The following is a 72,089-nucleotide window of genomic DNA, read 5'->3' as shown; positions in this document are numbered from 1 at the left end:
GGGCCGGCTGGCTTGACCGTTAAGGGTGCTGTAACCCCCGAAAGTACACTCCAGTCCAAACCAAAAAAAAATTATTTTCTGTGTTTGTGAATTGTGTGCGCAGTAGCCGCACGTGCATCAACAAAGTAGTGCCAAGCGTGCGCCTGTGTCATAAGTAAAGGGCCGGCTGGCTTGACCGTTAAGGGTGCTGTAGCCCCCGAAAGTACACTCCAGTCCAAACCTAAAAAAAAATTATTTTCTGTGTTTGTGAATTGTGTGCGCAGTAGCCGCACGTGCATCAACAAAGTAGTGCCAAGAGTGCGCCTGTGTCATAAGTAAAGGGCCGGCTGGCTTGACCGTTAAAGGGTGCTGTAACCCACAAAGTACACTCCAGTCCGAACCAAAAAAAAATTTATTTTCTGTGTTTAGCCGCACGTATATATCAAATCGATATAACATAAATGGAGGACCAAACTTTCTCCGATAAAAATAAAATAGAGAAAGATCAAGAACCACTTCCTCCTAGTGCTGAAGCTGCTGCCACTAGTCATGACATAGACGATAACATGCCATCAACGTCGTCTGCCAAGGCCGATGCCCAATGTCATAGTAGAGGGCACATACAATCCCAAATGGCAAAGTTCAGGAAAATGACCTTGAAAAAGACATTTAAATCAGCTGAAGAGAAACGTAAACTTGCCAATATGCCATTTACGACACGGAGTGGCAAGGAACGGCTAAGGTCGATCCCTAGTATGTTCATGACTAGTGGTTCAGCTTCACATGACGATGGAAGCACTCCTCCCACTAAAAAAATCAAAAGAGTTAAGCTGGCAAAAGCACAGCGAAGAACTGTGCTTTCTAAGAAGATATCACAAATCCCCAAAGAGAGTCCAAGTGTGGTGGTGGTTGCGATGCCTGACCTTCCCAGCACTGGACGGGAAGAGGTGGCTCTTTCCACCATTTGCACGCCCCCTGCAAGTGCTGAAAGGAGCACCCACAGTCCACTTGCTGATATGCAAATTGAAGATGTCACTGTTGAAGTACAACAGGATGAGGATACTGGTGTAGCTGGCGCTGAGGAGGAAGTTGGCGAGGAGGATTCTGATGGTGATGTGGTTTGTTTAAATCAGGCTCCGGGGGAGACAGTTGTTGTCCGTGGGATGAAAAAGCCCATCACGGTCATGCCTGGGCAGAAGACCAAACATTCCACCTCTTTGGTCTGGCAATATTTCTATCCAAATCCGGACAACAACTGTCTTGCCATATGTACCATATGTAAAGGTGAAATAAGTAGGGGTAGGGACGTCAACCACCTAGGAACATCCTCCCTTATACGGCACCTGCAGCGCGTTCATAAAAAGTTACTGTCAAGTTCAGAAACTTTGGCTCAGACCGTAAGCAGTCCAGGGACACCTAAATCCCGTTGTCCTGTTGTATCCAAGCGCCTGCAAACCACACCGTCAACTCCCTCCTCGTCAATTTCCTCCTTAGTCAGGATCGGAAGTAGTCCTGCAGGCCATATCACTGGCATGACTGACTCTCCTATCCGGGATTCCTCCGGAGGATCCTGCATTGCTACGCCTACTGCTGCCGCTGCTGCTGTTGCTGCTGCTGCTGGGAGTCGTTCATCATCCCAGAGAGGAAGTAGGAACACCACTACTTTTACTAAACAATTGACCCTCCAACAGTCCTTAGCGAGGAGGATGAAGTACGACAGCAGTCATCCTGAAGCAAAACGTATAACTGAGGCCTTGACTGCTATGTTGGTGTTAGACGTGCGTCCGGTATCCGCCATTAGTGCAGTGGGATTTAGACAATTGATGGAGGTAGTGTGTCCCCGGTTCCAAATCCCGTCTAGATTCCACTTCACTAGGCAGGCGATACCGAGACTGTACAGAAACGTCAGAAAAAGTGTCCTCAGTGTCCTGAAAAATGCCGTTGTACACAATGTCCACTTAACCACGGACATGTGGACAAGTGGAACAGGGCAGACTAAGGACTATATGACTGTGACAGCCCACTGGGTAGATGTATCACCTTACGCAGCAACAGCAGCAGCGTCACCAGTAGCAGCATCTCAGAAACGCCAGCTCGTTACAAGGCAGGCTACGCTGTGTATCACCGGTTTCAGTAAGAGGCACACCGCCGACAACCTCTTAGAGAAACTGAGGGAAATCATCGCCCAGTGGCTTACCCCACTTAGACTCTCCTGGGGATTTGTGATATCTGACAACGCCACCAATATTGTGCGGGCATTACATCTGGGCAAATTCCAGCACGTCCCATGTTTTGCTCACACAATAAACTTGGTGGTGCAGAATTTTCTGAAAAGCGACAGGGGCGTGCAGGAGACGCTTTGGGTGGCCCGAAAAATTTCTGGCCACTTTCGCCATTCAGCGACTGCGTGCCGAAGACTGGAGCGCCAGCAAACACTCTTGAACCTGCCCCGCCATCACCTGAAGCAAGAGGTTGTGACGCGGTGGAACTCAACCCTCTATATGCTTCAGAGGATGGAGGAGCAGCAAAAGGCCATACAAGCCTATACATCCACCTATGACATAGGCAAAGGAGGGGGTATGCACCTGACTCAAGCGCAGTGGAGAATGATTTCCGTGTTGTGCAAGGTTCTTCAGCCCTTCGAACTTGCCACACGTGAAGTCAGTTCAGACACTGCCAGCTTGAGTCAGGTCATTCCCCTCATCAGGCTTTTGCAGAAGCAGCTGGAGAAAGTGAAGGAGGAGCTAAGACGGAGCGATTCCGCTCGGCATGTGGGACTTGTGGATGAAGCCCTTCATTCGCTTTGCCAGGATTCCAGGGTGGTCAATCTGTTGAAATCAGACCACTACATTTTGGCCACCGTGCTCGATCCTAGGTTTAAAGCCTATGTGGTGTCTCTCTTTCCGGCCGACACAAGCCTGCAGAGGTGCAAAGACCTGCTGGTGAACACACTGTCAGCTGAAGCGGAACGTGACACGTCAACGGCTCCTTCTTCATTTTCTCCCGCAACTGGGGCTGCCAGGAAAAAACTTAGGTATCCTAAGCAACCCGCTGGCGGTGATGCAGGGCAGGCAGGACCAAGTTTGGACATCTGGTCCGGACTGAAGGACCTGGCAACAATTTCTGACATGTCTACTGTCACTGCATATGATACTGTCACCATTGACAGAATGGTGGAGGATTACATCGGTGACAGCATCCAAGTAGGCATGTCAGACAGTCCATACCTGTACTGGCAGGAAAAAGAGGCAATTTGGAGGCCCCTGTACAAACTGGCTCTATTTTACCTGAGTTGCCCCCCCTCCAGTGTGTACTCCGAAAGAGTGTTTAGTGCAGCCGGGAACCTTGTCAGCGAAAGGCGTAGGAGGTTGCTTCCACAGAATGTGGAGAAGATGATGTTCATCAAAATGAATTATCAGCTCTTCCAGGGAGACCAGCCTCCAGAAGGTACAGAGGGACCTGTGGTGGTGGATTCAAGTGGGGACGAGTTAATACTTTGTGAGGATGAGGATGTACACACTGAAGAGGGTGAGGAATCGGTGGATGAGGAGGATGAGGATGACATCTTGCCTCCGTAGAGCCAGTTTGTGCAGGGACACATTAATTGCCAGCTTGTTTTGTGGGGGCCCAAACGAACCAATCATTTCAGCCACAGTTGTGTGGCAGACCCTGGCGCTGAAATGATTGATTTGTTAAAGTGTGCATGTCCTGTTTATACAACATAAGGGTGGGTGGGAGGGCCCAAGGACAATTCCATCTTGCACCTCTTTTTTTCTTTGCATTATGTACAGTTTGGGGCCTAGTTTTTCTAACTGCCATCCTGCCTGCCACTGCAGTGTCACTCCTAGATGGGTCACGTGTTTGTGCCGCCCACTCGTGTCGCTTAGCATAGTCATCCAGCTACCTCGGTGCAACCTTTTGGACATAAAAACACTATTGTGAGGTGTGAGGTGTTCAGAATAGACTGGAAATGAGTGGAAATTAAGGTTATTGAGGTTAATAATAGCATAGGAGCAGAAAAACCTACAAATTCTGTGATTTTAGCTGTTTTTATGCTTTTTTTCAAAAAAATACAGATCCAAAACACAAAACCCAGAACCCAAAACACGGAAGGGTGGTTTTGGCAAAACCAATCCAGATCCAAAACACGAAGAAAGATCCAGATCCAAAACCAAAACACAAAACACGAAAAGTGGCCGGTGCACACCCCTAGTTGTATCTGTAATAGACTGCGCCACTATGTTGTATCTATAAAAGACTGTGTAGTATCCTGAGGATGCATCTCAAAAGAATGATATGGGGCATTGCTAGACTCAGTCATTGTGCACCAAGGGCCTCATGTTGAGTTGGATGTAACGGGTATTATTTGCATAAAATATGCATTTCTCTATTGCACATGTGCACAAAAAATATGTAGGCATAGGTCCCTATGTACACTTATCCTACACTTACAACTATCTACACTCACATTAGAATGCCAGTCATCCGCATCAGGTTCATGATGGGGATTGGCATCTCTCTACCGCGTGAAGTGCTAATAATGTATGATACACTTTTAGCTTAACTTCCTCCAGCATGTGCATCTTATGTAGAATGCAGAGTTGTACCTATCTAAAGATGTACAGTATACTATTTATGTGAGTCTTTTTTTCCAATGCTTTTTATAGCTATACTTTTAACATAAATGCCATTCATCTCTACATGCAATCCCAAGTGTTTTGAAATATGTGTTGTTGTTTTTTTATTATTTTTCATTAATTTATTTGACACATTTTAAACTGGAGTCACCTCTGAACCAGTGCAATTATAATAAATAATCATTTCTTTATTAGTTTAATTTGTCACTATATATCAACATCTTATGAGCAACTTTGATTATGGTCAATTGTTTCTGATATTGGGATCTGGTTCTTCTGAGACTACAGCAATGGCCAGGGGAATATTGATTTCAAAAAGACCCATAACACAATGGTCTTATTCTCCTATTCCTTTCTAACTTCCAAGTGCTATTGAATTGATTGATGTTAAAGGTCAGAGTTTGAATTAAACACAGGTTATGGCAAAAGAAAAAGAAGAGTGGAGAATGGGGGCAGATATGATAATAACTCAATTTCTCACTTGCATTTCTCACATTCCTTTACTAATCTTCCATACTGTACATCACCTAAGGATTTATGGTAAAACATTCACACAAATTAGCACACATAAAGCTGTCATGCATGCACAATCTGTTTAAATATGGCGCAAGATCTAAAGATATGTTGCAGAGTGATATTTCCATTATCTCTGATTTTGCTAGTGAGATAATTGTCTGTAACTAGGATTTGTATTTGTTTTACGGATGCAGTCATGTGATTTTTTTTATGCATTTTTCAGTCATTTGTTTAGAAATACATTTACCATGCAAACAGAAATGTAAACTGTGTGGTGAGTTTGTAGCCTATATTTGGAAAGGTCCGTGTTGGTGAGAGTCCAGTTTTTTGTAGAATTAACTAATAATAACATTATTATAATAACATTATTAGGTAATGGAAGTGTAGAAAAAGAAGCTTTACCACAGAAATGGTGCATACATGTAATTGAGGGCTTGCAGCGATCTATAAATCTATGTTAATATAGTTCAGTGACTCTCCTCACACACATTCACATAAAACAGATGTATTATTACTATATATGCATGTACGATGTAATATGAATGTATATTGCAATACTGCATATTATTGTTTCTCTGTATAAAACATGAACTTCAATGTGTATAATATATAATATAGAAGTGAATTGCTTTGTGTAGAATTCAGAAGAATAGAGCTCTGCAAAAAAGAAATTCCACATTTAATATTATGTAAACCAAATAAAAATAATTCTCAGGAAGGTTAGTCAGCATTCTGTACAGTGTGATTACCACTATTTGCACTGCATGTAAGACTTAGTTTGCACAATTACTAATTCCACTGACTGTAACCTCTGAGGACAGAGCAAGCTGGGGTTGAGCTGTGGAAGGGGAGTAGTATATTTAGATGGCACATTTTCACATGGATCCCCAAGGAAATGTTCTTGCCACTGAGGTAAATAGCCGGGGAGCACAGATTAATGACTGTAACTTGCCATGCTCATATATACTGGAGGATACACATTCTTGACACACAAATGCATGTACTTATAATGTAACTCATAATAGTTTTGCTTATATCTGTCTGTATGAAAAATATGCTTAATCATTTTTAAAACATTTATCATTACAGGTTTAGCATGTTTTTTTTGTAGTATGTTTTCAAAACAGTTAGAGGCATTAAGCGGGGTGTAATGAGAGAGAGAAAGAAAGGGCAGATTAGATAGGCCAAGTGGTTCTTATCTGCCATCAAATTCTATGTTTCTATGTTAAGGCAGTAAAGTGTTAGTACATGGAGCATAATGATAGGAAGAGGGCAGTCAGTGTCAGTGCATGGGGCGTAATGATAGGAAGAGGGCAGTCAGTGTCAGTGCATGGGGCATAATGATAGGAAGAGGGCAGTCAGTGTCAGTGCATGGGGGTAATGATAGGAAGAGGGCAGTCAGTGTCAGTGCATGGGGCGTAATGATAGGAAGAGGGTAGTCAGTGTCAGTACATGGTGCGTAATGATAGGAAGAGGGCAGTCAGTGTCAGTACATGGCGCATAATGATAGGAAGAGGGCAGTCAGTGTCAGTGCATGGTGCGTAATTATAGGAAGAGGGCAGTCAGTGTCAGTGCATGGTGCGTAATGATAGGAAGAGGGCAGTTAGTGTCAGTGCATGGGGGTAATGATAGGAAGAGGGCAGTCAGTGTCAGTGCATGGGGCGTAATGATAGCAAGAGGGCAGTCAGTGTCAGTGCATGGGGCGTAATGATAGGAAGAGGGCAGTCAGTGTCAGTGCATGGGGGTAATGATAGGAAGAGGGCAGTCAGTGTCAGTACATGGTGCATAATGATAGGAAGAGGGCAGTCAGTGTCCGTACATGGTGAGTAATGATAGGAAGAGGGCAGTCAGTGTTAGTACATGGAGCATAATGATAGGAAGAGGGCAGTCAGTGTCAGTGCATGGCGCGCAATGATAGGAAGAGGGCAGTCAGTGCCAGTGCATGGGGCGTAATGATAGGAAGAGAGCAGTCAGTGTCAGTGCAGGGGGCGTAATGATTAGAAGAGGGCGGTTAGTGTCAGTACATGGGGCGTAATGATAGAAAGAGGTCAGTCAGTGTCAGTACATGGTGCATAATGATAGGAAGAGGGCAGTCAGTGTCAGTGCATGGTGAGTAATGATAGGAAGAGGGCAGTCAGTGTTAGTACATGGAGCATAATGATAGGAAGAGGGCAGTCAGTGTCAGTACATGTGGCATAATGATAGGAAGAGGGCAGTCAGTGTCAGTACATTGAGCATAATGATAGGAAGAGGGCAGTCAATGTCAGTGCATGGGGCGCAATGATAGGAAGAGGGCAGTCAGTGTCAGTGCATGGGGCGTAATGATAGGAAGAGTGCAGTCAGTGTCAGTGCATTGGGCGTAATGATAGGAAGAGGGCAGTCAGTGTCAGTACATGGGGCATAATGATAGGAAGAGGGCAGTCAGTGTCAGTGCATGGGGCGTAATGATAGGAAGAGGGCAGTCAGTGTCAGTACATGGGGCATAATGAGAGGAATAGGGCAATCACTGGCAGTGCATGGGGCATAATGAGAAGAATAGGGCAATCAGTGGCAGTGGCAGTGAGAGGAATAGGGCAATCAGTGGCAGAAGAATATGGCAATCAGTGGCATGGGGCATAATGATTGGAAGAGAGCAGTCCATCTCAGTACATGGGGCATAATTAGAAGAATAAAGCAGTCAGTGTCAGTACATGGAGCATAATTAGAGGAATAAGGCAGTCAGTGTCAGTACATGGGGCATAATTAGAGGAATAAGGCAGTCAGTGTCAGTACATGAGGCATAATAATAGGAAGAGGGCAGTCAGTGGCAGTACATTGAGCATAATGATAGTAAGAGGGCAGTTAGTGGCAGTACATAGAGAATAGTAGGGGAGATGTAATAGAGCGGCACGCACATCGTGTCATTGTAACTCTTCCTGCTTCGCCTTTCTACCGAGGCGAAGCAGGAAGCAGTACCGATGAGATGAAACAACATCTCGTCTGCCAGAGTGGGGGAGTGAAAACTCCCCCCTCTGACGAACCCTGACTAAGCCCACAGTGCATCAGCCTAGTGCTGATGCTCTTTGTCTCACCTCGAGGCCGGCTTTACTGGGCATGTGCAGGATCTCACAAACATCACAAAATCTCACGTGCAGCCCGGCAGCCGCCATAGCCAGGGACAGGGCTGTCCCAGCTCTGATGATAGGGCAACATCAGCTGCAGCTGTCGAAATCGTTAGCTGCGGCTGTTGAAACGGTCAGTGCCACTATCAGTGCGCTATCTTATAGATGGCAGAGCGTATAATGACAGGGGCGCATTCTGCTCACTTCCCTGCATTACTACATGCAGAAAAGTGGTAACTGCAGCACTTAACGTGCGCTGTTACCGGTTTCCCCCCTACCGCCCCTTCATACATTTCCCCCAATGAGAGGAAAAGGGCAGTAATTTGCAATGCAATAGGTATATGGGGCAAAATTATTATCATTATCATTATTATCATTATCTTTTATTTATTATGCACCACTTAGTGTATGCAGTGCCGTACATGGGATCAACAATAAATAGCATAAATGCAATGCACAACAGTTAAGCATTGCATTAGTTAAAAGCATTAAAGTAAAACCAAGGACAGTGAATAGCAAGTACTAGATGGAGGGTAGGACAACTCGTAGTAGACTTCCAGTGGCACGGTTGCTGAGGGCTGTGAAATGCCTCCCCCCAGCAGTACTGTTGGTAAGGATTGTTACAAGGTGAAGAACAAGAGGGTACCTTCCCTTTAGGTTACATTATAAAGAGAGGGTAAATAGTGGGAGTGAAAGTTAAGAGGAGGACTGGTGGGCTTTAATAAAAAAAAATTAAAAAAATATTTGTTATGGCATATTTAAAGCCAGGGATGGTAAAAAGTTGGACTTGGTGGGGGAATGTATCACATCAATGTTGCACCCTCCGTTTCTCAATGCCCCTGTTCCACTCTGAGAAGCGCAAAGCAGAGGTCTTCTGAGCTGGCCATGGGCAGGCGACACATGCTCTGGACGTGCACGCTCAGAAGAAGCCCCCCGTTCTGCTGTTTTTAGTAAGTGTCAGTAAATATTCTTTGATGCATATAAGGCTCTTTGGGCCTGATTCACTACCAATCGCTACTGCGATTGCAATAGCGATTATGCACACAGTCTCATTTCGATAGTATGCTAATCCATCGCGATTGCTATACCGTCGTAGCATAACATAAGGATGCCTACTTTACCTTACACACATCCGTAATCCTTAGCAAGACTGCAAAACCATCGTTACAATCGAGTACCATCACAGCCTCATGCACACTTGCACAAGCTCTGACCTTACTCAGAAACTGATAACTTTGCAGTGGATAATTTATGCACGCCCATGCAACGGCGTTCATACACCCTGGCATGCCTGAGTTTCGCCGACCACCCCCCGTCACCACCTACAAACGGCACTTCCTGTCAATCATTCTGCGATGGGTCTATGTAGTCAATACAATCAGAGTCCCGATTGCAGTGGCTGGTTCGCACATATTAATGAATCAGGCCCTTTGTACTGTATATCTCTGACTTTATTACGTCTGGCGGGCCAGAACGTGGGACAAAAGGGACATCTAACTGCAAGCCAAGAACAATAAAGGTATGTTTATGTAATTACAATCTACACAATTTTTTGGATTATTTTGTTTGAGTCCAAGCAAAATAGTCCCAAAATTTGTATTTCTGCTTGCCCACTATTTTTTTTCATAGACTGTCAATTTAGAGTTATTGTGACTGACTGAATGTCATCAGATGTGATATCAATCAGTCTGCCGGTATCATTTAACGTGATACTACTAGTCATCACTTGTGGCCAGGGCTGACATCAGGAATTCTGGGGCCCTGGAATAAAATAATAATCAGGGCCCCCCTCCCAGCCCCCACTCAAGCCTCCCTTCCCCTTCCCCTGCCCACCCCCCACCCCACCCCATATCCCCCCTACCCCACCCACATCTCCCCTTCCCCCACTGGCTGGCAGAAGGTAACCAAATAACAAAACAGCCACCTACCCAGTTGCACTCTCTACATCTGCAACATCTGACATGCTGCAACAATGCAAGAAGAATCCCTTACCTTAGTAACTTCGCTACTTCTGTTCTGGCTGCTCCAGCTCTTCAGTCCTCACACCAAGTGCACACGCAGTGCCGCGGTTCCTCTCTCAATCAGCGGTGCAACATCATGACATCACGCTGCGCTGGCTCAGAGTCACAAGCAAAACTTTATTTCTGCTTAGGTAGGAGGCAGAGCTGGAGGGCGGCTGGATACTTCTTGTACGGTGGCGGGGGTTAGTGGTGGGCAGCTGTCTGTTAGGAGCGGGCCCCTGGCCGGTCCTGTCACTCATTTTCGAGGTGATAGGAGTGGGCAGGCAGTCACTATTGTGCCGCAGCAGGGGGGTGGTAGCGGACGGGCCCCCCGAGTGTCCGTGCCCAGAACTCCGGGCCTGGCAGTCCCCCCCTGATGGCGGCCCTGCTTGTTGCATCAATATATAAGTGATGCTCATCCATTTGCCTAGTCAGGAAAGTTAGATTCTGAATATTATCAACATATTATGTGTGAAATTATGAAGTTCACCACTAATACAGCTATATGCTTAGTACAAGTCAAGATAAGCTGCCGGTAAACTGAACTCTTTATATGAAGTACTGATTGTGATTCAAAGTTTGAAACTTCGGAAAAACAGAATACAAACAGTGCTGATTGACAATAGATAAGTAACACTTTAATTAAGTAAAAAAGCTTAAAACACAGATGAATATAAAACCAACAAAGTCAGCATAGATGTTAAACCCTGGAGCACTATTGATCCTGAATTAGCGATGGTCCCACACTGAGGTTGTCCAACGCAGATGTGGGACCATCACTAATTCAGGACAGTGTGGACCTTTTCATCTAGTGGGTAATTATACAGCACCGGTGTGCTGCTGAATTGGACTGCCTTGACCAAACAGTATTTCAGGAATATATTTACTGCCTTTCACCATTAGTGCTTCAGGACAATATATATCAATAGTGCTCCAGGGTTTAACATCTATGCTGACTTTGTTGGTTTTATATTCATCTGTGTTTGAAGGGGGTCATTCAGACCTTCTCGTTAGCGGCAGTACGCTCGCAAGCGGGTCGATGTTCCCCCACTGCGCATGCGCACGACGGAGGGAGCTCCGTCTTGCGCATGCGTGAGACCCGGCGAGCAACGGGCTCTCCATCGCTCCGGATCTCACACCAAAGGGGGCGTGCTGTCGATGTTGATTGACAGCACGCCCCCTTTGGTGGGCGTGCCGGGGGCGTGCCTGCCAGACGGAGGCGTTCCCATGGGAACGCCTACCGTCTCAAGCCGGCCCCACTGACATCACTAGTGATGTCAGTGGGAGTGATTTTGGCTCTGATAGAACCAAAATCACTCCAGGGCTTGCGGCAGCAAGACCCTACCGCAGGGTCTCCGTCGCAAGCCCGATGGTCGTGATGGTCAAGACCATCGCGACCATCATCATGGACGCTCGCTATAGCTGTGGGTGGTAACCCACAGCTATGCGAGCGTCCATGAGGATGCTCCAAAAAAAGGTAGGAGGGCCCTGATTCAGAGCGAGCGCTCTGGTCAGAGCGTTCAGCTCTGAATCAGGCCCTAAGTTTTTATAGTTAATTAAAGTGTTACTTATCTATTGTCAATCAGCGCTGTTTGTATTCTTTTTTTCCATATTTATTGGAGATTAAGGGGCCTATTCATTAAACATAAAAATTCTCTGGAGATAATTAGCTTTAGAACTCTCATGGAGTTCTAGCTAATTATAGGTGGAATTCATCATTCCACCTCTCCATAAGTATCTATTCCGAAAAGCTGTCATTTTTGCGATGACAGCTTTTCGGGAAATAGATACTTTTCCCTGCCTACACTACCTTATCGCATCTGGAAACAGTGCTGCGCATGCGCTGTTACATCTGTAAAATCAGCGCATGCGCAGCACTGCCTACAGATGCGGTAAGTTTTGTACCACCCCCCTCCCCTCTCCGCTCACCTCCCCCCCCCCGACATACCTGTCCGCGCAGCAGCCTCCGGCTCCGACCTGCTGGTCTGTCATGTGGTTTTCCAGCAGATCACATGACAGATTAGAAGAAAAAAAAACTTTTTTTTTTTTGTCTAAACTTTCTTGTGCTCTGCTGGGGAGCACACATGTCCGACCAGCCTCCGGAGCCTGAGAACGGAGCAGAGCGTTGGAGGGACTCGTCGGGGGACCTGCACACGCGGATACAGGTAAGTTTCACCTGCTATTCGCCACCTCACTGTGGCGAATAGTAACTGCTTCAAATTCCGAAAATTGATAATTTTCGGAATTTGATGAATACCACAATTTCCACATCCCCATACTAATGTATGGGGAGTGTGGAAATTAATGCAGGGGAACTTAGCAAGAAGTTATCTGTGATATCTCCTGTGCTAAGTAGCTACATGAATACCAAAATAATGTTATTTAAGGAAAATGTCCTTAAAAACGTTATTTTAGTGTTGATGAATAGGCCCCTAACTGTCTCCGTGTTGCAGCTGCTGTGAGAAACACCTCTTGTCAGCGCCCTCTATATTCATTTATAGACCTCTGCTTGCACACAAAGTTTGAAACTTCAACTGTTAAAAGCATTGCATTGCAAAAGATATGCATTTGATCTTATGGCTATACATTCTTCCATTATGACTAGTGTGCATCTAACAATGCAATGCAATCAAGGATGTGGTAAGATAGCATTTGCAATCTGTAAAAAATACAAAATGTGCATATCGTTTTAAATATTTATGTATTAACAGTTTTATATAGGTTGTACATACTACACAATGCTTAACATAGCATATTTAGTCATTCACATCTCTCCCTGAACCAATGGAGCTTACAATCTACCACAGAGTTATGGGTTAATTTTGTCAGAAGCCAATTTACCTGTCATGCATGTTTTGGAGTGTGGGTGGAAACTGGAGTACCCAAGGAAACACATGCAAACATGGGAAGAACATACAAACTCCACATAGATAGAGCCCTAGTTGTAATTGAACCCATGACTTTGAGGTAACAAGGCTATACACTGTGCCACCATCATGCCAAAACATGAGAATTAACATGTTCATCATAAATATTTTTACACTTGGAATTCAAGCTAAACTTGCATGTTTAATAAGAGCAAATGTTCGTCATAAATACTTTTAAACTCGGAATTCAGACTAAAACTTGCATGATTAATAAAATCAAGCAGTCTTCCTTTCGCTTAACACCAAGTTGGCATTAAAATTGTGGGTACACAAAGCAGTGTACCATATTTTTGGATCTATCATGTGTAGCCTAGTTACTAAACCTGCCCCTGGACTAAACCCATGTGCAGGTTTATATTTCCCTTCACTACTAATAGTAATGTATCCAATAATATTATTATCACTAGTAACCAGCCAGCAACTCTGAAAATAATGAGGAAACATAAATATCTGTATTGGCAAGGTATATGCTTCATTGTCAGCTTACTTATACCGGCCTTGATCACATCTGAAGATCATCCTGAGATCTTAAGGGGATGGAAGTTCATATTCAAATTTTCTATTAAAGACCTAGACATCACATCCAGGGAACGAGTTGATCATTGTGGCGCTATCCACATAGATAACCCCATTGAAGGTCTTAACATCATATGGGAGAGACTTGACTTGACTTAATAATAATTCAAAAAAGAATAAAACTTTCACAAAAGCAGGAAAAAAAGGATACTCAGAAGTCTCAGAAACTCAGTGACCTCCTTCTTGAACAACAATTGACTTACCAGGACTATGGACACTACTCATGATATAAACCCATGATGCAAATGACCTTCAAAGGAATTGTAGTACTGTATTCAAATCAGTGGGTTGTTCTAATGGGTGCTTCTCCTGATAGACTGTTGTCCTTCTAACAGCCTGCTGATATCTTGTTATTTAATTTAGATGACTCGATTATTATATTTACTTTAAAAGAATTGGGCAACATTGGGCCTAAGATACAAAAATGAGAATCAAGTATGTTTTGCACCTTTCTGTGAAGAACATGGATCTAGGATAAAAAAATAATCCAAGCTTTTTAATCACTGACACGAGGTATGAAAAATCCAAGTACTAAATACAACTACTGAAGGGGTACGGTATCTGTAAAAACAGACATCTCATCCACAACTGTACCTTCTGTTAAAAAAGATGGTAAAAGCAAATTGAGAACTTGATTAATAAAGAAGAATGAAGCAAACAGAAAAATGGGTGGGGTAAAAAAATAAGAGCATTGGGATTAGAAAAAAAGAACTGGGAGAGACAAAGAACTGGAGAATGGGGAAGGGGAGTTAGAGTGTTAGGGGAGAAGATATATAATATAGGGCCCCATTAGTCAACGAGGCATAACAGCTTTAGCGCTAGCTAAAGGGGTTATGTCATCCTTTCCTTATTCAACAAGCAGTGGTAATCTAAGATTACCGCTGTTAATCACTGCATCAATCTCGCCATCTTTAGATGGCAAGAGCGATATGCTCCCCATTATCAGCAATGGGGACACAGCTATGCCTTTCCAGCTTCAGCGAAGCCTTCCAGACACTGCCTGGTTCCCGCTGGGTTAAAGTGCCATGAAAAAAAAGAAAGGTAACACTGCACTCTACCCCTTCTGTGTGATGACTAAATAATAAATGAATACAGGATGTGAAATGATATAATTATAAACACACTTTTAATTCCAAAAATGTGGGTGAAGTGAATATAATGAATCAGGGTATAAACATTAACACCAAACTTTGTGTTCTCATGTAAACATGTCTACACAGTTAGTTGTGATGGTAATTAGAGATGTGCACCGACCCCCGTGATTTAGTTTTAGTTTTGGATCTGGATCTCCCCTGGTTTTGGATCTGAATCTGGTTTTGGATTTTTTTCCTTGGTGTTTTGTTTTCGGTTTTGGTTTTCAATATGTATTTTTTTCAAAAAAATTATATAAACAGCTAAAACCACATAATTTGGGCCTGTTTTTGTTTCTACAGTAATATTAACCTTAATAACAATAATTTTCAGGCATTTCTAGGCATTTTCAACCACTTCACAGCTCACAATATTGATTTTAGAATTTTTCACCAATATAGGCCAAAGGCTGCAGCGAGCTGACTGGCTAAAATAAGCAACAGAGCAGCGGCACAAATGCACGGCAGTTTAAAAAAATATGGGACATTTATGAAACATTACCACACAGCAGTGGCAGACTGGATGGCAGTTTAATAAACTATAATAATGTCAGTCGGCAATGCCCCAAATTGTGGTAAATGTAAAGAAAAGAGATGCAAAATGGAATTGTCCCTCCCACCCACTCTTATGTGGGATATTAAAAAGGACATGCACAGTTTAACAAACCAAGCACTTTAGCCACTAGGATTGACACTTTCGTGGCTGAACTTCTTGGTTTGTTTGGGCCCCCACAAAACATTTTTTGGAAGGACTACCTTCAATTATTAAGGAGGAGGTTGATGATGATGGTGTTGGTGGTGGAGATTGCATGTGCTGGTCCAAACTGCTGGTAGCTGATACTGGACTGCTTGTTATTAATTTAAAACTTATAGTTTTGTTAAATAAATTGCATGAACTCACTGCAAATTATGTAACAGGGAGGAGGTGCCTAGATGGTTAACGTCCCTTCCTCTGCTAACTTTGGCTTTACAAATGGAACAGATGCCTTCACAACTGTTGTCAGAATTTAGATTACAATAATTCCACACCCAAGATGTGGCTTTTCTGGCTTTCTTTTTATCATGAGCAAGAACTGTCACTGGTGGCTGATTTACGCAAACCACATCCTCATCATCAACATCCACATTAGCGTCAGATAGGATACAAATTTCCCCCTCATCCTCCTTTTGCACTTCCTCCACACTATCATCCTCATTTTTTATTATTTCACCATCTAATGCTAGCACAGCCATCATGGTGTCAGTGATCCACTGTGAAACTGGGTGACAGCTGTTACACTTACTTCCTCTATCTAAGGACTGTTTAATAGTCAATTGTTTTTTTAAATTACTACTAGTAGTAGTCTTCTTGGTCCCTTCTGGGATGAAGATCCACCCCCAGCAGCAGCAACAGGCGTAGCACTCAAGGATCCTTCTGAGGAATCGCGGATAGGAGATGAGTCAGTCATGATTATGAAATTGGATGTAGGACTACTTCCTATCACGAATGAGGATGTTGATGATGATGCAGGTGTTGGTAGTGGAGATTGCAGGCACTTGGATCCAGATAGAAAGGAGCAGCTAGGTGACACTGGACTGATTGTTGTTCATTTTTTTGTCTCCAAAGTTTTAGAATTTGAAATACCCTTTCCAATTTGATGAATGCGCTGCAAGTGACGTAACAGGGAGGAGGTTCCTAGATGGTTAAGGTCCTTACCTCTATTCACTGTTACTTGGCAATGGTTACAAATGACTTGGCAAAGGTTGTGCAGATTTGGTGGAAATAAATCCACATATGAGAAGTGGATTTTTTGGTCCTTTGCCCAGGCATGCCAACAATGAGATTTTCCCCACCATGGCCAACAACTGTTGCCTGATTTACAGTTTTTACACAAACATCCTCACCATCAACATCCTCATCATCATCAACATCCTCATCATCCTTGTTGTTATTGCCAACTACATAAATATCCTCCTCATCCTCCTCGTGCAATTCCACAGAAGCATCCTCGATTTCTATGACAGAAGGCACACAAATGGTGGAAGGAGGATCCTCTTCAAGTACAGTATTAGAAAGGTCAGGCTCACACATGGCAACCGCGGACACACTTGGACTCTCCTCTGGAATTTCTGATTTTTCTGAGCACACAGTTCTGGTGTGGCTGACATGCACACAGAAAATATATACATATATATTTTTGGGCCAGCAGCCCCTTGACAGATAGCAGCACAGCAACCCTGCGCACCTACGCCGATGACAGGTGTGGCTAACACGCCACGCAAAAAAAATTGTTTATTTCATTTTTTTTAACACGGGGGTGAACCCCTGAAAAGAGGCAGCAGCCCCTTAACAGACAGCAGCACAGCACCCCTGCACTGATAACAAGTGTGGCTAACACTAATTTGTTTTATTTTTTTTCACACTGGGGGGTGGGTGAAGAGCACCCCTGAAGGACAGTGCACCCCCTGGACACCACAGCACTACAGCCAGCCAGCGCCTATGGACAGGACAACAGCCAGCCCCTATGGACAGGACAACAAAAGCCAGCCAGCCCCTATGGACAGGACAACGACAGCCAGCCAGCCCCTATGGACATGACAAGAGCCAACCAGCCCCTCTATAGACAACAGCCAGCCCTTATGGACAACAGTAGTAAGCCCCTATGCACAGCGTCAGCATGCAATTAACAATAACAAGCATTAACAACAGCACAGCTCCCAGCTCCCTCGCTCTTCACTCTCTACAGACGGAATGAAAAATGTTGGCGAATCGCGTGACCTTTATAGAATCCAAAACCCATTTTGCCTCGTTTTCAGATCCGAGTCAGGCGGGAAAACCCGAGCCGACTCGGATCTGCCTCGGATGCCTGTAGTTTGGGTGGGTTTGGTTCTCAGTGAACCGAACCCGCTCATCTCTAATGGTAATCCTATAAAAAAGTCTTAGTGTACACTACTACCCAATGCGATAATATGAGATAACATTGGTGGGCGGTAGGTAAAGTTCTGCTTAATAAAGATCTCTCTGCCTAACACCTGTGTGTTCTAGTCTGTCCATGTGAGGTACCTTCACTTCCTTAGTTGAGCGGTGTCCCGCTTTCCTTGGCATTGTGGTGCAAATCTTCGTTTTTTGATGTTGGTTCTGGTGGGGGGCAGTGGGTCCCCGGTGGTTTCAGCCGGGTCTTATGGTACACCTAACTCGTGTGGCTACCTCTACCACTGTGGTGCTCCCTGTGGATCACCTTGTTAAGGTTCACCTTGGGGCATCTAGCTGTGGAGGTGCCTGGCTCTGGATGTCGTGACCTCCCTACGGTCGCTATTAGGGGTCCGTGGTTGGTCTCTCCCTCCGTCCTGAGTAGTGCGCCTGCCGTCTGTTCCTGATCGCTTCCGGGTCCCGGTCTTGTGACTCCGAGTCCTGTCTCGCGAGTCCTAGCTTCCTCGATGCTGCACTGCCTGCAACTGACGGTTCTTAATAGATATGTGATAGCATTACTCTGGTGGGTTAGTATCAATGTCCCAACATGTTTTGGCCCTTGGGCCTTCCTCTGGGGATGTGTGCCATGCACATGCTCAGTCAGACCATTGCACATGTGCATGACAGTGTAGCCCATCGATTGCAGTGTTAGGCTGACAGCGGGTGAGCGGAGGACCCAGTCAATGAGGAGAACATCGCTGGACTTTGCTGGAGGGGTAAGTAATGATGAATATCAGTGGCAATTTAATTTGTACCACTGCAATACTAAACGAAATTTGCTGATGGAATAAATCTTCATTCACATTGGTTGAGTTGTATCTTCAAGATGGAAAAACATCTGGATGACAGTTTAAATCGTGATTGTTTTTTGAGTATAAAAACATGCGAATTTGCCTGTTCTCAGACTCTATTACATTGGCCGTAGAATTTACTGCTAAACTCTCACATTTTCTAAACTCTCACCCTATTACATTTGGCCCCAAGACTTAGAAAGGACAGTTGAGGTAAAATCAGAGCCGTAACTGGACTTTTTGGTGCCCTGTGCCAGAAAAAGCATTGGCGCCCCCCTCATTTTTCAAAGGGTCATAATGCACCCAAAAAAGGGCCATGGCTTCATGGGGAAGGGTCAGGGAAGAGATAGGAGAGGCCAGGAGATTCTGGGGATGAAATAAGAGGAAGCTACAAGCAAGACTGATAATAAACAGAAATTTGACAGGCCCAAACAGCGCCCCCTGACCTGTGGTGCCCTGTGTGATGGCACCGGCCGCACTACCCTAGCTACTGCCCTGGGTAAAATAAATACAGTTTGAACATGTTCGATATGGTGTCAAGCTTGTACGTTCCCAGCATATATTTTCTGACACTGTCAATTTCATACAATTACTTATTCAATATAAATGTGTAAATACATTTAGATGACCTCCACCCACCATCCTCTCGATGCAATCTTGAACGAGATCAGTTATCTATGGAGATTGCCTCAAGTAATATCCAGTCTTAATGCAGATTAATGTACAGTACCAGCTATGTGTTATTTGCTTATCTACAACAATTAAAAACAGTATAACACTTTCTTCACCTTCACTTATCACACAAAAAGCACATTTCTATTTCATATACTAGTGACACTAGTAAAGGCAGTCTCCATGGCCCATCACTATCATGAATTAAGGCTTAATCAAGCTAGACTTTAAGACAACAATGTAAATACTGAAATGTAAGAAGGAGGAACCTCTAATATGTTAAGATTAGGGGTGTGCACCGGCCACTTTTCGTGTTTTGTGTTTTGGTTTTGGATCTGGATCTTTCTTCGTGTTTTGGATCTGGATTGGTTTTGCCAAAACCACCATTCCGTGTTTTGGGTTCTGGGTTTTGTGTTTTGGATCTGTATTTTTTTTTAAAAAAGCATAAAAACAGCTAAAATCACAGAATGTGTTGGTTTTTCTGCTCCTATGCTATTATTAACCTCAATAACCTTAATTTCCACTAATTCCCAGTCTATTCTGAACACCTCACACCTCACAATAGTGTTTTTATGTCCAAAAGGTTGCACCGAGGTAGCTGGATGACTATGCTAAGCGACACGAGTGGGCGGCACAAACACATGACCCATCTAGGAGTGATACTGCAGTGGCAGACAGGATGGCAGTTTGAAAAACTAGGCCCCAAACTGTACATAATGCAAAGAAAAAGCCAGCGGGTTGCTTAGGATAGCTAAGTTTTTTCCTGGCAGCCCCAGTTGCGGGAGAAAATGAAGAAGGAGCTGTTGACGTGTCACGTTCCGCTTCAGCTGACAGTGTATTCACCAGCAGGTCTTTGCACCTCTGCAGGCTTGTGTCGGCCGGAAAGAGAGACACCACATAGGTTTTAAACCTAGGATCGAGCACGGTGGCCAAAATGTAGTGGTCTGATTTCAACAGATTGACCACCCTGGAATCCTGGCAAAGCGAATGAAGGGCTTCATCCACAAGTCCCACATGCCGAGCGGAATTGCTCCGTCTTAGCTCCTCCTTCACTTTCTCCAGCTGCTTCTGCAAAAGCCTGATGAGGGGAATGACCTGACTCAAGCTGACAGTGTCTGAACTGACTTCACGTGTGGCAAGTTCGAAGGGCTGGAGAACCTTGCACAACACGGAAAACATTCTCCACTGCGCTTGAGTCAGGTGCATACCCCCTCCTTTGCCTATGTCATAAGTGGATGTATAGGCTTGAATGGCCTTTTGCTGCTCCTCCATCCTCTGAAGCATATAGAAGGTTGAGTTCCACCGCGTCACAACCTCTTGCTTCAAGTGATGGCGGGGCAGGTTCAAGAGTGTTTGCTGGCGCTCCAGTCTTCGGCACGCAGTCGCTGAATGGCGAAAGTGGCCAGAAATTTTTCGGGCCACCCAAAGCGTCTCCTGCACGCCCCTGTTGCTTTTCAGAAAATTCTGCACCACCAAGTTTATTATGTGAGCAAAACATGGGACATGCTGGAATTTGCCCAGATGTAATGCCCGCGCAATATTGGTGGCGTTGTCAGATATCACAAATCCCCAGGAGAGACTAAGTGGGAAAGCCACTGGGCGATGATTTCCCTCAGTTTCTCTAAGAGGTTGTCGGCGGTGTGCCTCTTACTGAAACCGGTGATACACAGCGTAGCCTGCCTTGGAACGAGCTGGCGTTTCTGAGATGCTGCTACTGGGGACGCTGCTGCTGTTGCTGCGTAAGGTGATACAGCTACCCAGTGGGCTGTCACAGTCATATAGTCCTTAGTCTGCCCTGTTGCACTTGTCCACATGTCCGTGGTTAAGTGGACATTGGGTACAACTGCATTTTTCAGGACACTGAGGACACTTTTTCTGACGTTTCTGTACAGTCTCGGTATCGCCTGCCTAGTGAAGTGGAATCTAGATGGGATTTGGAACCGGGGACACACTACCTCCATCAATTGTCTAAATCCCACTGCACTAATGGCGGATACCGGACGCACGTCTAACACCAACATAGCAGTCAAGGCCTCAATTATACGTTTTGCTTCAGGTTGACTGCTGTCGTACTTCATCCTCCTCGCTAAGGACTGTTGGAGGGTCAACTGTTTAGTAAAAGTAGTGGTGTTACTACTTCCGCTCTGGGATGATGAACGACTCCCAGCAGCAGCAACAGCAGCAGCGGCAGCAGTAGGCGTAGCAATGCAGGATCCTCCGGAGGAATCCCGGATAGGAGAGTCAGTCATGCCAGTGACATGGCCTGCAGGACTACTTCTGATCCTGACTAAGGAGGAAATTGACGAGGAGGGAGTTGACGGTGTGGTTTGCAGGCGCTTGGATACAACAGGACAACGGGATTTAGGTGTCCCTGGACTGCTTACGGTCTTCGCCAAAGTTTCTGAACTTGACAGTAACTTTTTATGAACGCGCTGCAGGTGCCGTATAAGGGAGGATGTTCCTAGGTGGTTAACGTCCCTACCCCTACTTATTTCACCTTTACATATGGTACATATGGCAAGACAGTTGTTGTCCGGATTTGGATAGAAATATTGCCAGACCAAAGAGGTGGAATGTTTGGTCTTCTGCCCAGGCATGACCGTGATGGGCTTTTTCATCCCACGGACAACAACTGTCTCCCCCAGAGCCTGATTTAAACAAACCACATCACCATCAGAATCCTCCTCGCCAACTTCCTCCTCAGCGCCAGCTACACCAGTATCCTCATTCTGTTGTACTTCAACAGTGACATCTTCAATTTGCATATCAGCAAGTGGACTGTGGGTGCTCCTTTCAGCGCTTGCAGGGGGCGTGCAAATGGTGGAAAGAGCCACCTCTTCCCGTCCAGTGCTGGGAAGGTCAGGCATCGCAACCACCACCACACTTGGACTCTCCTTGGGGATTTGTGATATCTTCTTAGAACGCACAGTTCTTCGCTGTGCTTTTGTCAGCTTAACTCTTTTGATTTTTTTAGTGGGAGGAGGGCTTCCATCGTCATGTGAAGCTGAACCACTAGTCATGAACATAGGGAAAGACCTTAGCCATTCCTTGCCACTCCGTGTCGTAAATGGCATATTGGCAAGTTTACGTTTCTCTTCAGATGATTTAAATGTTTTTTTCAAGGTCATTTTCCTGAACTTTGCCATTTGGGATTGTATGTGCCCTCTACTATGACATTGGGCATCGGCCTTGGCAGACGACGTTGATGGCATGTTATCGTCTATGTCATGACTAGTGGCAGCAGCTTCAGCACTAGGAGGAAGTGGTTCTTGATCTTTCTCTATTTTATTTTTATCAGAGAAAGTTTTGTCCTCCATTTATGTTATATCGATATATACGTGCGGCTAAGGCGCACACAAACACAGAAAATATTTTTTTTATTTTTGCTGGAGAGTAGTGCACTTTGTGGGTTACACCACCCTCTAAGAAATGAGCCAGCTGGCTCTAAACTTATGGGACACAGGCGCATGCTTGGCGCTGCTCCTTTGTTGATGCACGTGTGGCTACTGCGCACACAATTCACAAACACAGAAAAACATTTTTTATTTGGTATGGACTGGAGTGTACTTTGGGGGTTACAGCACCCTTTAACGGTCAAGCCAGCCGGCCCTTTACTTATGACACAGGCGCATGCTTGGCACTACTTTGTTGATGCACGTGCGGCTACTGCGCACACAATTCACAAACACAGAAAATATTTTTTTATTTGGTTTGGAGTGTACTTTGGGGGTTACAGCACCCTTTAACGGTCAAGCCAGCCGGCCCTTTACTTATGACACAGGCGCACGCTTGGCACTACTTTATTGATGCACGTGCGGCTACTGCGCACACAATTCACAAACACAGAAAAAATATTTTGTTATTTGGTTTGGAGTGTACTTTGGGGGTTACAGCACCCTTTAACGGTCAAGCCAGCCGGCCCTTTACTTATGACACAGGCGCACGCTTGGCACTACTTTGTTGATGCACGTGCGGCTACTGCGCACACAATTCACAAACACAGAAAATATTTTTTCTTTTGGTTTGGACTAGAGTGTACTTTGGGGGTTACAGCACCCTTTAACGGTCAAGCCAGCCGGCCCTTTACTTATGACACAGGCGCACGCTTGGCGCTTCTTTGTTGATGCACGTGCGGCTACTGCGCACACAATTCACAAACACAGAAAATATATATTTTTTTGGTTTGGACTGGAGTGTACTTTGGGGGTTACAGCACCCTTTAACGGTCAAGCCAGCCGGCCCTTTACTTATGACACAGGCGCACGCTTGGCACTACTTTGTTGATGCACGTGCGGCTACTGCGCACACAATTCACAAACACAGAAAAAATATTTTGTTATTTGGTTTGGAGTGTACTTTGGGGGTTACAGCACCCTTTAACGGTCAAGCCAGCCGGCCCTTTACTTATGACACAGGCGCACACTTGGCACTACTTTGTTGATGCACGTGCGGCTACTGCGCACACAATTCACAAACACAGAAAATATTATTTTATTTGGTTTGGACTGGAGTGTACTTTGGGGGTTACAGCACCCTTTAACGGTCAAGCCGGCCGGCCCTTTACTTATGACACAGGCGCATGCTTGGCACTACTTTGTTGATGCACGTGCGGCTACTGCGCACACAATTCACAAACACAGAAAATATTTTTTTATTTGGTTTGGAGTGTACTTTGGGGGTTACAGCACCCTTTAACGGTCAAGCCAGCCGGCCATTTACTTATGACACAGGCGCACGCTTGGCACTACTTTGTTGATGCATGTGCGGCTACTGCGCACACAATTCACAAACACAGAAAATATTTTTTTATTTGGTTTGGACTGGAGTGTACTTTGGGGGTTACAGCACCCTTTAACGGTCAAGCCAGCCGGCCCTTTACTTATGACACAGGCGCTCGCTTGGCACTACTTTGTTGATGCATGTGCGGCTACTGCGCACACAATTCACAAACACAGAAAATATTTTTTTATTTGGTTTGGACTGGAGTGTACTTTGGGGGTTACAGCACCCTTTAACGGTCAAGCCAGCCGGCCCTTTACTTATGACACAGGCGCATGCTTGGCACTACTTTGTTGATGCACGTGCGGCTACTGCGCACACAATTCACAAACACAGAAAATATTTTTTTATTTGGTTTGGAGTGTACTTTGGGGGTTACAGCACCCTTTAACGGTCAAGCCAGCCGGCCCTTTACTTATGACACAGGCGCACGCTTGGCACTACTTTATTGATGCACGTGCGGCTACTGCGCACACAATTCACAAACACAGAAAAAATATTTTGTTATTTGGTTTGGAGTGTACTTTGGGGGTTACAGCACCCTTTAACGGTCAAGCCAGCCGGCCCTTTACTTATGACACAGGCGCACGCTTGGCACTACTTTGTTGATACACGTGCGGCTACTGCGCACACAATTCACAAACACAGAAAATATTTTTTTTTTTGGTTTGGACTGGAGTGTACTTTGGGGGTTACAGCACCCTTTAACGGTCAAGCCAGCCGTCCCTTTACTTATGACACAGGCGCACGCTTGGCACTACTTTGTTGATGCACGTGCGGCTACTGCGCACACAATTCACAAACAGAAAATATATTTTTTTTTGGTTTGGACTAGAGTGTACTTTGGGGGTTACAGCACCCTTTAACGGTCAAGCCAGCCGGCCCTTTACTTATGACACAGGCGCACGCTTGGCACTACTTTGTTGATGCACGTGCGGCTACTGCGCACACAATTCACAAACACAGAAAAAATATTTTGTTATTTGGTTTGGAGTGTACTTTGGGGGTTACAGCACCCTTTAACGGTCAAGCCAGCCGGCCCTTTACTTATGACACAGGCGCACGCTTGGCACTACTTTGTTGATGCACGTGCGGCTACTGCGCACACAATTCACAAACACAGAAAATATATATTTTTTTGGTTTGGACTGGAGTGTACTTTGGGGGTTACAGCACCCTTTAACGGTCAAGCCAGCCGGCCCTTTACTTATGACACAGGCGCACGCTTGGTACTACTTTGTTGATGCACGTGCGGCTACTGCGCACACAATTCACAAACACAGAAAAAATATTTTGTTATTTGGTTTGGAGTGTACTTTGGGGGTTACAGCACCCTTTAACGGTCAAGCCAGCCAGCCCTTTACTTATGACACAGGCGCACGCTTGGCACTACTTTGTTGATGCACGTGCGGCTACTGCGCACACAATTCACAAACACAGAAAATATTTTTTTATTTGGTTTGGAGTGTACTTTGGGGGTTACAGCACCCTTTAACGGTCAAGCCAGCCGGCCCTTTACTTATGACACAGGCGCACGCTTGGCACTACTTTGTTGATGCATGTGCGGCTACTGCGCACACAATTCACAAACACAGAAAAATATTTTGTTATTTGGTTTAGACTGTACTTTGGGGGTTACAGCACCCTTTAATGGTCAAGCCAGCCGGCCCTTTACTTATGACACAGGCGCACGCTTGGCACTACTTTGTTGATGCACGTGCGGCTACTGCGCACACAATTCACAAACACAGAAATTTTTATTTTTTTTGGTTTGGACTGGAGTGTACTTTGGGGGTTACAGCACCCTTTAACGGTCAAGCCAGCCGGCCCTTTACTTATGACACAGGCACACGCTTGGCACTACTTTGTTGATGCACGTGCGGCTACTGCGCACACAATTCACAAACACAGAAAAATTATTTTGTTATTTGGTTTGGAGTGTACTTTGGGGGTTACAGCACCCTTTAACGGTCAAGCCAGCCGGCCCTTTACTTATGACACAGGCACACGCTTGGCACTACTTTGTTGATGCACGTGCGGCTACTGCGCACACAATTCACAAACACAGAAAATATTTTTTTTTTTGGTTTGGACTGGAGTGTACTTTGGGGGTTACAGCACCCTTTAACGGTCAAGCCAGCTGGCCCTTTACTTATGACACAGGCGCACGCTTAGCACTACTTTGTTGATGCACGTGCGGCTACTGCGCACACAATTCACAAACACAGAAAAAATATTATTTTTTAGCACTTGGGGGAAGCACCCCTGATGGACAGAGCACCCCCTGGACATCACTACAGCACCCCTTTAGGACTGGGACACTGCACAGGACTTTGGAGTGGACACAGCCCCTATGGAGAATTGACTGCACAACACAGTCCAGCCAGCCCCTATGGACTTTGAAGTAGTGGACACAGCCCCTATTAACAACAGCAGCACAGCACAACACAGCCAGCCCCTATGGACTTTGAAGTAGTGGACACATCCCCTATGGACAACAGCAGCACAGCGCAGCACAGCACAGCACAACACTACTCTGCACTACACTACACTACACTACACAGCCTCCCTCTTCACTGTCCACAGCCGAGTGAGAAAATGGCGCTGACGCGGGTACCTTATATAGGATCCAAAACCCGCGAGACCCGGAAGGCGGGATGATGACATTTTGCCTCGATTTCAGATCCGAGTCAGGCGGGAAAAGTCGAGCCTGACTCGGATCTGCCTCGGATCGGGGGAGCTCGGGGGGGTTCGGATTTCAGAAATCCGAACCCGCTCACCCCTAGTTAAGATATAGGGCCTGATTCAGAGTTGGGAATAGAGAGAGAGATAGCACTTAACTGTGTACCTGGGCAAACCATGTTGCAATGCAAGGGGTGTAAATACAAACATTTAGTGTAAATACTGGCTGCTTTTGCATGTAGCCCACAAATATTGCACAGCTTTATTATTTCTCTAGAATTTAGATGTCAGTTTGGATACATCCCTCCCAAATCTAAATCTCTCTGCACATTTTAAATCTGCCCCACCTGCAGTGCAGCATGGTTTCACCAAGATGATCAGTTGAGAGAGATATCTCTCTCTCTATTCCCAACTCTGAATCAGGCCCATAATGTTTTAGTATGATGTACTTTAAAATGACATATTTTCTCTTTCTATTATACAAATTTCCACAGAGGCGAAGCTAGGGGTGGCAAGCTGGGCTTGTGCCCCTGGTGATACTGGATTTGCAGCTGTAATCCCAGAGAGTGTGGTGAGTAGGGTGGGAGGCCAGCAGCACAGTTATACCCTCCCAGAACCTGTGCTCTGCAGCAATAGGCTGCATGGCACCTGTCTCCCCTGTCTATCGCTGCATGGCCACGCCTCCTCCTCACTGACAGCAGCATCCTCAGCATGACCTGCCTGACAGGCAGCTGCTTCCTGCAACCTGAACAAGGTGGCTGCAACAGGAGAGCAATAGTAAAGATCTCAGGTAAGTTATGGTATAAGGTCCCTGTGGTGGTGGTGGTTGTGGGGTTATAGATTATGTTAGGTAAAAATAATAATTATAATAATGTTATTTATATAACACTTTTCTCCCAATAGGACTCATTTGCATTTAAAATACAAAATTAGTGAAGGTACATTAGTGAAATGTGTGAGTAAACAGGTGAATCTTGAATTTGTTTTTGAAGAATTCTAGAGTGGTGGTCTCTCGAACTGTGCATGGAAACGAGTTCCATAGAGTCAGAGCCACAAAGCTAAAAGCTCGACCCCCAGATGAGTTCACAGAGATTCTAGGTACTGCTAATTGTCCTTCATCTACAGATCGCAGTAACTGAGCGTGGCAGTATGGAATCAAAAGCTGCTTCAGGTACCTTTGGCCCTGGTTATGTAGGGCTTTGATAGTTAGTAAGCCAATCTTGATATAGATTATCCATTTTACAGGCAGCCAGTGAAGGGAGTAGAGAATGGGTGTTATGTGGCTAGAATGGGGCTAGTTGATTAATAGTCTAGCAGCTGCATTTTATATCAGCTGCAAGTTTTTTTGCTGGGAGACCCAGGTAGAGGACATTGCAGTAATCTAAGAGTGATGATACAAATGCATGTATGACTTTGGGCAGATCTTCTGAGAAAAGTAAGTGTTTGATTCTGGCTATGTTCTGCAGATGAAAGAATGAGGATTTGATTGTGGCTGATAACTGATTTCTAAGAGTCAAGCCACCATCTAGGACAACACCAAGATTCCGCACATGTCCAGTGTTTTGTAATTCTGGACCCCCAAGTGTACTAAAAGTCAATTTTGGTCGATTTATGGTCGATGTTGGGTCGATTTTTGGTCGAATTTGTGTTTAGTGGTCTAACTCACACATTTACTAACAGGTGATTTTTGACATCTTTTTTTTTTGTCAAAAAATCATCTCTAAGTGAATTTGTGATTTAGACCCTGAAACACAAAATCATCAAGAAATCAACACATCATCAACCAAAAATCTAAAAAAATAATAATTCGGCTTTCAGTAAATATACTCTTTAACAGATGATTTTTGACATTGTTTAAAAAAATTATGTCAAAAATTGACCTTTTATAAATATACCTCTAAGTGTGAAAGCAATGTTGCTAAAAAATTTTGGACTTTGATTAGTTCCTCTGGCACTCACATTTAAGTGCCAAATATATTTAGCATCCTTTGTGTCTGCTACTCTATGCTATACTAGTAAATGCTGTCCCGATGTGTCTGAATGTGCAAGAAATGCAACAAATGGGATGCCCACTTTGTGCGTCTTTAGAAGCAACAATCCCACTTGGCGCATCTTTAGTGTTGATATTAAAATGAACCTCTATATACCCCTGCCTGTACCTTCTAAAACCCTTCCTATAAACCTGTAAGGATGACGCTAATTTGCGTACGCAGTCATACCATAAATAAAGACTTAGACGTGGAATCTGTGGTTCCAAAGCACAAGTGATATTCAGGTAAAAGTTCAGACAGTTACACGCAATTGATCAAGACACAATTTAGGCGCAAAAGGAAAATTATACAGACCCAAGTACAGTATCCATACGCAGGCGCTTCCGGACCCGGAGATAGGCATCAGCAAGAGACCCCTAGTCATACAGCGTTCAGCATGAAGACTGAGAACCAGCGTTCGTGCACTCATATTTATACCCCCCCAGAATAAACAGGACAATAGGGAAGTCTGTTGCTGATATCATTGGTTCCCAGGGGAGAAGCATCTGTTAAAGCACATTTAACAGGCTGGTTCAAACAGACTCTCCCTGCCTCTAACAGCTGGGGATCTTCCTCTTTACACCCCCTGCAACATCCTAACAGCTGTTCCTAAAATATACATTTTGTTGCTTGTAGGCTCTGCGATCCATAACTCGAGAATGCATGATGCGATCTCCTCACCGATAACACCGGAATACTGTAAAAAGAATACGCATCAGTACAACTCCAAACACGACTTGTTTAGCATGTATAATACCTTAGTTATCAAATATCTTTATTTCTCAGCATTTAACTAACTGAACCAACTTAAATCATACACTTTAGAGCTTATTGAACCTTATGTGTGAATATGTAATGTGTGGGTATTTGGGGTTTGATATAAGGACGCTAGTTATTAATGGGTGAGATTTAAGTGCATAATTTCTCATACACAAAGTGAACATCCAGCAGTGTGGATTGCTGAGCATTGTAGTTCCACATGCCCTCTGTCAGCAGGCCCCCACCTGTCCTGTGTTCAAAGGAAAAAAACCTCTTTTGTTCTCCCAGACTCTTGTGTGAACTGTGAATCAAGCTGTGAAGTTGGGGCCATCCTGTCTGTGTGTGGGGCTAAGACCTGTTTAGGATTCAGACAAATCCAATTGTGTAGATCAATGCCTGGATTATATTACAATTGCCACAACTATACTTTATCTGCATCCAGGGATTCCCAATTTGTATGTAAAAATACCCATTGTCTATTCTATTTACTTTTACTCAGAAAGCTTGTTCTTCCAGTTGCCCTTGGTAGATTAACAAAAACATTGCCATCTGTTCTTAGCTCCTGAGTTGTAACTTGAAATGACGCTGGTCACAAAATGGCGTCTTGCTGATTCTTGTTTCTAAAATGCAAGATGGCGTCGCGCACGCTTCAATTTTAAACTGATCTTGTCTTCAGCCAATTATTCAGCTTCGACATTAGACACAATCATGGAAACTTACACCAGACCCATGCTACTGTAGGTGCAGATTTTCCGTCAGAGCATGGCCCTCCAAAGTAAGTGATTGAGCAGAATGGGATTGAATAACCTTAACCTCCCCCTTAGTGCCTAACCCTAACCTCCCCCCAGGGGTGCCTAACCCTAGTCCCCTCTTACTGCTCCCTAGACCTAACCCTCCCGGGGGGGTGCCTGACCCTAATCTCTCCCTAGGGGTGCCTAACTCTAACCCCCTCACCTAAGGGTGCCTAACCCTAATCTCCCCCACAAACCTAACCCTAACCCCGCTACTCCTAACCCTCCCCCCCTCGCGGCTAACGCTAAGGGCGCCTCGGACTTACCTTCATTTGGACTGGAGTCCTTGGCATTCCTGCATTGGAATTAACATAAGCGTTGGTATTTTGACTCCTATGTTAAATCACTTCTCGGGATTCAACTGTCGGGATCCTGATTGAGCACTTACTCCCATAACACATCCATAATACTGTGCATCTGAATTACCACCTCCCAGTCATTGGCCCAGGAATGTCCAATACAATTCCAATACATATCTCTATCGCTACTGTGCACACATTGTGGGATGCATGCGCCGTGCAACTTTTTAGCGCTTCAAATGCATGCGCAGATTAAAAAACATTGGCGTGCATATCGACTCAGAATCAGGCCCATTGTCTCTGATAACTACTCATCACAAAAACATATATATTTTAGAAGGATCCCAAAATCCCAGAAGTCAAGTTTGGCTCACCAGGGTGCCTATTTATCAATAAACGTGATGACCCTGCACAAACTAACAATGTAACTCATCATTCATCATCAAATCATTTAATATTTGCTGCGACATACCCTAATCTTTCAGAGCAATTTATCATGGCTCTAGTGCCTGATGCGCCTAACATCTACTATGCTATTAGTAGCAGCAAAAGTGTACATTGCCGGCTTCTGTCCTGGCAGTGTTACTGCACAAATAGACCCTGTTCCTATAGGGAATGGGGATGCCTCCTGTCAAATACTGACAGCGGCATCCCAATGGTTGGTATGCCCCCCTTCTCCCTCTAACCCTAACCTTCTTGTAGCCTAACCCTCGCCGTTAATGCCTAAACCTAAGTCTCCCCCCTTCATGCCTAAACCTAACCTCCCCCCCTTAGTGCCTAACCCTAACCTCCACCCAGAGGTGCCTAACCCTAACACTCCCCTAGGGGTGTCTATCCCTAACCTCCCACCTCCCCAAAATCTAACGCTAACCCCGCTATGCTACCTAAACCTAACACTCCCCACATCACAGCTAACAGCTAAAACGCCCCTGGCTTACCTCGCTCGGGCTAGCATCTGTCTGTACTCCGGCGTCGATATTAAGATAGGCATCAGTGTTTTGAAGCCTATCTTAAATCTCGTGTCGGGCCTCTACCATCGGGATTTAGATGGGCAGCATGCCGTCCGCCGGTCTGCTAAGTTGCTACATCCCTCCTATAGATGGCATTAGTTTGCACTGTGTGGGGACTGAGCTGCACACAATCATAATGAATGCAGGAGATATCCATGATATCGGGCCAAATGTAAAAGGTGAGAGTTTAGAAAATATGAGAATTTAGCAGTAAACTCTCACATTGGTCGAGCTTTATCTTCAAAATGAGAAAACATCTGGATGAGAGTTTAAATTGTGAGAGTTTTTTTGGTCTAAAAATTTGAGAGTTTGCATGTTCTCAGACTCTATTACATTGGCCGAGTTTAAAAAGTGTATGTGTTTACTGTTAAACTCTCACATTTTTTAAATTCTCACCCTATGACATTTAAACCATATTCTTTGTAAATAGAATGCTAAATAGGAAGGATACTTTAAATGTGCAAATCATGTGGAAAGTACTGTTTCCGCATGTCTAACGAGGCTGGGCACTTTGATAAATATGCCCCCAATGCACATAATGTTTATCTATTTCCAAACACATGAAGCAGATATGTGAAGTATAGTAGTGTGAAATAATGTTTCATAGCTTCATATATTTTTGGAATTTATATTTCCCAATTAATAAATCTGGCCTTTGGGGGTATGTAATCTGTGCCAGATTACGTCAAATTCAGATTTGCTGTTTTACATATGTGCCCAAACACAGCTGCCGCATGCATGCAGATGGTGGTTTGGATAACTGATTTCTATATAGTATTCTGGTACAAATAAAGAAAATCACTAAAAATAAGGGTATCCATTAATTGTAGTGTCCTTTATATAAACAGAAAAATAGTCAATAAACACTGACATGTATCGTGATGTGATTGTTTGCAATTAGTTTTCTAAGCGAGCACATCAATCTCTTACTCTTTGCAATTAACAAGCTACCTCAATTGATTACACCTAGTTACATGGTTGCGGAGAGTGTTGATTTGGTCGACTTACTGCTCCTCTGTGACAGGGAATGTTTTTGGAAAGCTGCAGGTAGAGTAGGTTAACATTCTGTCATCTTTTTGTATTGTTGTGTATGTTAAGTGTAAATAAATCCACATATTGAAATTCTAATTTAAAAACAACAACAAATCGAATAAGTGAATTAAAATAAATAAATAGCGCTGTTTTGACATTCAAGGTAAAGCAAGTATACTCTGCGCTACAATTTATACAAATATTTATGATGGTTTAATCCAATTAAAGTACAATTGTCACAGCTTTTCCAATGAAGATGCTTGTCAGATGAAAGTGGCAAATGGGAACAATCTGGTAAAGTGGTTTAAGACCAGAATTTCCACCCTAATATCACATGAGAGATTAAAATACACATTCTGAAGTTAGGCGCTTGGACACGCAAATTGCTCAGTCACATAGCTAGTAATTAACTAGATTTATTTTATACAAATGAGGTGCAACAGAGATTGGAATCATGAGGGATGATGTTGATTTGCACATACCTATTGTGTACCCGAGTGTACACAAGTACAGCATACTTGCTTACTTTTGAAAAATACTTCAGGGAGATTGCAACAGAATGCGCCGCGCAAAGCACGACGCGCCATTCAGGGGTGTGGCCTGCCCCAAAGGGCGTGTCTAGCTCAACCTATGGGTGTATATAGTCCTATAAACTGAGACCCTAGCTCCCCCACAGACATTAATATAGCTCTGCCCTACCACATTCATATTACTAGATGCCCTACACATATTCACATATACACACATACACACACATACATTCACACACACACACATTCACACACACACACACACATACATTCACACATACATTCCAAACACACACACATTCACACACTCACATACATTCACACATACATTCCAAACACACACACATTCACACACTCACACACATACATTCACACACACACATACATTCCAAACACACAAACATTCACACACATACATTCACACACACACACATTCACACAAACACACTCACACACAGGTTAGTGGTGCACTCACCTTGGGACCGGGCACTTCTCCAGCCTCTCCACCGAACAGCACAGCGCTGTCTCCGCCAAACCAGAGCTCCTCTCTGCAGCTCCAACAGGACTCCTCCACCATGTCTCAGTCGCCGCGGCTCCCATGTGCAGGTAGGAGAGGGAGAGGGATCCGCTGCTACTGCCGCTGGAGCCAGACACTGGTGTGTGGTCTGAGTCTCCATGCGGCTACTCACAGATGCCCGACACCTGCGCTGCTACCAGGCACCGCCTGCCACCGCTGTCGCGCCCAAGCACACTCTGTGTGCGCACTGCTCACTAGCACCGGCTACCGCTACCCACAACCCCGCGGTGGCCGGCTTTTAAGTAAAATGACGTGCCGTCATGAAGTCCCCTCGCAGGCCCCGCCCACAAACCGGGAGTTGAAGTACACTTTGTGGGGGAGCGGGAGGCTTCATTAAAAACCGGGAGCCTTCCGCTAAAATCGGGAGGGTAGGCAACTATGAACAGGCAATGCAGAGTCATATACATTTTGATCGCATTTTCAATTACGACTAAAGAAGTGTAACTAGGTGGTAAATCATTTTAAATGAGAAATTACCTATAATATGCAGTTAGTATATAGATATGAGATATGTTATAGAGAAATCTTGTAGTACCATTCCTAAATATATATATGTATATATATATATCCAACGAATGTCCATAACCAATGGACCAGGCGGCACTCCAACGGACTTATCAAACGTGCAAAATGGTTTTTATTGTACCAACGTTTCAAAGCCTCAACGGCTTTTTCCTCAGGGTTGAGGCTTTGAAACGTTGGTACGATAAAAACCATTTTGCACGTTTGATAGGTCCGTTGGAGTGCCGTCTGGTCCATTGGTTATGGACATTCGTTGGATATACTTACCTTAGGAAGGCACCACGGCAGTTGCATTTACTTGATCCTTGAGTGCCCCTCTACATGTTTTATATATATATATATATATATATATATATATATATATATATATATATTAGGGGTGTGCACCGGCCACTTTTCGTGTTTTGTGTTTTGGTTTTGGATCTGGATCTTTCTTCGTGTTTTGGATCTGGATTGGTTTTGCCAAAACCACCCTTCCGTGTTTTGGGTTCTGGGTTTTGTGTTTTGGATCTGTATTTTTTTGAAAAAAAGCATAAAAACAGCTTAGATCACAGAATTTGTGGGTTTTTCTGCTCCTATGCAATTATTAACCTCAATAACCTTCATTTCCACTCATTTCCAGTCTATTCTGAACACCTCACACCTCACAATATTGTTTTTGTGGCCAAAAGATTGCACCGAGGTAGCTGGATGACTATGCTAAGCGACACGAGTGGGCGGCACAAACACGTGGCCCATCTAGGAGTGACACTGCAATGGCAGACAGGATGGCAGTTTGAAAAACTAGGCCCCAAACAGTACATACTGCAAAGAAAAAAAAAGAGGTGCAAGATGGAATTGTCCTTGGGCCCTCCCACCCACCCTTATGTTGTATAAATAGGACATGCACACTTTAACAAACCAATTATTTCAGCGCCAGTGTCTGCCACATGACTGTGGCTGAAATGATTGGTTCGTTTGGGCCCCCACAAAACAAGCTGACAATTAATGTGTCCCTGCACAAACTGGCTCTACGAAGGCAAGATGTCATCCTCATCCTCCTCATCCACCGATTCCTGGGATAAAACACAGGAAAAAGGGATTTAGGTGTCCCTGGACTGCTTACGGTCTTAGCCAAAGTTTCTGAACTGGACAGTAACTTTTTATGAACGCGCTGCAGGTGCCATATAAGGGAGGATGTTCCTAGGTGGTTAACGTCCCTACCCCTACTTATTTCACCTTTACATATGGTACATATGGCAAGACAGTTGTTGTCCGGATTTGGATAGAAATATTGCCAGACCAAAGAGGTGGAATGTTTGGTCTTCTGCCCAGGCATGACCGTGATGGGCTTTTTCATCCCACGGACAACAACTGTCTCCCCCGGAGCCTGATTTAAACAAACCACATCACCATCAGAATCCTCCTCGCCAACTTCCTCCTCAACGCCAGCTACACCAGTATCCTCATTCTGTTGTACTTCAACAGTGACATCTTCAATTTGCATATCAGCAAGTGGACTGTGGGTGCTCCTTTCAGCACTTGCAGGGGGCGTGCAAATGGTGGAAAGAGCCACCTCTTCCCGTCCAGTGCTGGGAAGGTCAGGCATCGCAACCACCACCACACTTGGACTCTCCTTGGGGATTTGTGATATCTTCTTAGAACGCACAGTTCTTCGCTGTGCTTTTGCCAGCTTAACTCGTTTGATTTTTTTTAGTGGGAGGACGGCTTCCATCATCATGTGAAGCTGAACCACTAGTCATGAACATAGGGAAAGACCTTAGCCGTTCCTTGCCACTCCGTGTCGTAAATGGCATATTGGCAAGTTTACGTTTCTTTTCAGATGATTTAAATGTTTTTTCAAGGTCATTTTCCTGAACTTTGTCATTTGGGATTGTATGTGCCCTCTACTATGACATTGGGCATCGGCCTTGGCAGACGACGTTGATGGCATGTTATCGTCTATGTCATGGCAGCAGCTTCAGCACTAGGAGGAAGTGGTTCTTGATCTTTCCCTATTTTATTTTTATCTGAGAAAGTTTGGTCCTCCATTTATGTTATATTGATTTGATATATACGTGTGGCTAAGGCGCACACAAACACAGAAAATATTTTTTTATTTTTGCTGGAGAGTAGTGCACTTTGTGGGTTACACCACCCTTTAAGAAATGAGCCAGCCGGCTCTTTACTTATGGGACACAGGCGCACGCTTGGCGCTGAACCTTTGTTGATGCACGTGCAGCCACAGTGCACACAATTCACAAACACAGAAAATATTTTTTTATTTTGTTTGGAGTGCCCTTTGGGGGTTACAGCACCCTTTAACGGTCAATCCAGCCGGCCCTTTATTTATGGGACGCAGGCGCACGTTTGCCACTACTTTGTTAATGCACGTGCGGCTACTGCGCACACAATTCACAAACACAAAAAAATATATTTTTTTATTTTGTTTGGAGTGCCCTTTGGGGGTTACAGCACCCTTTAGCGGTCAAGCCAGCCGGCCCTTTACTTATGACACAGGCGCACGCTTGGCACTACTTTGTTGATGCACGTGCGGCTACTGCGCACACAATTCACAAACACAGAAAATATTTTTGTATTTTGTTTGGAGTGTACTTTGGGGGTTACAGCACCCTTTAACGGTCAAGCCAGCCGGCCCTTTACTTATGACACAGGCGCACGCTTGGCACTACTTTGTTGATGCACGTGCGGCTACTGCGCACACAATTCACAAACACAGAAAATATATATTTTTTTTGTTTGGAGTGTACTTTGGGGGTTACAGCACCCTTTAACGGACAAGCCAGCCGTCCCTTTACTAATGGGACACAGGCGCACGCTTGGCGCTGCAACTTTGTTGATGCACGTGCAGCCACAGTGCACACAATTCACAAACACAGAAAAAATATATATTTTTTTAGCACTTGGGGGGAGCACCCCTGATGGACCGAGCACCCCCTGGACAACACTACAGCACCCCTTTAGGACTGGGACACTGCACAGGACTTTGGAGTGGACACAGCCCCTATGGACAACTGACTGCACAACACAGTCCAGCAAGCCCCTATGGACTTTGAAGTAGTGGACACAGCCCCTATGGACAACAGCAGCACAGCACAACACAGCCAGCCCCTATGGACTTTGAAGTAGTGGACACAGCCCCTATGGACAACAGCAGCACAGCGCAGCACAGCACAGCACAGCACAACACTACTCTGCACTACACTACACTACACTACACAGCCCAGCCAGCCCTAACTCCCACCCTCCCTCTTCACTGTCCACAGCCGAGTGAGAAAATGGCGCCGACGCGGGTACCTTATATAGAATCCAAAACCCGCGAGACCCGGAAGGCGGGATGATGACGTTTTGCCTCGATTTCAGATCCGAGTCAGGCGGGAAAAGTCGAGCCTGACTCGGATCGGCTTCGGATCGGGGGGGCTCGGGTCGGTTCGGATTTCAGAAATCCGAACCCGCTCACCCCTAATATATATATATATACACTACCGTTCAAAAGTTTGTGGTCACCCAGACAATTTAGTGTTTTACATGAAAACTGACTTTTATTTATCAAATGAGTTGCAAATTTAATAGAACATACAGTCAAGACATTGGCAAGGTTAGAAATGATGATTTTTATTTGAAATAGTAATTTTGTCCTTCAAACTTTGCTTTCGTCAAAGAATGCTCATTTTGCAGCAATTACAGCATTGTAGACCTTTGGCATTCTAGCTGTTAATTTGTTGAGGTAATCTGAAGAAATTTCACCCCACACTTCCTGAAGTACCTCCCACAAGTTGGATTGGCTTGATGGGCACTTCTTGCACACCATACAGTCAAGCTGCTCCCACAACTGCTCAATGGGGTTGAGATCTGGTAACTGCGCTGGCCACTCCATTATAGACAGAATACCAGCTGCCTGCTTCTTCCCTAAATAGTTCTTGTATAATTTGGAGATGTGCTTTGGGATATTGTCCTGTTGGAGGAGGAAACTGGCTACAATCAAGCGCTGTCCACAGGGTATGGCATGGCATTGCAAAAGGCAGTGATAGCCTTCCTTATTCAAAATCCTTTTTATCTTGTACAAATGTCCCACTTTACCAGCACCAAAGCAGCCCCAGACCATCACATTACCTCCACCATGCTTGACAGATGACGTCAGGCACTCTTCCAGCATCTTTTCACTTGTTCTGCGTCTCACAAATGTTCTTCTGTGTGACCCAAACACCTCAAACTTTGATTTGTCTATCCATAACACTTTTTTCCAATCTTCCTCTGTCCAATGTCTGTGTTCTTTTGCCCATATTAATCTTTTCCTTTTATTGGTCAGTCTCAGATATGGCTTTTTCTTTGCCATTCTGCCTAGAAGGGTAGCATCCCGGAGTCGCCTCTTCATTGTAGATGTTGACACTGGCATTTTGCGGGTACCATTTAATGAAGCTGCCAGTTGAGGACTTCTGAGGCATCTATTTCTCAAACTAGAGACTCTAATGTACTTGTCTTCTGCACAGTTGTGCACCGGGGCCTCCCACTTCTCTTTCTACTCTGGTTAGAGCCTGTTTGTGCTGTTCTATGAAGGGAGTAGCACACAACGTTGTAGGAAATGTTCAGTTTCTTGGCAATTTCTTGCATTGAAATAGCCTTAATTTCTAAGAACAAGAATAGACTGTTGAGTTTCACATGAAAGTTCTCTTTTTCTTGCCTTCTGGAGAGTATAATCAAACCAACAAATGTGATGCTCCAGATACTCAACTAGTTCAAAGGAAGGCCAGTTTTATAGCTTCTCTAATGAGCAAACCCGTTTTCAGCTGTGCTAACATAATTGCAGAAGGGTTTTCAAATCATCCATTAGTCTTCTAAGGCGCTTAGTAAACACAATGTACCATTAGAACACTGGAGTGATGGTTGCTGGAAATGGGCCTGTATACACCTATGTAGTTCATTTAAAAACCAGACACATTTGCAGCTAGTATAGTCATTTACCACATTAACAAAGTATAGAGTGTATTTATGATTAATTTAATGTTATCTTTATTGAAAAAAGCAGTGCTTTTCTTTCAAAAATTAGGAAATTTCTAAGTGACCCCAAACTTTTGAACAGTAGTGTATATATATATATATGTATATATATATATATATATATATATATATACAGGAGTACATATATATATATATATATATATATATACAGTACATATATATAAGTATACATATTGGAACGGGAAATAGAGCGCCTAACGTGCTTATATACCATTATATTCATATATTCCTAATACTTACCTCAAAAATACAAAGTGCTAAGGGATAGATATAAAATGGTGTGTAAATATAACTCATAAAATTATAAAAACCTCTAGAAATCTCCAGATGATTTAATACTCATAGTAATGGAAATTGTAAAAAAACAAATATATATATATATATATATATATATATATATATATATGTGTGTGTGTGTGTGTGTGTGTGTGCAATTCAGTGTGTGTAAAAAATCTTAACTATACAAAAAAATCATTCATACTCCAGTATGTATTTCACCAAGAATTAATAAATATGTGCAATATAAGTCATATAGGTATATATAAAGTATAAGACAATTTTTATTCAAAACAAAAGAACTATCCCCATATATATAAGATAGTGTGCATAAAATCCAAAAAATAAATACATATGTACAAAACAATTTTTTAGAACTGTACACATAAATATCAAATAAAATAAGGGTAAAAAATGGCTTATCTGATTATAGAAATGGTAAGTTCATGAAAGGTGAAGAGTAGGAGCTTCCAACGTGTTTCATCCGTTTGTTGGACTTCTCCAAGGCCCTCTGACGAAGACTTTGGGCAAAAGGTAATAGGGGGAGAGTTTAGAAAATGTGAGAGTTTAGCAGTAAAACACACTAATACAATGATTGAGTTGTATTTTCAAAACAGGAAACACCTGGATGAGAGTTTAAATCTTGAGAGTTCTTTGAGTCTGAAAAACATGCAAGTTTGCATGTTCTGTAACTTTGTTAAATTGGCTGAGTTTAAAAGTGTGAGAGTTTTCGTTAACATTTTCTAAACTCTCACCCTATTACATTTGTCCCTTTATGTTGAAACGCATAGGAGCATGGATGGACGCGACACTGGACACTATTTGATTTATGTGAGACATACTCGCGGTGGTCATACCGCCACCTTTGGTACACAAGTCTATCAGTTTTTTCCTGTTTGATTGCTGTAATACACTTTGTTACTTTTAATGCACTATGTGGCGCCCCCTGTATTTGTTTCAATCGTAGATATTCCCTCCAGACTGGATTTGGGTAATGAGGGGAAGACGCCGACACAGAGTATAGAGTGTGTGCCAGTGGACTATTGATTTGTACTGGTTCTATCTAATCCATTATAGCAATTGGTTCTGGGACTTGTTGCTCCACAAAGACATTTGTGAGACTTTACTTTGTTGCGCCTTCACATACCTGTAATATATATATATATATATATATATATATATAAAACCTCCAGGTCCGGCACTCCTTGCAAAGGGATAAACTGTGTCTGTGCACTCACAGTGTGTAGCATACAAAGTTGCACATGCAATATACAGCCCGTAGTGCGGCACTCAGCATCCCAAATAATGAAAAAACTCTGTTCCTTAAGTCATCGTTTCAGTGTATTACATACACTATCTTCTATTGTCCTGAAGATAGTGTATGTAATACATTGAAATGTTGCCGCTCTACAGGCTGTGTGTATATATATATATATATACATATATACTGTAGATATATATATATATATAAATGTATATTTATATACAGTATATATACACACATATATATATATATATATATATATATACAGTATATATATATACAGTATATATATATATATATATATATATACAGTCAGGTGCATAAATATTGGGACATTGACAGAATATTCATATTTTGGCCTCTGTTCACCACCACAATGGCTTTGAAATGCAACAAACAAGATGTGCTTTAACTACAGACTTTCAGATTTAATGTGAGGGTAATTACTTCCAAATCAGGTGAACGGTGTAGGAATTACAATGGTTTCTATATGTGCCTCCCACTTCTTAAGAGGCCAAAAGTAATGGGACAAACTAAACAATCCTAAATCTAACTTTCACTTTTTAATACTTTGTTGCAAATCCTTTGCAGGCAATTACAGCCTGAAGTCTGGAACACATAGACATCACCAGACGCTGGGTTTCATCCCTGGTGATGCTCTGCCAGGTCTCTACTGCAAATGGCTTCAGTTCCTGCTTGTTCTTGGGGCATTTTCCTTCAGTATTGTCTTCATCAAGTGAAATGCATGCTCAATCGGATTCAGGTCAGGGGATTGACTTGGCCATTGCATAACATTCCACTTTTTAGCCTTAAAAAACTCTTTGGTTGCTTTTGCAGAATGCTTCGGGTCATTGTTCATCTGCACTGTGAAGCGCCGTCCAATGAGTTCTGAAGCATTTGACTGAACATGAGCATATAATATTGCCCGAAACACTTCAGAATTCATTCTGCTGCTTTTGTCAGCAGTCACATCATCAATAAATACAAGGGAACCAGTTCCATTGGCAGCCATACATGCCCACGCCATGACACTACCACCACCATGCTTCACTGATGAGGTGGTATGTTTTGGATCATGAGCAGTTCCTTTCCTTCTCCATACTCTTCTCTTCCCATCACTGTGGTACAAGTTGATATTTGTCTCATCTGTCCATAGGATGTTGTTCCAGAACTGGAATGGCTTTTTTAGATGTTGTTTGGCAAACTCTAATCTGGTCTTCCTGTTTTTGAGGCTCACCAATGGTTTATATCTTGTGGTGAACCCTCTATATTTACTCTCGAGAAGTCTTCTCTTGATTGTTGACTTTGACACATATACACCTACCTCCTGGAGAGTGTTCTTGATTTGGCCAACTGTTGTGAAGGGGTTTTTCTTCACCAGTGAAATAATTATTCTGTCATCCACCACAGTTGTTTTCTGTGGTCTTCCGGGGTCTTTTGGTGTTGCTGAGCTCTCCGGTGCGTTCTTTCTTTTTAAGAATGTTCCAAACAGTTGATTTGGCCACACCTAATGTTTTTGCTATCTCTCTGATGGGTTTGTTTTGATTTTTCAGCCTAATGATGGCTTGCTTCACTGATAGTGACAGCTCTTTGGATCTCATATTGAGAGTCGACAGCAACTGATTCCAAATGCAAATGTCACACCTAGAATCAACTCCAGACCTTTTACCTGCTTAATTGACAATGAAATAACGAGGGAATAGCCCACACCTGTCCATGAAATAGCTTTTCAGTTGATAGTCCCATTACTTTTGGCCCCTTAAAAAGTGGGAGGCACATATAGAAACAGTTGTAATTCCTACACCGTTCACCTGATTTGGATGTAATTACCCTCAAATTAAATCTGAAAGTCTGCAGTTAAAGCACATCTTGTTTGTTTCATTTCAAAGCCATTGTGGTGGTGAATAGAGGCCAAAATATGAAAATTCTGTCAATGTCCCAATATTTATGCACCTGACTGTATATATATATAGACTCCAACGATCCCGGCATTCTGATTCCACACTAAAAAAAAATTCTTGTATCCAGTCTCTGAGTGACGCCTTTATTCTGTAATATATATATATTACATATATATATGTAATATATATTATATATATGTATATATATAAAAAAATATATTTTTTTATTTTATTTACAAGACACTCACCACACTGCCCCAGACAGTGATGTAATCTCCTTATTAAACTGTAAGCAGTGCTCCTCAGAGTGACAGAGGAAACCCTGTGTGACCACGATTGCGTGTATGACTTTATTAGAGGAATTTATAGTCTTTCTTTCTAAACTTTCTGGATAACAGATCTCATACCTGTGTTACCAAATATCTTTTTTAGCATGCTCACTAATGTAAATACACATACTTATGTGATATGTGCTTTATAATCTGTATACCTGAGTGGGCATATTTATCAAAATGTGGCTATAAAGATGTTTTTTTTATCGCTACAATTATTTTTACTGAGCTGTCCCAGAGATATTAACCCAGAACTATAACCGTAAACTTACTGCCTATACATACCCACATGACACGCCTAGCCGGTTTACCCACGTACAAAGGAACAGAAAGCTTAGTTTTAGGCTTTCATTTCCACTAATTAAAATAAAAGAAATTGTTAAAACCTTCAAACAGTGAAGGAAAGCAAAAATATTTGAGAGATTGTTAGCCATTGCACATGCATGTAAGCTGCACTGCACATGCCCAGAAATTTAATTGCGATTAGGCTCACATAGAGCATTCACTCTCGAAAGTGAGTGACAGGTAGTCAGTGTTTAGGAGAGGTAATGGGGTGGGGGTCAGAACCATGTAAACACCATCTTCTTGGCATCCATAAATTAGCCACAGCATTCCTGCTCACCGCATGAGAGCCCTCTGCATGTCTGGAGACCTGCTATGTCTGCAACAGCTTAGACTTACTCAGAAGGAAGATGGCCGCCTGATCTGCGTTCAATACTTCCGATATTTCTGGTTTTGTGTATGAGCGGCAGATGTCAGATGCTTTCAGTGGGCGTCTCTAAGCACTGGACGGCATTAGCATATTTTCGAATTCTAATCAGGCCCAGCATCCCCATGCGAAGGCACTGGCATGGGCAAGCCATAGCTGGCAAAATACCTGCCCCCGGGCTGCTTGGGAAGGCCAGGGGGAAGAAGTGAGAGAGCTGTATAGATCAAATCAAATAAAAAAAATCCCAACTTCTACACTAGTTTACTTTGGTCATTGGTCTTATGTGATCTCTGTTCCCCTATTTAGTCCAATACCTGTGAATTTATTGACGTCTCTAAGATTTTATTATTCAAAATTGTTCTATTTCTACATTGTGATGATAGTACATATTTAGGCAAACAATACTATGCATATCTGTTGGGCACTTTGCAATTATTGTGGGTAGTCAGCAATATGACAATGCCAGATTCTCAGAGGTTTGATGCACTTTCCACAACATGCTGTATTTTGACAGAGATAGCGACAGTGACAAGCATTTGTCTTTAGGAGAGCGAGTGTGTGGGCGCTGCTGCTTTCATGCTCTACTTTGCAACTATTTGACAATACATTTCTGATCAGGTTGTGTTATGGAACAGGCTCCAGAAGACATTGTACGGACAGTATACAAAGGCATAACACTAGTCAATCAATCCTAAATGCAACAGACCTTAGAAATCCCTTCACAGCAATGAGTATTGTATGTTCCTTGTGTAAGGATCTTACTTAGTATAACATAATGTTTACTATCATGTACAGAATATACTTTCCTTAGCAATTCTTTATTTTTAATAAATATCGAACAGGTTTGCATTTCACTCTAGAAACCTGCCATATTATCCAGAACTTTGTTGTTTCCCTTTGTGTGCTGTAATCTGTTTTAGTTGAAGACCATTTAAATAAACAATTCAAAGCATTGCATCAGGCTTTCATACATAAAATATGGAGAACCGAGGCTTGATTGCATTTCAAAAACCGCTGAGCATTTAAAAACCAGCCCGTTATATAGTGGATCTTGTGGTTTGTTTGTTTTTTTTTTACTCAGAAGCCCTAGAAAATCCTGGCTGTATAATACCGATCAAACAGTGATGGTCTCAGATTAAGGAGTGTATGATAAATGACCCTGGGGAACACTGAAGCACAATTACAATATTATACATTATACAGGGAAAAAAATAATCCATCACAAAATAGTAAGTGATACAACCAGGCAATCATTTGTTTAACCTTTCCACTGCTGAAAACCTCCAGTGTAACACCATAGCTGGGATGGGGTTAAAGAAGTCTACTTCAGTTAGCGGAACAATCAATCGTTTCCTTTCAGAGTTAGTCTGGAGTTGGTGAGGATTAAGTGGTCAGTATGACCTTGACCGCCCTCTCAAGCCCAGAGTTCATCCTGCTACTTGGAATTGTTTTAATCCGATTAATGGTAGAAGATTCCTGCCTATAAAGCTCCACAGTTATAAACCAAGTGGCCACAAACTGAGGCTCTGAGCCAGTAATGGCTCATTAGCTTCTTAAGGCAGTGGCTAGCAAGTAGAATGCCGATTGCAAAGAGAAAGTGATTCTTTCACAATAGGTTGCAGACAGTTTAAACCAGGCTCATGTAATGTATGTAATGTTCCCTTCCTACTGCATTGCTTCCTTGTAGCTAGTTCAGTTAAGTGCAGCATGTTTGCATAGATTAGTATCAGTTACATGCATACAGAATGCATCTTCAGGGTGCGTAGGAACCGGGGGGGGGCAGAGGGGGCAGCTGCCCCCCCCTATGATTTCTGTTGGGTGGGCAAAGACTATGTTTTGCCTCCCCCACATGAACTCCTACACAAAAGCGAATGAGGAAAATGAAATGAGAATGGGGATGAAGTGATAATAGCTTTATTTGAACTTGCCAACTGTAGTCGTTTCTGCACTTCCCATTGACTGTTCTTGTAAGTTGTATGACAATGGAACAGAGAGAGCAAATGATTGCGGTCTGCAATTGTTTAAAACGTTAGCAGCAGTCTCATTGTCGCCAGATCGTAGCACATACCAGATATTATAGCCCATGCCGTAACCAGTGAGGCCTTGACTATAAATTTTAAAACCCTACAAATCAAATGAGATTAGGCTGTCAATGAAATCTGAATAAAAACTAGGTTAATGACTATGAAAAATGTAAATTTTTAGGCTGAACAATTGAATTTATCTATCTTTCTAACAGATATTGTACTAATTGGTAGGTAATAATATGTATTTAATAATATATAGATACATTTTTATTAGGGATGTGCAGGCTCGGATAGGTTCGAGTTTGCACGTTGAGTTCGGATTTTTCCCTCCAAAAAAATAGAACTCAGAAAGAGGCTAAACATCATCTTACATGGACGAACATCATCATTCCTGGACATTTGTCCAGGAATGATGATGTTCGTCCATGTAAGATGACGTTTAGCCTCTTTCTGAGTTCCGTTTGTTTTTAGGGAAAAATCCGAACTCAACGTGTAAACTCGAACCTATCCGAGCCTGCACATCCCTAATTTTTATAGTAAAATAAACAATGAAACTGGGGTTGGACAACCCCAGAAACACTGATGAAAATTAACATAGGATTGGGAATCTTAGTATATCTACAGTCACTGTTACAACTATTAAAAATTTATATACTAAACACGAGAAAAAGGGGCTCCAAGCCCTATAGTAGTCCTTGGCCTTTTGCCCATTCACATGAAAATTTTCATTCCTACGCCCCTGAATGCATCTGAATGTTTATTTCATATGTGCACCTTTCTAACAGCCCTAACTGACACTCATATTCCAAACACATGAACTTAACATAGGCTGGGAGGTTGGCTGTCAGTGAGTCAGAAATGATGTCCTGCCAGTACCAGTGTTAGGAAGCGAATATAAGGGAACTTAGGACAACATAGAAATCTAAGGTCAGCATTAAGCTTAAGTTTTTCCTATCCCCAGAAAAAAACCCAAAAACGATTATTTATTAAATATACAAGAGAGCAAAACTGTGACTGTGCAATACATTTTTAATGTATAAATGATGGGACCACCTAGTGCACACCTAGGCACATGTCCATATTTTATTTTGGTAAATGCTTCCAGTAAATGAGGATTTACCTACCTTTGCAGGATTGCGGATCCAGCTGGAAATGTGCATGGTGAAAATTTTTAAAACATCACTTCAAGTTCAAACTCACTCCTCCATCCACTTTAGGACTGCAGGTGTGCTGAGCTCATTTATCTTAAATTAATCAAAAAATTGTTTTTATTGCATGTTATCCTTTTTAAATTTTTATTACATGGGTAAATGTGTGCATATAAATATGTATACCTGCATTATATATGCCTGGACAGTACAAACACTGTCATGCTAGAAATATAAGATGAGTTCTGATCACTGGCAACTCCTGAAAATCCATTAAAGTAAAGTCTTTTTGAACTAAGAAAGTAAACATAAGATTACTACCTGCATTTAATTCAACTAGGAACTACCCATTCCTCAGATGCTGCCATCTTGAATCCCACATCATACTGTAAAAAACATCCAGAAGCGGGCACATAATCTCTCTAATAGCTTATGTACTAAGAGTACATTTTGTATGTTTGGAAATTACCCTTTTAAGTTTTAACATTTTAATTGTAATTATGGCCTGATTCATTACAGATCGTAACTATGATTACGCACGCAGATAGCCAATTGTTGCGCACTGTGCATGCGTATGCATCGCAGTGTGCATGCGCGAAGGCTCCACTGCGATCATGCTGAGGCTACGCAGACCCATAGCAGAGTGATTGACAGTAAGTGACCGTTTGGGGGTCTTAATGGGGGGTTGTCGGCGATGAGCAGGTGTGCCAGTGTGTTTGAACGCCGTTACAGGGGCGTGCATAAATTAGCCACTGCGATGCCATACGCGGCTTGTGTACTCACTGCGTGCGACAAGGCTTGCAATTTCTGAGAAAGGTCTGACATTGTGCAATTGTGTGTGAGGCTCCAATGTCACACAATGGTACTGTTGGTTTCGCAGACTTGCAATGTATTATGGATGTGTGTAAGGGGAAGTGGGCGTCCTTATGTTGGGCAGCTACGACATAGTGATCACAGACAGTAGCATATTTTCTCAGCAAGACTGCTATCCGTAATGAATCAAGCCCTATATCCCACATTTCTGCTTTTGCTATCTCATTGTATCTGTATCTCATGTTTATCTGTGATGTTCAAAAAAGAACGCAAGAATATACATAATTGCAGACCTGCATGCATCTTCCACATGCACCTGGAGAGGTGGGAAGGGAGGTGTCTTCTAACACAGGCCAAGTACAGTGAAGGCGTCTCATTCATCTCATGCAGACCTGCAGAAACAAGATATGCACTTGTTATACGGATCTCTTGCATGTGCTATAGATAACTAATGATAACTTGTGGTGAACCAGGCGTATGTGCTCCATATCGCAGAAAAGAGTAATTTACACCAATATTATTCTATTCTGTATTAGCCTCTGTGTAGCGCTAAATATAACAACTAAATAATATACGGTGGAAATTAAATTATTGGAAAGTATTATGACAAAAATATAGATAAAATATATATTTTTTAAATAGTGACATAATACAAAGCTTAGGCAACTTATGGCTCTCTCTATTTGCAATTATAAGTCACAGCGGGCTCTGCTACCCCTTGGCAGAGTATGCTGGGAGCGGTAGTTGTACAACATACAGAGAGCCACAGATGTTATAGACCACTCTATAGGGGCAGATGTACTAAGCTCTGGAAAGTGATAAACTGGAGAGTGATAAACTACCTGCCAATCAGCTCCTAACTGCCATTTTTCAAACAAAGCCTGTAACATAACAGTTAGGAGCTGAGTGGCTGGTAGTTTATCACTCTCCACTTTATCACTTTTCCAGAGCTTAGTACATTTCCCCCGTACGTCATTGACCATTTTTTCTATTGAAGAATCTAATAAATCCAAAGGTTTCTGTCTGTAGTCTCAAAGCATCATTTTTGGTAACACATGCAGGATCAAATCTTTGAGGCAATTTCAAGATACATTACAGATCATGCAACATTTACAAAAATGTGTTTAACTATATGCTAAGTACTGTGATTCCAAGTGTCAGTAGTCACAGCACTGCACTGATTAATATGTGAATCAAGAATTTGGTTTATCCTTATCCATATAAAATCCTCCTTATACTCTTTTTATTCTCAAGCCTGTTTTACTTTTAATACATATTGGGAAAGCTCCTTTGTGTGTTTATGATGTCATTGTGCCAGTTTTTATGAGCCTCCTATTTAAATCTGTAAAATGAGAATCGACTGACAAAATACTGCTCTCAGTCCACCTACAAAAGTCTGAAAGACAGCAAAGTTCTTGGTGGTAATCCATCAAATAACGGTGGCCTTCAGCACATTTTGTGCACAAGCGGCAGTTCCCCTCGGCTCAACCTTGTGAGGGTAGTCTCTTTGCTCTCTAGAAAAAAATTTGCAGCCCATGACTGACCTCCATGTGCTTCAATGACAACCCACACCGATAATAGAATACAATGCAGGGGGAAGTCATTGACGATTTGGGGAGGCAAGATTTAGCTGATTGCCAAGAGGAGGGCTTTCAGCTTCATATTAGCTGATTTGCAGCCCTGGGGAGAATGTCTGTCTCTGCAATGAGAGATGTAAGTATTATTTCATACAGTAAGTGTACTTTTTGCTGGCTTTTTTTCCCACTTAAAAGTGCTGCTTTAGGCGGGGTACTCACTGTGCCTTATACACAGCAATTTAGGGGACAGGCACAGGAGTAGACAATGCATTCAGTGTGTAGATAGAGCAGACACATGAAGTATATACAGCTTCTTTGTCCTATGACTTTATCAGCCTGTAGCATGGTTATAATAACTAGATATGAAACTAGGATTTTTGGCACCCGGGGCAAGACAGTAATGTGGCACACACCCCCCTGATGATCCCCCCATAGTAATGTCCCCTTCAGCAGTGCACCTATAGTAATGCTTCCTGAGGTAATGCCCCTGTAGTAGTGCCCATATAGTAATGCCCCTGTAGTAGTGCCCCCATAGTAATGCCCCTGTAGAGCCCATATGGTAATGCCCCTGTAGTGCTCTTATTGTAATGCCCCTATAGTGCCCTTATAGTAATGCCCCTGTAGTGCCCTTATAGTAATGCCCCTATAGTGCCCTTATATTCTTGCCCCTGTAGTGCCCTTATAGTAATGCTCCTGTAGTGCCCTTATAGTAATGCCCCTGTAGTGCCACTTTTTACACACACACACAAAGAAAAAAAACAATACTTACCTTAAACCCTGCTCCTGCGTCCGCCGCCGTCCAGTCCGCCCGGCTGCTCCTCGGAACTATGGGAGAGACGTCATGACACCCCGGGCCGTGGGGAGAGCTGGAAGCTGGAGTTCAGGAGAAAACTCCAGCCTCGTGCTACAGCGGCGCTGCAGGGAAGGAGCTGGGCGCCCGCTGGTAATAAAAACTCCCTGCAGCACCGGGCTGGAGGACACTGGCGCCGGGTGCAGCGGCGCACCCGGTGTACGTGCACCTCCAGCTCCACCACCCACTAGTTGCAGCCCTGAGAGCGGGTCCGGTTCTCAGAGAACCGGACCAGCCCGAACTTCTTAATCCGATTCAAGTCCGGCTCAGATTTTCCCGCCTGACTCGGATCCAAAAACGTGGCACAACGTCATCCTCCCGCTGTCGGATTCTTGCGGGTTTTGGATTCTAGAAATTTCCCGGTGATCAGCGCCATGTTCCCTCCCACTGTAGAGAGTGTGCAGAACAGAAGTGCTCTGTCTGTGCTGCTGTTGTTCAAGGGTGCAGTGTTGTTGGGCTGGGGGACTGTGCTGCTGTTGTTCAAGGGTGCAGTGTTGTCGTGCTGGGGGTTTGTGCTGCTGTTGTTCAAGGGTGCAGTGTTGTCGGGCTGGGGGTCTGTGCTGCTGTTGTTCAAGGGTGCAGTGTTGTCGGGATGGGCTCTGTGCTGCTGTTGTTCAAGGGTGCAGTGTTGTCGGGCTGGGGGTTTGTGCTGCTGTTGTTCAAGGGTGCAGTGTTGTCGGGCTGAGGGTTTGTGCTGCTGTTGTTCAAGGGTGCAGTGTTGTCGGGCTGGGGATGCAGTACATAAGGGGGGGCTGCAGTACATAAAGGGGTGCTGCTGTGTTATCCATAAAGAGGCTGGGGCTGCAGTACATATAGGGGTGCTGCTGTGTTGTCCTGTCCATCAAGGGGCTAGGGCTGTAGTACATAAAGGGGTGCTGTGTTGTCCAGGGGTGCTCTGTCAATGCAGGGTTGCTCTTCTCCAGGGTTAAAAAGATAAAAGTTAAATAAAATTATCATTCCATTAGCTGTTTTGATTTTTTGTGTGTGTGTGTGCTACTGTAGCTAGTAGCTAAGCTATTATTGTTCGGTGACACTGTCGGCCAGACCGCAGTTTATCATAAACGTATTTGTGACTCTGCAGGTGGTCTGTCCGCACTCAACTGCTCCGCATGGGTGCTTTGTTGTCCATAAAGGGGTGCTGTGTTGTTCCTCAAGGGGCTGCTGCCTCTTCCAGGGGTGCTCTTCCCCAGTGTTAAAAAAGTAAAAGTTAAATAAAATTTACATTCCACAAAAAAAAAGATCTGTATTGATTTATTTGTGTGTGTGCTACTGTAGCTAGTTGCTACGCTATTATTGTTCAGTGACACTGCCGCCGGACCACAGGTTATCATCCACGTGACTATGCCGGTGGTCCATTAAACTAGAAATCATGGGACTCATAAGTTGGGTGCTCTATATGCAATGAGTACATAATAATACATCCCTTTTGTTGATGATCGAGGATGATGCATGGGTCGGAATACAGTTTTTCCTCCTAATCTTCTCAACTCAAATACGAGAAAGAGTCATGCAAAAGAAACAAATAGATATATGTTCAGTACAGTTTTTCTTCCGTTTCAAAAATCAATTCAGTTATATCCTCCTATATTTACACTGAAACCGGTGAAGAACAATCAGCGTACCACAGCTCACACTACCAAATGTAGCGCACACCGTATCTTTATCACCAAGGATTATCAACCATAAGTGACCCGTGTGTAAAGTGGCCCCAAAGGCAAATATAACGTACCACACTCACTATGAGTGCAGGGAACTTTCAACATATAAAAGGTATTTTTAAAGCAGCATGCATAATTTGAAGATGGAGGGCGTACCCTACTCATGGTAGGTGTAGCTCTTTTGAAGCATAGCTAGGTATCTTTATATACTTCTTATTAGTCACCATCAACACTTCTTCCCTTGGTATGTAGTTGAAAAAGTGAGACCAAGGTGAATAATTCCAAGAGAAAAACTTTATTAAAAAATCCCAAACAGACGGGACATCCAAAAGAGTAATAAAACAAAATAAGACTACAATCCCAAACAAATAAACAATAATTAAAAAAGGACAATTCCTTTCATGCAAATAAAAATTAGTCCATCATACCTAAATTCATATGAGGTAGAAAAAAGGCTGTTCACATTCTTAGCTGGTCGACACGTTTCGGCCCTAATTGGGCCTTTATCTGCAGGTGGTCCATCCGCACTCCGCAGGGGTGCTTTGTTGTCAATAAAGTGGTGCTATGTTGTTCATCAAGGGGCTGCTGCCTCATCCAGGGGTGCTTTTCCTCAGTGTAAATAAAAAATAAAATAAAAGTATGCCAAAGGCATACAGGGCTTAAGTCAGGGCATCTAAAATCAAATAGCCAATCTTTTACAGTGGTAAAGAAAAAAAAATCAAAGGGAAAGTTAGCTGCAGAAAGACATAAAGTTGGCAATATGCCTTTCACCACACGAAGTGGCAAGGAAAGGCTAAGGCCTTAGCCTTTCTTTATGCCTGGCGGTTCTGCCTCTTGTGATAATGTAAGCACAAGTGAACATGCTGACATGGAAATCGAGGATGCTTCTGTGGAAGTGCACCAGGATGAGCAAGATATTTGTGTAGCTGATGCTAATAAGGATGTTGTTGATGAGGATGTTGTTTGTGTAAATCAGAAACCAGTAGAAAAAACTGTTGTTGCCCATGATAACAAAAAGCCCATTGTCATGCCTGGCACAAGACAAAAAAATCCACTTCTTATGTGTGGAATTATTTCTACCCAAATCCAGACAATTGTCAAGCCATCTATACTCTTTGTAAAGCCAGAATAAGTAGAGGTAGGTGCTTTAACCATCTAGGAACCTCCTCCCTGTTATGTCATCTGCAGCGCCTCCATCCAAAAAATGTTTTCAAAATTCAGAAACTTTGGCTAAAAAAGTACCAACAAGTCCAGCATCAGCTAGCTCTCTTCTCTCTGCTAGATCCAAGCACCTGCCATCTTCACCACCAACACCTTCATCAACAATATCAATCATGAAGCAATTGGTTTGTTTGAGCCCCCACAAAACAAGCTACCAATTGGCAGCTGATATTGCTGGCAATGATCTCTATGTACACAAACTGGCTTTACAGAGGCAAGATGTTATTGCCATCCTCATCTGATTCCTCACCCTCATCAGTGTGTTCATCATTTTCACATAATATTAATTCTTCTCCACTGGAATCCACTATTACAGATGCCTCTGTAATTTTTGGATGTAATTGGCATGGAATTTGTAGTTCATTTTGATGGACATCATCTTTTCCACATTTTGAGGTAGCCTCCTACGCAGATCACTGACTAGGTTCCTGGCTGTGCTGAAAACTCTTTCTGAGTACACACTGGAGGGTGGGCAGCTCAACTAAAGCAAAGCCAGTTTGAGCAAGGGCCTCCAAACTGAGTTTTTTCATGCCAGTAGTCAAACGGACTGTCTGACATGCCTATTTGGATGCTATCATTAAAGTAAAATAGTCCTCAACCATTCTTTGAATGGTGATCATATCAGATGGAATCATGGTAGAGGTCTTATTAATTGTAGGCAATTCTTTTAGACCCAACCAGATGTCAAAACTTGGTTGTGTTGACTCATCTACATCACTATTGGGTCTTTTGGGAAAGATTAGTTTTTTCTCAGCATATGCACTTGCTGGAGAAATTAAAGGAGAAGCCATTGCTGCATCACATGCCACTTGAGCTGACAATTTGCTTACCAACAGCTCTTTGCATCTCTTCAGATCTGTGTCCGTTGGGAAGAAAGACACAATGTATGACTTAAACCTAGTATCCAGCACGGTCGCCAAAATGTATTGATCCGATTGTAAGATCCTGACAACTCTTGGATCTTGCAGACTACAGAAAAAAGGAATTTGCCCTCCAGCACACTGCAGCTAAATCAAAAAATACTTGAATCCTACATAATAATAGAATTCAGAGGTATTGGTTACATACATTTGCAAATATATGAATAAGCGCTGGGCCAAAGTCAAGGCTTCTCTATACCAGCATCCCTAACATTAAGGGGTTCACGTTCGAGAAGGCACCCCAAAAACTTCCAGCCAAGAACCATCCCCAGGGCATCACACGAAAAGGGGAACAAAAGGTGATAGTGGTGTAAAGGATAGATGTGTAAAGATAAATCAATAAGTGTTAATGAAATGTAAAAGAATTAAAATGACATAAATAATATACAAACGTTTAGAGAAGTGAAAAAATATTGTATGTGAATTAAGTGGTGATGCCATGAGAAAGGTCCAGCCAGAACAACCCCGAGGGCCCCACTCCCAAACGCTCACCCCAAAATAATTATTGGTACATAAAAGTAGCACCCACTCTGGGTCATATAATTACAAATTGGTATACTGCATGATAACAGTACATGTATAAGCTGAGAGCTAACTTACCTTGGAGGTACCCAAAAAACCTCCACATGGCACTATAAGGATCAGCACCTCCTCCTAATGCTGACTCCCTTCATGCCTCCAAACTGCAAGCAAAAAATATGGTAGTTGCTCAATCAGCTTAATGACATACAACAGGTGCTTGTAAAGGGCGGGGTTTACACTGAACTACAGAAAAAAGGAATTTGCCCTCCAGCACACTGCAGCTAAATCAAAAAATACTTGAATCCTACAGAACAATAGAATTCAGAGGTATTGGTTACATAAATTTGCATTTTTTTTTTGTAACTCCTGGATCTTGGTGAAGCGAATAAAGGACTTGATCTAAAAGTCAACCATACTTACCGGAATCGCTAAGTTTCTTCCCTGAGTTTTTCTAAAAGGTTGTTAGCGGTATGCCTCTTAGTGAAAACAGTGATACCCAGAGAAGCCTGCCTCTGAATGAGCTGCTGTTTCTTAGATGCTGTGCTGCTACTGCTTTTGGTGCCACTGGGGGCAATACACCCACCCTGTGGGCTGTTACAGTCATGTAATCTTGCATTTGCTCTGTTCAGCTTGTCCACATTTCTGTGGATAAGTGGACGGCGGGTACAACGGCATTTTGCAGGCCACTAATTAAGTTTTTATTTAAAGTCCCTATACAGGTTGGGAATTGATTTTCTAGTGAAGTGGAATCTAGATGGGATTTGGTAGTGGGGACACAGGACCTCAATTAACTTTCTAAAACCCACTGCATTATTAGAGAATATTGGACGCACATCTAATACCAGCATAGAAGTTATGGCATCAGTGATCCGCTGTGCAACTGGGTGACTGCTGTCATACTTGCTCCCCTTTGCAAAGGATTGTTTAACAGTCAATTGTTTTTTAAAGTGCTACTAGTAGTTTTCCTGGTCCCCTTCTGGGATGAAAATTCACTCCCAGCAGCAGCAGGCACAGTGCTCAAGGATTCTTCGGGGGTAAAGAATGATGTGAATGATTTAAATATTTTTTTGTAAATGCCTCCCATGTTGGAAGTTGAACTGCCACAGCTGCTGAAATCTTTGACATCCAGTTGCTGTATGCCAAAAATGTCCAGAAATGTTTATGGCCACAGACAGCATCTCCTGCATGCCCCTTTAATTTTAAAAAATATTCTGAACCACCAAGTTGATATTGTGGGCAAAACATGGGACAAATTGTTCACCCATGCTCCTCCCTCCTCCCTCATAAATTTGCTTCGGAATCAAAAAATTTAATTAAATTTACTACCAATCAGCCCTTCCTGTCCCTGCCTTCAACTACATACATACTTCATTTTCCTCAGGCCTCTTGATTAATGAAAACATATGTTTCCTTGTGTGCCATGTTGGAAGTTGAACTGCCACGTGTTTGTGCCGCCCACTGCTGCCGCTTAGCTTAGTCAGCCAGCTAGCTTGGTGCAAATTTTAGGCCTAAACTGGATGAAAACAATATTGTGAGTGGTTAGGTGAACAAAATGACTGGAAACGAGTGGAAATTAATGTTATTGAGGTTAATAGTACTGAAGGAACAAAACAAAAGCCCAAATTATGTGATTTTAACATTTTTTTCAATTTTTGAAAAAAAATGCAGATCCAAAACCAAACACGCAAGGGCGGTTTTGGCAAAACCAAATCCAGATCCTAAACACAAAGGAGATACAGATCCAAAACCAAAACACGGGGGTCAGGGCACATCCCTAGTTATAACAATACATTGAGTAGGTACATTACTTCAGATTAATTTCCCTTAGAGTAAGCAACTCACTGGTACTTGGTTGATCCACAAACCTAACAATCCAATTGGATCTGTGAGCAATCAAACCACCCACATGGATGGCCAGATAGCACAGAACTAGATAACAATTATCAAATACAAATACAGTAAATGGTGATGCCAATGTCCACTGTGTTGGCCTGTGACCTCACACCTTTGGTGATGATGGTTACAGCTGGTTCTAATTCGGTTGGATTGGATTTGATAGTCAGAAAAGGGGCCACACAATGATAATAAGCCTATTGATTTTCAGTTTGATTGCAATTGAACGGCGTCTGCATCTCCACTACTGTCAGTATTCCGGTACCGGTCTTCTGGCACAGTGATCCCTGTGGCTACATGCATTTTCTGGAAAGTATCAGTGTGTTTTCATCAACAAGTTGAACTTACTAACTGCTTTGTGGCTCATTTACATGTAAGCAACTTTTATGGCACACCTCTCAGATGTAGCAGTACACAACCACTTTACCGCTGCACTCATAAGTGTTGCTTTCACAATCTCCCTGAAAAGCTTTTTCAAAAGTAGGCAAGTATGGATTAGTGTAACCTGTCACAGGCAAGGCACTACTGCCAGGCCTGGACTGATATAGGGCTTTTTGAGACAACGCAATACTATACCCAAGTATGTACAGTACATTTGCAAATATATAAAACCAGAAGTCATATAAGAACTAACCACAGTGAATGCAAGCCAAAATGAACGTTCACTATTGCCCATGTGCTCCTAATTGCCAAGTACACATCAAGGGTCACTCGCCACATAATAGAATTACCTCTGTGAATGCTGAGGCTGAGAAATGTGAAGTGGCACACTGTACAAATGTGTAAAAATGACATTAAGGGGTCTATTTACTAAGCAGTGTTAGGAGACAAAGTGAAATGAGATAAGGTACCAGCCAATCAGCTCCTAACTGCCATGCCACAGGCTGTGTTAGAAAAATGACAATTGGGAGCTGATTGGCTGCTTAGTAAATAGACCCCATAAAATTCCAAACTACTATTACTTTAGCCACTTAACTGGAATTGTCGCATGGGATGCAACCTCAACCTGCTGGGCTTTCAATTACATGGTTGCATCCCATACCATCATGCTGTGTGCCTTAGCTTTTAAAGAAGAAATCCAGTCTGCGCATGTGCATAACGACGCTTCTCCTCCAGCCCCCGGCAGTGATTTAGCATTCTGTGACTGCTGATTTTGAGTATGCCAAACAAATCGCATTCTGAAGCAAATGCATCCCACAGTAAAGAAAAAATTGTTTGCAAAGAAGGCAACTACTGTTAGTTGGGATTCTATTGCCATGGGAGTTTATTGTCATTGGGGAGGGAGGGGTAATCAAGGGCTACAAATGAGTGATCTATTACCAATAAAGGTGGGTGTCTGCTGCCACTGGAGAGGCTGGGGGTAATGTTATAATGGTGACATATTTACACTAAAATATTTAATATGTTTTTCAAAATATATTTTTAACAATTAAATATACAAAATACAATTTGTAAGCGTTTTTATCTTTTTAAAAATATCAGCCAGCTAAGTGTATAAAATCACCCATTTTCTGTTTTTCAGCTAAAAAAATACTGGGCCTGATTCAGAGCCGGACGCTCTGAACGAGCGCCCGCTCTGAATCAGGACGTTTTGTTTTTTTTTGGAGCATCCTCCTGGACGCTCGCATAGCTGTGGGTTACCACCCACAGCTCATGCGAGTGTCCATGATGATGGTCGCGATGGTCAAGACCATCGCGACCATCGGGCTTGCGACGAGGCCCTGCGGTAGAGTCTCGGTCACCGCAAGCCCTGGAGTGATTTTGGCTCTATCAGAGCCAAAATCAATCCCACTGACATCACTAGTGATGTCAGTGGGGCCGGACCCAGATGGTAGGCGTTCCCATGTGAATGCCTCCATCTGGCAGCCACGCCCCGGCACGCCCACCAAAGGGGGCGTGCTGTCACTCAACATCGACAGCACGCCCCCTTTGGTGCGAGACCCGGAGCGACAGCTTGGCTGTAACTATCTGGGTCTCGCGCATGCGCACGACGGAGTTCCCTCCGTCGTGCGCATGCGCACTAGGGCACCTGAATCAGGCCCACTGTTTGGTTTAACCTCATTTATAGCTTAAATTAAGAGTGAGGGAGCAGTGGGACATGGGGGCTGTTTTGTGTGTGTGAAGTTTTGTTTTACTTTGGGCAAAGTGCACCTAGAATTGTGCTTCTCCCTGTTGAAAACTGAAAGACACAAGATGCATCCCATTCAAAAGTATAAGATGAGATCAACTGTTGACCAGCTCTCAGCTGTGCACAATACATTCAGGGGCCTATTCATCAACACTAAAATAACGTTTTTAAGGACATTTTCCTTAAATAACGTTATTTTGGTATTCATGTAGCCACTTAGCACAGGAGATATCACAGATATCTCCTTGCTAAGTTCCCCTGCGTTAATTTCCACACTCCCCATACATTAGTATGGGGATGTGGAAATTGTGGTATTCATCAAATTCCGAAAATTATCAATTTTCGGAATTTGATGCAGTTACTATTCGCCACTGTGAGGTGGCGAATAGCAGGTGAAACTTACCTGTATCCACGTGTGCAGGTCCCCCGACGAGTCCCTCTGGCGCTCTGCTCCGTCCTCAGGCTCCGGAGGCTGGTCGGACATGTGTGCTCCCCAGCAGAGCACAAGAAAGTTTACACAAAAAAAAAACTTACCGCATCTGTAGGCAGTGCTGCGCATGCGCTGATTTTACAGATGTAACAGCGCATGCGCAGCACTGTTTCCAGATGCGATAAGTTAGTGTAGGCAGGGAAAAGTATCTATTTCCCGAAAAGCTGTCATCGCAAAAATGACAGCTTTTCGGAATAGATACTTATGGAGAGGTGGAATGATGAATTCCACCTATAATTAGCTAGAACTCCATGAGAGTTCTAAAGCTAATTATCTCCAGAGAAGTTTTACGTTTAATGAATAGGCCCCTCAGAGTGGAAATGGCCGCGCATTCTCGCATAAGGATCACCAGTATAAAGATGTTCTCTCCAGGACTTCAATAACATTGCTCTGCAAATTTAAATCTGCTTGTGCTACTTCTCTGCAAACATATGAAACAGCCTTTAAGAAAGGTGTGAAACCTTTCTAAAGGTATAATATTTTCTACTGTTAAGGATTTACTGTGAAAATTAATATTTAGTCTTATTAAATAGAAGCAAATGCTTTTAAGGAAAAATAGTCACATTCTTTTAAACATCAAAATGGCTGTGGATTCAGAAAGAAGCACCATTATATCCCTATGTGCGCTGGTAATTCCCCTGCCAGTATAAGCTCAATATCCCGCTGACTTCTCCCCAGTCTTGTAATATGTTTCTTGGTCACCTTTCAGTCAAATGAAATGCAGGCTACAGCTCCGCATCTCTCTCTCTCTTTGCCATCATTTCTTTGTTACCGTCCATATATAGTATATATGTACAGTATACATTTAGATCCATGCTGCAGTAGAAAGAAGAAATCACACTTTTATAATCAAGGCTTTCTCATCTCATCGCAGTAACTTTCCCGCTGTTCTGTGTATTGCTCTGTACGAAGCTTTTACAAATTTCGGAGCAGTCTGGGATTCTTCATATCTCCCTCCCACTGCCTGCATATGGCCAAGCAAAAAACAATGAGAGGAACAGACAGCTTGTATCTGTATGTTTGTTCTACCCCCACCCTCCTTTCTTCTCTCATCACCGAGGAGGGATCCCTGCTGAGCGCAATCAAGATACAGACTGTACCCTGCATCCATCGCACAGACATGCATATTCCAAGCTCTCTGAACAAGCAGAAAGCAGCACAATTTTACATACTAACCACGCGGAGAAGTGGGACAGAGTTATAGAGAGGAAGGAATACCACAACCCATCCTCTCAAAGCCTCTTCGCACTTTTTTAACTCCTACTAGCACTGCTAACTGACAGCCTTCCTATCCATCTCTATTACACTCATAGAATGACGTTCCATGTTAATTATGGCAGTAAGGAGCAAGAGAAATAAAATAGAGACACTTAAATTAATTAACTGATATATAAGGAATTACTAACTGTGGAGATTTCAGGATAACAAATCATTGGTGGTCATAACTATGTAGAAGATCAGAGTCGGTCCAACAATTCTAGGTGTAAGAGTGGGTGAACCCACTATGCGCGCCCCCGTTGCCCAACATCAGGGTCTTTCCATCGTCCATGCATGGTCGACAACGGAGCGACTCAACTGCCGGTGCCGGAAAGTTCAATGGTGCCGGGGAACTACATATCGGGCAGTCAGTCACTGGCTTCTGCAGTGTGTACCAATCACCCGATATGTCGTTCATCTGCACGATCAGGCGTCGCACAGGGGGGGTCGCCTAATGTGTTCCCACCTTAACAGTGTCATTTTATAAGGGACAGAAAGTTTCCATCCACAGATATCTACTGATATTACCCTCGAAAATAATACCCAATCTGGTTTCAGAAATGTCTTCAGTCCTATGACTCTCCATTTTCATGTTGCTACTCCAGTTTGCTACTCACCATTGTAATGGTTAGAAATCTCTATAGGCAATCGGGAACATTGGCAATAGTGCAGATTCTCCAATAGTGACAGTACTATATGTACAGTTTACAACTCTCAAACATACCCTAGCTGTATGCTTTATAGTACAGATAAGTGCGGTCATTCAGCAAGCTTGGTAGTTTGTCTGGCATGGGCAGGGCCGGATTTACTGCTAGGCAACCTAGGCTAATGCCTAGGGCCTGGCGCATCCAAGGGGCCCTTAGCCGGGCCCCCCGGAATCCGGCCCTGGAGAGAACCTGCGTTTGCAGCTGCTGCTGCTGCTGCTGGCACCGGCCGAGGAGTCGAAACACAGCAGCAGCACTTCCAGAGCCCTACCAGGTGGGGGGAGGAGGCGGAATTTCAGTTCAGAGATGGCCTAACATTAAGCAGGGTATGTGGCCAGCTGACAGCACGCCCATACCTATTCAGGAGCACTGCTCCGTGAGTGCGACATGATGTCAACAAGTCACGCCGCAATTATACTCACTGGGAGGCAGAGCTCGAGGATCCATGTAGGAGCAGGACAGGTCCGCTGCGCAGGTCTGGACCCAGTCAACAGGTAAGTTTGCTGGAGCTAGCGGGGAGGGCAGAAATGTGCTGTCCTATGAGAGGTGAGGGAAGTTGAGGGGAGAGTGATCCGAGCTGTGAGGGGGCTGTGCTGAGAGAGGAGAGGGGTCAGTGATGTGAGGGGAGGGGAGGTCTTTGCTGAGAGGGGAGAGGGGACAGTAATGTGAGTAAAGAGAAGGGTCTGTGCTGAGAGGGGTCAGTGATGTGAGAGGGGGGGGTCTGTACTGAGAGGGGTCTGTACAGAGAGAGGAGAGGGGTCAGTGATGTGAGGGGAGGGGGGGTCTGTGCTGAGAGGGGACAGTAATGTGAGGAAAGAGGGGGGTCTGTACTGTGAGGGGTCTGTACTGAGAGGGGAGAGGGGTCGGTGATGTGAGGAAAAAGGATGTTTGTGATGTGAGGGGAGGGGGGTCTGTGCTGAGAGGAGTCAGTAATGTGAGGAAAGGGGGTCTGGGAGGAGTGGGAGGGGTCTGTGCTGAGGGTAGAGAGGTCAGTTATGTGAGGAAAGAGGAGGTCTGTGCTGAGAGGGGTCAGTGATGTGAGAGTAGGAGGTCTTTACTGAGAGGGGAGGGGGGGTCTGTGATGTGAGGAAAGAGCCAGTGATACAACAGGGGAGGGGTCTGTGGGGAGAGGGGTCAGTAATGTGAGGAAAGAGGGGGTCTGTGTTGTGAGGAGAGGGGGTACTGTGCTGAGAGAGGTCAGTGATGTATGGAAATAGGAGGTCTGTGCTGAGAGGGGAGAGGGGTCAGTGATGTGCGGAAATAGGGGGTCTGCTGAGAGGGGAGAGAGGTCAGTGATGTGCGGAAATAGGGGGTCTGTACTGAGAGGTGGAGACGGGTCAGTGATGTGCGGCAATAGGGTGTCTGTGCTGAGACGGGAGAGGGGTCAGTGATGTGCGGAAATAGGGGGTCTGTGCTGAGACACTAGAGGGGTCAGTGATGGGAGGAAAGATAGGGCCTGTGCTATGAGGGGAGAGGGTCTGTGCTGAGAGGGGTTAGAGTTAGGCTGTTGGGGGTGGAAGGTTAGGGTTAGGCTGCGAGCCAGAGGGTTAGGGTTAGGCTGCTGGGGTGGAAGGTTAGGGTTAGGCTGGGAGGGTTAGGTTTAGGCTGCAGGGAGGGAGGGTTAGGTTTAGGCTGCGGGGAGGGAGGGATAGGTTAGGGGTAGGGTTAAGATACTTACTAGCAACTATCGGTAACCTGACCTTATTGGATGCTGGCATCGGGATTCTGAGCGCCAGAATCACTTACCCAACATAGCCATCGTTTCAAGCCCAGAGCGGACCTTGTCTTCAGGTGCTGTAAGGGGACATGAATCAGAAATTAAAATATAGTGCTGTGGATTGTTTGAGGGAGTGGGCCTCAAAACTTGTATCTTGCTTAGGGCCCTTTGAGGACTAAATCCGGCTCTGGGCATGAGGTCCCATAACAATTAAAAAATTTTAAATTAGGTAGTTTGCTCAGAAATATCTTGAATAAACATATGTCAGTCAACTTAAATATCACTGTTACTTGCAGTTCATCTTTTTTCAAGCAATTGTTATTTCTGCCAAACCCATCCATTTAGTATAGCATTATATGGGATCTGATGTAGAATTGGACAACATTGTAGCAATATTATGCATTATAGTATAAATTAGATAGTTGAGATATTCCAGTGACAGTTTTAAAGTTCTGCTATCAGTTCACCATTCCACAAAATGTAGTCCTGCACTATATTTATTAATGTGAATTTCATGCATCTTATAGTCTAAGAATTGAGCTGGTACAACGAAGGTTGTGAGATTTTGTTGTTGAAATGGGCACCAAATTAACTGGGCAAAATTTCATGACCTAACGTGGAAGCCTCATGTTTTATCATGTAAGTGAAAATATTTTCACCGATTTTTGTAGAAATGAAGTAATAGTGTCATTTATAATCACACATATCTCCTGCTTACCTTGCAATCCCGATGTGGCATGCTGTCCCCATGTAATAGTATGACCTATAGTCAGCAAGCTCTGAAAAATGAACGTTTTGGAAGTTTGATTGCGGGAACTGATACCATCCTTTGATGGTATTAGTTCCCGGAGCCCTGCTCTTTCCTATGGGAAGGAGTTCCAGGTTGTGAATATGGATTCTCTAGCCCTCTCCATGCCCATGTGATCTCAGTTCACGCATGTGCAGTAACACACTGATTAGCGGCAAAAATAGCAGTAACTGGGCTGGCAGGGATAATCGCTTTTCAAAGCAGCTGTCCCCATAGGGATGTAGTCGGCATCTCGACGTACGGGATGCCGACGGTCTAAATACCGGCGAAGAAATCCCGACTGGTCGGGATCCCGGCACCAGTATCCCGATCATCGGCATACCGAAGGTAAGTATCGGGGTGTTAGGCGGAGGTTAGCATTAGGGTGCGGGGTTAGGCACTAGGGGGAGGGTTAGGGTTAGGCACCCCGGGGATGGAGGGTTCAGATTAGGGTGTGGGGAGGGGGAGGGGTTTAGGTTTAGGCACTAGGGAGAGGAAAGGTTTAGGCACTGGGAAGGGGGTGTTAGGTTTAGGGTGCGGGGAGGGGGAGGTTAGGCTTGGGCACTGGGGGGGGGGGAAGTTGGGGTTACATGCTTACCCTCCCGGTTTTCGAGGGAGGCTCCCGATTTTTCGGGTAACCCCCCGCAACCCCAGGAAGGGTAGGCACTTCTCCCGCATTCTGCCCACTTCCTAGTGATGTGGGCAGAATGGGGAGAATTTCCGTGGCGATTGTGGGTCCTCGTGTAGGGGGCAGGGCTTAATGATGCTATTCTCAGTGTATTGCGTCATTTAGTCACGCTGCCTATTTAAATTTAAGCCAATCACAACAATTTGCCATGAAGGGGGCGGGGCTTAATGATGCAACCCATTAGGCCCCGCCACCATCACAGCCCACCTGCTTTTCCTACCAAGGCTTTTCCCGGGGAGGAGAAGCCAAAGGTAGGCAACTACAGTCAGGTGCATAAATATTGGGACATTGACAGAATTTTCATATTTTGGCCTCTATTCACCACCACAATGGCTTTGAAATGAAACAAACAAGATGTGCTTTAACTGCAGACTTTCAGATTTAATTTGAGGGTAATTACATCCAAATAAGGTGAACAGTGTAGGAATTAGAACGGTTTCTACATGTGCCTCCCACTTTTTAAGGGGCCAAAAGTAATGGGACTATCAACTCAAAAGCTATTTCATGGACAGGTGTGGGCTATTCCCTCGTTATTTCATTATCAATTAAGCAGGTAAAAGGTCTGGAGTTGATTCTAGGTGTGACATTTGCATTTGGAATCAGTTGCTGTTGACTCTCAATATGAGATCCAAAGAGCTGTCACTATCAGTGAAGCAAGCCATCATTAGGCTGATAAATCAAAACAAACCCATCAGAGAGATAGCAAAAACATTAGGTGTGGCCAAATCAACTGTTTGGAACATTCTTAAAAAAAAAGAATGCACTGGAGAGCTCAGCAACACCAAAAGACCCGGAAGACCACGGAAAACAACTGTGGTGGATGACAGAAGAATTATTTCCCTGGTGAAGAAAAACCCCTTCACATCAGTTGGCCAAATCAAGAACACTCTCCAGGAGGTAGGTGTATATGTGTCAAAGTCAACAATCAAGAGAAGACTTCACAAGAGTGAGAGGTTTCACTATGCTGGTGAGTAAAGACATTATTTATAATGTATTGTACAGCAGTGGTATCAAACTTGTGGTCATCCAGCTGCAGTAGAACTACACATCCCAGCATGCACTGCCACAGTTTTGCTATTAGGGCATGCTAAAACTGTGGCAGAGCATGCTGGGATATGCTGTCCCACAGCAGCTGGATGGACAGGAGTTTGACACCCTTGCTGTACAGTATCAGTTTTGTGTCATTGAGTAAAAGGAGGCTTCTTATTACCAAGGAAATATAATCATACATTGTATATAAACAATAGTTTGTAAACAACAATATGTAAATTGGTTCAAAGCAACAGTAGTAGTGAGCAAATATATATATATATATATATATATATATATATATATATATATATGTATATGGATTCGGGCTTCCAAGTAGGAGTAATACTGTAGGTTCACTAAAGATGTCAAAGTTTGTGCTTAAAGTAGTCCCAATAAAGGGGCAATGGCCAATGGGGGTGATTCAGAATTGAATGCAAAGCAGTAGTAGCTGTGACTTTTGTCACATCCGCTACTGCAAAATTATGCTAATGCTGCAGCTGATGGGCTGCTAATGAGATGCCCACCGGCTACAGCTGTAATCAGCCGTGGTGTGCACAACAGCGACAATTAGGAACTGATTGGTTGGTACTTTATCTCTTTCCACTTTATCTCTCCCCAAGGCTTAGTACATCTAGCCCTATAGCTTTAAACATGCCACTTTAGCAATTATTTAAATTACTTTATGGAGTTAAGGGGCCAAATGTAAAAGAGTGCCAGTTTTTTATGCGAGTCAAACTTGCACATTCTCGCACATTTAAAATGTGCGAGTTTGTCCCGCAACACTCAAATGTTACAGGGCACAGGCAATTGGGTCCCATTTTGACTCGCTTGCGAGTGCATGCGGGTGAAAACTATGGGTAAACTCGCACCTTCTTATGCGACTTTCATCACAAGGTGCTAGTTACACAGAGGCATGCACAGATCCGTGAGATCCGTGCATGCTTCTTTATTAAAAAACCTATCAAAGTGTAAAAAAAATGACATGGGGTCCCTCTCCCTAAAAGCATCACCAGCACCAAGCTTATCTGAGTCAGTCCTGGTTGTGAAAATACAGGGGGAAAAGACGTAGGGTTCCTCCGTATTTTCATCAACCAGCACAAGGCTCAGCGAGCCAGTTCTGGTTGTGGACATATGGGGACAAAATGAGTAGGGGTCCCCCGTATTATCCACAACCAGCAGAGAACTCTTTCTAGTGGGGGTGTAATGCTACAGCTATGGGACCCACCAAAGCATTTACACCCCGCCCTAGTCAGACCAGGCCGTGGATGGGGACCCCCAAATAAAGGAGTTCCCCTTCTCTAGGGCAGATAAGTGTGATTGTGAGTGAGTGAATGAGTGAGCAAATGCATGTGTACTAAAATAATTAAACCTTTGGTGTCTGTCCTGTCCTTTTTTATATTTCTTTTACAGGTGAACTAGAGCTACCAGCGGGCACTTAATGACCTGCATGCTGATACTAGTGGTTCTCCAAGTACCAGAATGCAGGGGAGGCTTGCTGGGACCTCTAGTTCTCCTGTAAAAGACAATGGGGTCTAGTTACTAAGCAGTGTTATGAGACAGAGTGAAAAGTGATAAGTCTGTGACAAGGTGCCAGCCAATCAGCTCCCAAATGCCATCTCACAGGCTGTGTTTGAAAAATGACAGTTGGGAGCTGATTGGCTGGCACCTTATCACAGACTTATCACTTTTCACTCTGTCTCATAACACTGCTTAGTAACTAGACCCCAATATTATTTATTCTATTTTTTCACACATTCAGCCCAGCACCCACTGCCGTAGAGTGCCGGGGATAGCCCCGGACTATCAGCCCAGGCCTGGGGTGCCCTGGAGAGGGGGACTCCCTTTTTTGGTGGGGTCCCCACCTCCCCAGAGATCACCAGCCTGGGCTGACTGCTTTGGTTGGAGGAGCCAGTGAAGCAGGTCCCACGGCTGTGGCATTACACCCCTGCTAGAAAGGGTCCTGTACTGGTTGTAGATAAAACCTGGGACACCTACTCATTTTGTCCCCCATATTTCCACAACCAGGACTGGCTCACTGAGCCTTGTGCTGGTTGATGAAAATATGGGGGACCCCTATGTCTTTTGTCCCCCATATTTTCTCAACCAGGACTGACTCAGATAAGCCTGGTGCTGGTTGAGCTTTTAGGGGGGACCCCACATCATTTTTATTTTTAACATTTTATTATCTTCTGTAAAACAGAAGTATGCATGGATCTCACTGATCTGTGCATGCCTCTGTGTAACTTGCACCTGCTCAGGCTATACTCGCTAGCTTGAAGCAGGTCTATTTTTTTGTGAGTTTTAGGTCAGTAATAAAAACTTGCACTCTATTACATTGGCCGTGTTGAATCATCTGGATGCGAGTTTTTCCATTGCGAGTTGCGTGGGTGTGAGAAACATGCAAGTTTTAATGTTGTCACAACCTATTTCATAGGGTAAGTTCTAAAAATGTGCGAGTATTGAGATATACTCGCACATTTTCAAAATTCGGACATTAATACTTTTAGCCCCAGGTCTGTGTCTATTTTATGCATGCCTATTGTATTGCTCTCTATTGCTCCCACTGGAAATCTATCTATCTGAGAAATTACACATAGAAGGCTTAAATCATTATAATACCCAGACATTTTCATTAGAGTTCTGTTTAAATGCCAAACTTAAACATGGTGGTACATGCAGTATTTGCTGATTGGGTGAATAACTTAAAATCACATACAAGGTTACAATAAATACATATATATATTTTATTGGTGCAGAGTTGATTTAGGCTAAAATTCAAATTGTAATTTTGTAGTCAAATTTAATCTATTTCTTTTTTTTCTTTTGACTCAACACAATGGTGGTGATCAGGAAGTGAATGGCTGAACTTGAATCTTTTTTCAGCCTAAATGACAAAGTGACTGTGTATTCAGTGGCAATGTATACAGAGAATTCATTCATCAAAGTCTTACACAGGGAAAGGGGACAAAAATATGCGCATAGCCATGCTAATGTTCTTACCTACCTGCCGACTGAGGTAAGAGTGAGAAACCCTAGAAATAAAAAAAACTGCTCCACACCGTCATTGTAGACTACAATACAACTGCATATCCTATGAGAGCAAAAATTACATTTACAATCAATCGGGAGCAGAATAAATAGATGTGTGACCCTTCCAACATGAGGCGGTATCCAATTAGACCCGTACATTTTTCTGGCACTAATGGATCCCCCCGGGGCTATCCAATTAGCCACGAAAGACGGCCCGACGCCAACACTTATCATGGGTTTTTTTGTGGACCTGATATGTCCCGAAAAATAATCCATGCAAAGTATCATGTTTTCACTGCTGTGATGGCATAAACACATACTGTAGGTCCGTGAACTTATCACGGCTCCTACTGCATGTGTTTTCAGCCAAAAAATCCTATTTGTTTGGCCGAACAATAAGATACAGGTATAAAAGAATCGCCAAATAATCCCTGTTTTTCATCGCTGAAAGTATATCAGGGCTAATTGGATACCCCCATGGTATACTGTGCCACTGACAATTTTTATGAGATGATTTTTATTATCAGCTGGAATACCATTCATGCCAAAGTGATTTCTCAGGCTATTAGCTGTTAGCTTTCTCTGATACCATTTGCAAAACTGCTCACGGCACGCTGTCACATTTCTATAACATTAATTTAGTTTCATTTATATAACAATACACTCAGTGGCCACTTTATTAGGTACACCTGTACACCTACTCATTAAGCCAATTATCTAATCAGTTAATCATGTTGCAGGTACTCAAGAGAATGCAGACATGGTCATGCCATATGGTATGGGTATCTCAGAATCTGCTGGAATTTATACATGTGATTGTCTCTTGTTCACAGATAATTGTGCCGTCCAGCAGGACCGGATTAACAATGGGGTGAGTGGAGCTGCAGCTCCAGGCCGCCCCATCAATATAGGCCCACAGGACCTGCTGTAGACAGGAAAATAAAATCCTGTTACAGCCTGGCAGCTGCGGTCCGACCGAGGACCCATCTGCCCCCCTGTCCCGTACCTCATCTGTCCCGTCCCACCTGACCACCTGCAGTTCAATCACCAGGCATACTATCACACTGTGACTGACATACACATGACAGCCGCAACACACTGGAGGGCTCCACTAGCCCTCCCGGCACCTGCTCCACATCATCATGATGTCGCGCAGAATGGGGTGTGACCGGCTGCTTCTTTAAGTGCATCGCTGACCGGGCATCCTCAGGACACCCGATTGGCTGCATCTAATAAGGAAGGGTGCGCGTCTGGAGCATCCACAGAATGCTCTGCGGGTGCTGCAGCAGCAATCCTGGCTGCAGGGTGCCATTCCTGGCACCCTGCTAGCCAGGAGCAAGGACTGGGATGGGGCGATGGTGCCACCCACAGAGCCTATGTGTTCTGTGTGATGGCACCGGTCACCCACAGCTAGATATTTCCCTGCCAACCATGACCAGCATCAGTCATCTAGCCATCACAATATGGCCTCAGTTGCTCAGATCCTTACTCTTGCCCATTTTTTCTGCTTCCAACAAATCAACTTCAAGAACCAAATGATCACTTGCTGTCTAATATACCCCACCCCATGGAAGGTGCCATTGTAACAAAGTGTGTGTGTATATATATATATATATATATATATATATATTTTAGGGGTGTGCACCGGACACTTTTCGTGTTTTGTGTTTTGGTTTTGGATCTGGATCTTTCTTTGTGTTTTGGATCTGGATTGGTTTTGCCAAAACCACCCTTCCCTGTTTTGGGTTCTGGGTTTTGTGTTTTGGATCTGGATTTTTTCTTAAAAAATAAAAAAAACCGCTAAAATCACATAAAATGGGTCTTTTTTGTTCCTACGCTATTAATAACCCCAATAACATTAATTTCCACTCATTTCCAGTCTATTCTGAACACCTCACAATATTGTTTTTAGGCCAAAAGGTTGAACCGAGGTAGCTGGATGACTATGCTAAGCGACACAAGTGGGGGCGGCACAAACACGTGGCCCATCTAGGAGTGGCACTGCAGTGGCAGACAGGAAGCCAATCAGTGTTATGGTGCCCATTTGCATGTAGCACGGACCCGGGAGATCCGTGCTACATGCATCTGTGTGATTGGCACAGAGAAATGACGGGTCCGTGAGACCCATCTGTGCTGCTGTGGTAAAAAAAAAAAAAAAACCTGTGTTAAAAAAGAAAAAAATGTCGTGCCCTCCCCGTCAAAAAAAGAGCAATCAGCCCCGGGCATTAGTGACCCAGTGCTGGGTGTGCTTAAATACAGTGGACAAACGACGTAGGGGTCCCCTGTACTTAAGCACAACCTGCACCGGGCTAGTCAGAACCAGCGCTGGTTGCCAAAATACGGGGGACAAACGACGTAGGGGTCCCCCGTATTCTGCCCAACCAGCTCTGGGCTCAGATCCGGTCCTGGTTCTGGAAATACAGGGGAAAAAAATTAGTGTTCCAGAACCAGCACTGGACTTTTTCTAGCTGGGGGCTGATGCCACAGCCAGGGGAGCCCTTTCACCGGGCCCCCCAGCCACAGCATCAGCCATGACCGCTAGTCAGCCCAGGCCGGGGATCCCTGGAGAGCTGGTGACCCCCCCAATAAAGGGGTCACCCTCTCCAGGGCACCCCTGGCCCAGGCTGATAGCTCGGGGCTATCCCCGCCATCCCTGGTGGCGTTGGGTGGCGGGTTGATAGTGTGCTACATGCAAATGAGCACCATAATGCTGATTGACTGAGAGCCATGACAGACGGCTCTGTCAGCCAATCAGCACTTTGCCCATTAAAGGCAAAGGCATTTTTTTTAAATGGCCGCTCGAGGCAAAACCTCGAGATCCGGCAGCAGATCTCGAGGTTTTGCCTCGGGAAAGGGATCCGGGGCAGACAGGGAGACCCGAGCTTGGGCTCGGATCGCCCCGGATCCCCGAAGTTCGGGTGGGTTCGGTTCTCAGGGAACCAAACCCGCTCATCCCTAATATATATATATATATATATATATATATATTGTGATATCTTGGGGGTAATTCGCTCGGCAGAGGGTGGATTTGCAGTGTTTAGGTGCTTAATGAGGGTCCACACACAGCTTTCAAGCAAAACAAATGAGATGGTGATTTACTTCCAACAGGAAAAACAGGTACAACACCAGGACCAGAAAATAATAAACAACCTAGCCCCTGTTTAGGGCGTCTAACTCACTTCTTGAGCCCTCTCTAATGTGGTGCAGCTAGTCTGCCAACAAAGTCTCTGCCTCCTTCTTGCAGGTCTTGGCTTGGCTGCCACAGCTACACAAATAAAGTCAGTCCTGGTGGCCTTCCCTGTATCATACAGATATAGGCCCTGGCTTCCTCAGCCTGCAGCTTCACTGCCTTCCTGTCACACAGTCTGAGAGTTGTGGTCCCCCCCTTGCCTCCTGGCCCCCAATGGCTCGCTCAGCTTTTCCGGCTAGTCTGCCTTCTCATCAGCCCACACCTGAGCTCTATCCACAAGGCAGCCATTAGGCATCTTCCCACGATGCTTTTCTAGTCTGTGTGGGCAGATCTCCACTGCCCCACACAGAATCTGCTGCTCGCCAGTGCCACCTCTGGTGATACTGCCACTATATATATATATATATATATATATATATATATATATATGTACAGTCTATACATATGCACACACGTACACATTCTAGCAAATGTCAGGTCACGTCAGTCTGCCCTACCGGGATGTAGTTAGCTGACCAGTGGGTGGCATTCTGCCGGTATCAATCCCGACGCTGGTAGTCTGACATGGGATTTAAGTTAGGCATTGAAATACCTACTCCTATATTAAGCTCAAGCCGGAAACACAAACAGATGCAAGCAGGAACCA

This window comes from Taudactylus pleione, unplaced genomic scaffold, assembly GCF_031769625.1.
Source record: "Taudactylus pleione unplaced genomic scaffold, aTauple2 ptg000007l, whole genome shotgun sequence".
In the NCBI taxonomy this organism is placed as follows: Eukaryota; Metazoa; Chordata; class Amphibia; order Anura; family Myobatrachidae; genus Taudactylus; species Taudactylus pleione.
This window is presented reverse-complemented; position numbering follows the sequence as displayed.